The following is a 62817-nucleotide window of genomic DNA, read 5'->3' as shown; positions in this document are numbered from 1 at the left end:
ATATTTCACCACTTCACTTAAGTAAAAATACATTTTAAACTTCAAGTATCACACACATACTTTTAAAGAAGCAAGTCACAATTTTCCTTCATGGAAAATCACCTAGCTGAGTTTTATATTAATAAAAAATCTGTGTTGCAGGTGTTTTGAACCTTTGTGACAATGGTGTGACACTCATTTGCACAATTCATTTGTTGGTTTTTCTGATTTATATTATACATTTAATTACAGAATACTAAAAATAACAATACATAAAACATATTTTAAAAGAAACCATTGAATATTACAAAGGTTGTGAATTGCAAAGTTATGATATAAAATCTTTGAACAATGGTACATAATTGAAAAGAAAAATACATGTAATTAAATGCATATACACTACCGGTCAAAAGTTTTAGAACACCTACTCATTCAAGGGTTTTTCTTTATTTTTACTATTTTCTACATTGTAGAATAATAATGTAGACATCAAAACTATGAAATAACACATATGGAATCATGTAGTAATCAAAATGTATTTTATATTTGAGATTCTTCAAATATCCACCCTTTGCCTTGATGACAGTTTTGCACACTCTTGGCATTCTCTCAACCAGCTTCATGAGGTAGTCACCTGGAATGCATTTCAATTAACAGGTGTGCCTTCTTAAAAGTTAATTTGTGGAATTTCTTTTCTTCTTAATGCGTTTGAGCCAATCAGTTGTGTTGTGACAAGGGAGGGGGGGTATACAGAAGATGGTATTTTACCAAATAGGGCTAAGTCCATATTTTGGCAAGAACAGCTAAAATAAGCAAAGAGAAACGACAGTCCATCATTACTTTAAGACATGAAGGTTAGTCAATATGGAACATTTCAAGAACTTTGAAAGTTTCTTCAAGTGCAGTCGCAAAAACCATCAAGCGCTATGATGAAACTGGCTCTCATGAGGACCGCCACAGGAATGGAAGACCCAGAGTTACCTCTGCTGCAGAGGGTAAGTTCATTAGAGTTACCAGCCTCAGAAATTGCAGCCCAAATAAATGCTTCACAGAGTTCAAGTAACAGACACATCTCAACATCAACTGTCAAGAGGAGACTGTGTGAAATCAGGCCTTCATGGTCGAATTTCTGCAAAGAAACCACTACTAAAGGACAGCAATAAGAAGAAGAGACTTGCTTGGGCCAAGAAACACGAGCAGACCGGTGGAAATGTGTCCTTTGGTCTGGAGTTCAAATTGGAGGTTTTGGTTCCAACCGCTGTGTCTTTGTGAGACGCGGTGTGGGTGAACGGATGATCTCTGCATGTGTATTTACCACCGTAAAGCATGGAGGAGGTGTTATGGTGTGGGGGCGCTTTGCTGGTGACACTGATTTATTTAAAATTCAAGGCACACTTAACCAGCATGGCTACCACAGTATTCTGCAGCGATACGCCATTCCATCTGGTTTGGGCTTAGTGGGACTATCATTCGTTTTACAACAGGACAATGACCCAACACACCTCCAGGCTGTGTAAGGGCTATTTTACCAAGAAGGAGAGTGATGGAGTGCTGCATCAGATGACCTGGCCTCCACAATCCCCCAACCTCAACCAAATTGAGATGGTTTGGGATGAGTCGGACCGTAGAGTGAAGGAAAAGCAGCCAACAAGTGCTCAGCATATGTGGGAACTCCTTCAAGGCTGTTGGAAAAGTATTCCAGGTGAAGCTGGTTGAGAGAATGCCAAGAGTGTGCAACGCTGTCATCAAGGCAAAGTGTGGCAATTTGAAGAATCTATATATTCGGATTTGTTTAACAATTCTGTGGTTACTACATGATTCCATGTGTGTTATTTCATAGTTTTGATGTCTTCACTATTATTCTACAATGTAGAAAATAGTAAAAATAAAGAAAAACCCTTGAATGAGTAAGTGTTCTAAAACTTTTGACCGGTAGTGTATATTAACAGTTCAACCACATAAAGAAAACAAGATGGGGAAAATTGCAGACAGATGAGATGAGTTAGGTAGGCTATAGTACTACCGCAGTGAACATTTCCATAAGATGGAAGACAGACTTGAGATGCACGCCACACCGCAATCAGTTTATGATCTCAAGTCGTGTCTATGGTCAAAAATGGGTTGCCATGTGTACAGGAGAGAAAAAAAGAGATTAAAAAGACTCCAAAAGTGACTTGGTGACAGCTCCCATTATATTCACACTTATGTCTCTACAGAAAACCCTACAACTGGCCTTGGCTCCTCTGACTCCACAGGTTTGACTGTACAATGCTTGCCAATGTTTGGAAGTTATTTGTTATCCAACAAACTTATTTCACCACTACTGAGATATAATGGTCAGAGCGTCTTGGAACACAAACCCAGGGCACACAACCATTCCTATACTGTACAATGTATTGTGGTCAGTGGACCGACTGATCAAAAAGTTACCATTTAACCATAGATCTGCTGTCATGATGTCGACCAAAATGGTATTGGGATCCACAATGTTGAAGTGGATAAGGGGGAGTGCTTCACAGGTCTTTACCAAACTATCAATTACTTTTCTGCTTCTTCGTTCTACAACAAACTCTGTCACTTTATCATAAGCCCTTGAGTCGAGAACACCCAAAATAACCTCCCTCCCCCCAAAAACACAATTGAAGTCTGTATGCCAAATGGCACCCTATTCCCTATACAGTGCACTACTTTTGACCAGAGCCCTATAGGCCCTGGTCAAAAGTAGTGCACTATAAAAGGAATAGGGTGCCATTTGGGACGCAGCAATGACTTGCCCGCTGACACCAGAGGTTTATTCAGGGGAGAGCAATGTTACAGAATGTACAGATAATGATGCATTGTGTATCGAAGAATCACAATTCTAGTATGTCTATCTATACATTACATTTCTATCTGCGACGTTCTAAAGCGCTGTACCCCATTCTATAAGCTAATCTATCATTCTAAAAAAGGTTTCTTAACCCAAACGCCCCTATGGCAATACTGGCCCGAGTAATGTCCATACAGAGGTATTTCATTGGTCTCTGCCAAAAATGGGAGACTTGGGTCACATTATTGACGTGGTAAATACACAGAGGGAAGAAGCCATGAGTTCATTAACATCTTTCGTTTTGTCAAAAAAGTGTCCAATATGACTTAGGAGTGCCGAGTGGTGCGGCTGTTCCTTCTCCTAAGCAGTACTGGTTACGGAGGCCCTTGAAGACAATATGAAAAGAGAGAGAGAGAGGAACTGTGATGAGACCAGAGGACCTGAGACAGCTGCCTGGATACGGATGGGTTGAGGTGACTCGACGACGAGACGCGAGCCACTTGGTGGGTTGCTTTCCACCTGGGATCCGACGCCATTTTGCGGTGGCTGGTTTAGCTTAGCTAGGTGCCGTTTTCAGATCGAGTGTGTGTGAGAGAGTGTGTGTGTGTGTGTGTGTATATGAGTGTGTGTATGAGTGTGTGTGTATGAGTGTGTGTCTGAGTGTGTGTGTGTGTGTTTGAGAAAGAGAGAATGAATGATTGTATGCAAGTCTATGCATGTAGGAGTGTGTATGTATGTATGTATTTATGTATGTATGTGTGTGTGTGTGTGTGTGTGTGTGTGTGTGTGTGTGTGTGTGTGTGTATGAGTTTGTGTGTGTATGAGTTTGTGTGTGTGTTTGTTTGAGAGAGAACATGAATGATTGTATGTATGTTTATGTATCACTGCCTTTATTTCCTACAAGCTAGTGGTCTGGTGCTGGTGATAGTTGTTGGCTGTGGGTCGGAGCAGGCTGGCTGGGTCTAGATTAAGGCAGCCGTGTCCATAAGCACCATGTTGGGGTCCAGGCTGTCTGTCTGGTTCTGGTTTAAGGCAGCCATGTCCATAAGCACCATGTTGGGGTCCAGGCTGTCTGTCTGGTTCTGGTTTAAGGCAGCCGTGTCCATAAGCACCATGTTGGGGTCCAGGCTGTCTGTCTGGTTCTGGTTTAAGGCAGCCGTGTCCATAAGCACCATGTTGGGGTCCAGGCTGGCAAAGAAGCGTACGTCTCGGTCCTTGTCCGCCTGCAGGGCCATCACCGTCTCCTCCAGCTCGTCTAAGTAGGCACTGCCCGGCTCTTTGAAGTACGCTGCAAGTACAAGTCAAGTCAGAATTTATAGTGGGGGAAAAAAGTATTTAGTCAGCCACCAATTGTGCATGTTCTCCCACTTAAAAAGATGAGAGAGGCCTGTAATTTTCATCATAGGTACACGTCAACTATGACAGACAAATTGAGAATTTTTTTTCCAGAAAATCACATTGTAGGATTTTTTATGAATTTATTTGTAAGTATTTGGTCACCTACAAACAAGCAAGATTTCTGGCTCTCACAGACCTGTAACTTCTTCTTTAAGAGGCTCCTCTGTCCTCCACTCGTTACCTGTATTAATGGCACCTGTTTGAACTTGTTATCAGTATAAAAGACACCTGTCCACAACCTCAAACAGTCACACTCCAAACTCCACAATGGCCAAGACCAAAGAGCTGTCAAAGGACACCAGAAACAAAATTGTAGACCTGCACCAGGCTGGGAAGACTGAATCTGCAATAGGTAAGCAGCTTGGTTTGAAGAAATCAACTGTGGGAGCAATTATTAGGAAATGGAAGACATACAAGACCACTGATAATCTCCCTCGATCTGGGGCTCCACGCAAGATCTCACCCCGTGGGGTCAAAATGATCACAAGAACGGTGAGCAAAAATCCCAGAACCACACGGGGGGACCTAGTGAATGACCTGCAGAGAGCTGGGACCAAAGTAACAAAGCCTACCATCAGTAACACACTACGCCGCCAGGGACTCAAATCCTGCAGTGCCAGACGTGTCCCCCTGCTTAAGCCAGTACATGTCCAGGCCCGTCTGAAGTTTGCTAGAGTGCATTTGGATGATCCAGAAGAGGCTTGGGAGAATGTCATATGGTCAGATGAAACCAAAATATAACTTTTTGGTAAAAACTCAACTCGTCGTGTTTGGAGGACAAAGAATGCTGAGTTGCATCCAAAGAACATCATACCTACTGTGAAGCATGGGGGTGGAAACATCATGCTTTGGGGCTGTTTTTCTGCAAAGGGACCAGGACGACTGATCCGTGTAAAGGAAAGAATGAATGGGGCCATGTATTGTGAGATTTTGAGTGAAAACCTCCTTCCATCAGCAAGGGCATTGAAGATGAAACATGGCTGGGTCTTTCAGCATGACAATGATCCAAAACACACCGCCCGGGCAACGAAGGAGTGGCTTCGTAAGAAGCATTTCAAGGTCCTGGAGTGGCCTAGCCAGTCTCCAGATCTCAACCCCATAGAAAATCTTTGGAGGGAGTTGAAAGTCTGTGTTGCCCAGCGACAGCCCCAAAACATCACTGCTCTAGAGGAGATCTGCATGGAGGAATGGGCCAAATTACCAGCAATAGTGTGTGAAAACCTTGTGAAGACTTACAGAAAACATTTGACCTGTGTCATTGCCAACAAAGGGTATATAACAAAGTATTGAGAAACTTTTGTTATTGACCAAATACTTATTTTCCACCATAATTTGCAAATAAATTCATTAAAAATCCTACAATGTGATTTTCTGGAATTTTTGTCTGTCATAGTTGACGTGTACCTATGATGAAAATTACAGGCCTCTCTCATCTTTTTAAGTGGGAGAACTTGCACAATTGGTGGCTGTCTAAATACTTTTTTCCCCCACTGTATTTAAAGTGCATTTTACATGGGTCACAACCATAGAAATATAATTACTAGAATGGGTGTCCCAATTCAAGTCAATGAGGCCCTAATGGGTGGACCGGTGGGCAGTACTTAACATAATTAAATATAAGAATGTAGGAAACTGGGGAAATATGGAGAACAATGAAGAATAGAGGGAAAACATTAACAACAAAATGAAGGGAGAAAATAGTCCACAGAAGATAGAGGGAATACAATATTCTAAGTGGTATGCTCGTTTGGATATTGGAACATACCGCATAACACATTTGGGAGGAGCAAAAACAACACCATGCCATGAGAGAGAAAATCAGTTGGAACTGGGAAAGGCTACAGTTCGCTCTAACTGCTGTCATTCACTGTTTCATCAGTGGCCAATTCAACACTCTTTCCACAAAGAAGTTGGTCTAGCAATAGCTTGAATGTGTACTACATCAGTTTTTATATTGCTGATGCATTTCAAAAGGCCCCTTCAGAGGAAGTTGCCACCCCTATTTCGATCATTCTAGTAATAGAGCGGAAATGCTTGTTACGGTTCCACCTCTGAAGAATGATGGGAGTCTACTTATACATATTCACGAATCTCGGGTGGGAAGGTACGTTGTGGGGATTTCCACGTGGAGAAACAACAAATAGGGCACTGACAGCTGTCAGTCTAGCTAGCTAGAATGCTAAGCTTATCTAGCTAGCTAGCTAGCTAGCTAGCAAGCATGCTAAGCTTTTCTAGCTAACCTTATCTACCTAGCTAGATTGCATGCTAATCTTATCTACCTAGCTAATGTTATCTGTTGTTGTTGCCGTTAATTTTTTATACACCGTATTCAAAAGATTAGCCAGCTGGCTAGGCTATGGCTGGATCTGAATTTGCTAAATGCAATCATATCACGCATTTATACAATAGCAAAAAAAAAAAAAAAAAAAGACAAATTATCCAATGGATTATGATCACTTTAAATATAGGCCTCAGCTCGAGACGTCTTGTTTTCCTCCGGGTGTTATCCTTGTGACAGCGTGGCTGGAGTTATGTCTTCTGGGGTGCGTTGGAAAATGTAAGCTGTTACTTGTTCCTACAGTTGGTACTATTGAATGTGTACTAGAGCAGCTATGCTACATTTAGTTCCTCCCTCCTGCTATTACTATGCTATAACCAATATTATGGTCGGCAATAATTAGTGACTATTTTCAAACTCCTATTTATTATTATTTCATACCATCTATTGTTCTCATTGTATTACTGTGTGATACCATTCAGCATATACAGTTTGATACAGTCCTCCCTCTCGTTGCTATTGTTGTGTAGTGCTCTTGTTGTATACCTGTATATAGTCCCGTATAGCTCAGTTGGTAGAAAATGGCGCTTGCAACGCCAGGGTTGTGGGTTCGATTCCCACGGGGGACCAGTACGAAAAAAAGTATGAAAATGTATGCACTCACTAACTGTATGTCGTTCTGGATAAGAGCGTCTGATAAATTACTGTAATGAGGAAGATAATGTATTTTCAGTGTTTGACAACAGCTGATAATAAGATACATGTAAATGTACCTCTGAGACCATTCAGCCTTTATGTTTTATAATCATGTACAGTGTTTTACTTATCTATTGATATTGCTCTATTCAATATAATTCATCCATGCACAGTGGTTATGCTCTTCTCCTGCTATTTATTCATTTAATGTGTATTGTATCATATCTCTATTTCTGTTTCTGTTCTGTTTTAGACCATTCAATGAAGTCCTCTGTTTGGAACACTTTGGAGGTTGGCCTCGTCTCACTAATAGGAGATAGTTGTCCATAAGCCACAGACCTGCTTATTCTGGAGGGTCCTCCCTCACAACACTATTTTCATTTGCTTTCATGGCTCAGGACGCAAGGCTGTTTGGCTCAGCTCATTTGCGAAGAGGAAGAACTTGGCAGCTGTTTCTGATTAATAAACAATGCCATGCTGGTGGGTGGTAACATTCAAATAAAATCCAGCCCTGAAAATAAATGTAGTTTGAAAAATAATTTGTACGTTATCTCATTGGAAAATACGGATTTCCACGAATGTCCCACTTCAAGGCCAAATATATCACTTTGACTAAAATGATGATGACCTATTGACATAAATTGTTGTACAACATCATGGGTAAGCTCTGGCCATCATCTTTCAGCTCGAAAAAGTGGATTTACTGGTGTGGGCGTTTAAATGTGCGAGACATGTTCCCTCTCGAAGGCTAATTAAGTTATATTCCATTCTTGACTTTATCAATAGCATAAAGCATCTACATGCATTATAATAATAATAATAATAATAATAATAATAATAATAATAATATGCCATTTAGCAGACGCTTTTATCCAAAGCGACTTACAGTCATGCGTGCATACATTTTTGTGTATGGCATTAAATATGTTATTTTTGTTCATATTCTTGGGTAGATAGAGGGCCCAGTCTTTACCTTTCTCCATGACACTCTGCCGCAGTGCTTTGGCCACCAGCACGCGGACGTTGGCCACAGGGTCCAACGACAGGCTGAGGAGACTTGGGAGGAGGTGCTGGGCAAACTGGTCCATGGGCATACAGTCCTCCTCCACGATGGCCTGGGGAACACAGTGAAGAGAGTTAATAGAAAAACTGATTTAGATAGAAAGACAGACAGATGACAGATGGAGAGCAGGGTCGTGTTCATTAGGGAATGCAACAGATTATTTTTTTATTACAACGGAAAACTAAAGTTTACATTTCTTATCGGTTTCCCTTTTGTTTGGTGCCTAATGAACATGACCAAGCAGTCAGACATACAATTCTCACACCCGCCTTCTTTCAGAATAGTGCTATGGCAAGTATGGCTGATGCAATTTCACACTAAAACATTTTCTGAAGTTAGCAACTATTGGGATTAATGTTTATAAGGATTTATTTTCATAATACTATGTGTTTCCTGACCTGGCAAATGAAGGCAAAGGCCTGGCGGCCCACCCATTTTGGACAGTGGCAGAAGCGGACGATGAGCTCGTTGATGAAGTTCAGGCCCAGCTCGTGGGCTCCGCACGCATACATCTTCTGTAAGATCTCCACCACCTGGGACACACAAGATGATATTTGATGATATTTCCACAATATGAGGTCGAAATAACACTTTGAAATTGTGTATGAGCCGTTTGAAGAAAATGCCTTGAAATTCAGCCTGTTCAGGTGGGATGGAACATGACGTCACAATGTGATTATAATAAACCAATGACTGTTCATCTGGGTAAGGGGGTGGGCTCTAGACCATCCTATCACGGCTGTGTATGTAAATACAATTCATTACCAAAAGTATGTGGACACCTACTCGTCAAACATTTCATTCTAAAATCATGGACATTAATATGGAGTTGGTCCCCCGTTTGCTGCTATAACAGCCTCCACTCTTCTGGGAAGGCTTTCCACTAGATGTTGGAATATTGCTGCTGGGACTTGCTTTCATTCATTGTCATGCTGAAACAGGAAAGGGCCTAACACCAAACTGTTGTCACAAAGTTGGAAGCACAGAATCGTCTAGAATGTCATTGTATGCTGTAGCGTTAAGATTTCCCTTCACTGGAACTAAGGGGCCTAGCCCGAACCATGAAAAACAGCCCCAGAACATTTGATCTCAGCCACCAAACTTTACAGTTGACACTATGCATTCGGGCAGGTAGCATTCTCCTGGCATCCGCTAAACCCAGATTTGTCCGTCGGACTGCCAGATGGTGAAGTGTGATTCATCACTCCAGAGAATGCGTTTTCACTGTTCCAGAGTCCAATGGCGGCGACCTTTACACCATTTCAGCCGACTCTTGGCATTGCGCATGGTGATCTTAGGCTTGTGTGCAGCTACTCGGCCATGGAAACCCATTTCATGAAGCTCCCGATGAACAGTTCTTGTGCGTTCTTTGCTTCCAGAGGCAGTTTGGAACTCAGTAGTGAGTGTTGCAACCGAGGACAGACGATTTTTATGCGCTACGCGCTTCAGCACTCGGCGGTCCCGTTCTATGAGCTTGTGTGGCATACCACTTCGCGGCTGAGCCGTTGTTGCTCCTAGACATTTCCACTTCACAATAACAGCACTTACAGTTGACCGGGACAAACTGACTTGTTGGAAAGGTGGCATCCTATGACGGTGCCACTTTGAAAGTCACTGAGCTCTTCAGTAAGGCCATTCTACTGCCAATGTTTGTCTATGGAGATTGCATGGCTGTGTGCTCGATTTTATACACCCGTCAGAAATAGCCAAATCGACGAATTTGAAGGGATGTCCACATACTTTTGTATATATAGTGTATGTGGGATGCTGGGCTGAAGGGAGTTGTAGTTTTCATTAAGCAAATATTCAACCTAGCGCCGCGTCATAAACGTGGTAATAAAATACAATGACCATAATCCATTGAGAGAAGGATAGAGACAGTTGGTGAAGTAGCTCTACCCGATTGGTAGTTGTAGTAGTTGGTAATAAGCAGTCTTGAAAGTATGCTGCATCTACTTTGAAGAGCTAGTCAAATGATATTGTCAGACAGCCTGCAGCATACTTAGGCAGCTACCAGCTAGCCACTAGCCTAGCTAAATAGGATGACTCAAAGACAGTACAGTATGACGGAGCATAGAGATAACGCTAGATGGTTGTCTGGCTGGCTGGCTGGCTGGTACTGCCTGAGCAGAGATGAGATGATGACTTTAAGGAATGAAAAATAATGAAGTCATCAAATAAAATTAAGTAATATACAATAATGAAATATGTTATTATTTCATAGTAATTTCCTATTGATGTCAACCCAATGTGGACCTGAAACAGACAATGGAATATTTACAATGTTTTGGCAATTGAATGTTGAATTATTTCATAATGCATTAAAAAAAAAGTACAATTATCGAAACCAAAATCAAAAACTTTGATTATGTTTTTAAAGAATGGAACCGACCTCAAAAAGCACTAATTGCTCAGCACCATTATTTAACCAGGTAAGCCAGTTGAGAACAAGTTAGAACACTATATAAGGAACAGGGTGCCATTTGCGACACAATATTTGGGTGCTTCCCATTCTTCAGAAAAGCAGGTCACTGCATGAAGATGAGATGACTGTACACTTCCACAGAAGTTTGTCACAATACAGACGTGCGCACAAACGTCATATCATTCAGGACAATCTGAGTACGTGAAAATGTTAAAAATTTATAATAAAAAAAAAAAAAAAACTTTGTTACATCATTCAACAACACATTTTTTCAAGTACAAACGGCATGCCTACCAGCTTGTAAGAGATCCACCGGACCTCCGACACTTTGTCTGAGCAGAGGGTCAGTGCTATTTGTCTGAGGTAGTTATACACGTCATAGTGGCTGTACAACTCGATGATCAAGATCAGCTGCCTGTGGACACACACATGAAGACGTTCTGTTCAACACACACTGGCTCTGAAGTATAGGGGTCATCCTAAATAAAGTACATTTTCTTTCTCTGATATCTTCACTCCGCAAAGGAGTCCAACAATATTTCTATATGCATTGGGAGCACAGAGTAATAAAACCTAGAGGGTGACCCTCCTTTCGTTTCCATTGACTGATTATGTGACAGCATGGAGCGCCATGTTAACCTGAGTGCCAGTCTGTGTGCGCTATCATGCCAAGTCCTTGTCACTCATTGTCATGTATGGCTTGACACTGAGCAATGGAGTGGACAAGAGCACAAACAGATCTGGGACCAGGACCTGTATCCACAAACTGTCTCAGAGTAGGAGTGCTGATCTAGGACATATATCTATCTATATATCTATATCATCTTATTACGATCTAAAAGGCAAAACTGATTCTTACTCTGACACGCTTTGTGGATACGGGCCCAATGTTAGTAATTTACTGTCATATGCCATCCTGCTAAGGAGCATAATTCATTGGCTGATCCATCCTGCTGACCTAGATCGGCACCAAGACTGAACGTGACTTTCTTCGACGGTCACGGTAAATTGCACTTTTGGGTCTCGGTACACTCTTCGAGTCGCTGTCGCGGTAAATCATCGCACATTTGGGTCTCGGTACCTGAAGTGGAATCCTCTTCGTTTAGCTAGCATAAAATATGCCATTGGATTGCTCATAGAAACGCGCTGAATAATTTTTGCATATTGCAAATGGTTTAGAATTGGAAAATAATGAATGATTTGGAATGCTGTGTCTGACTACTTACTGTTGCTAAGGTGATAATCGTTCGAGTCCTATTGTTGCGCTTTCGGTACATGTCCAACAATAACATAGCCACACAGTTGAACAAATCTAATGTTTCATGATCAACTGATAGTAAGTTTAGTTATATTGACTTGGAAATACCTGGTATATTATGGTAAGAAGGTAGGCTTATTTTTTTATGGACTTGCGACAGCAGTCCCACTTGAAATACTATACAACTTATTTCAGACTTTTGAACGTGATTGGCTCAGCAGTCACAATTTAAACATAGTCAGTGGTGTAGTGCTGATTTTTAGGTGAGGGAGCGCAACAGTTTTTGTTTTTATATGACGTCATCTGTTCCCAATCAAAGTTTGAACCGACCAGTGGTTTTGAGCCCCACCTGTTTAGCTAAAAAAACTAAAAGAAAATAATATATATATATATATATATATATATATATATATATATTGCATGTTATTTTGGCATTAATATGTGTCACATATCAGTTTGCAAACAATGTAAAAAAATTAATCATATTGAGTTAATAAAGCTGCATACAAACATGGTCTCTTTTTTGCTTTCTTGAGTAAGGCAGCTCCAAAATGCAGGGGTTTCAGCCCAGCTCAGTGCTGCAGCTAGCGACTGGAACGAGTTGCAAACAACACTCAAACTGGACAGTTTTATCTCCATCTCTTCATTCAAAGACACAATCATGGACACTCTTACTGACACTTGTGGCTGCTTCGCGTGATTTATTGTTGTCTCTACCTTCTTGCCCTATGTGCTGTTGTCTGTGCCCAATAATGTTTGTACCATGTTTTGTGCTGCTACCATGTTGTGCTGCTGCCATGTTGTGTTGCTACCGTGTTGTTGTCATGTGTTGCTACCATGCTGTGTTGTCATGTGTTGCTGCCATGTGTTGTTGTCTTAGGTCTCTCTTTATGTAGTTTTGTGGTGTCTCGTCGTGATGTGTGTTTTGTCCTATAGTTTTATTTTTAATCCCCCGTCTCCGCAGCATTTTGGTTGGCCGTCATTGTAAATAAGTATTTGTTCTTAACTGACTTGCCTAGTTAAATAAAGGTTCAATAATGTTTTTTTGTTTTTTATTCTGTGGTGGTGGGGCAGTCAGGGGAAAATACAGAGCGTAGGGGTTGGTAATGTTCTCTAGTTGCTCCGTGATTGGCTCAGTGTTCTGTCACTCATGGGGACACTATGTCACCGCAAAATCTACAGGGAGAGCTAGAAAGTTCAAGCCCCTTTGGGTGCTGCCATAGATTTACATTAGCAGTGCCCATCCAAGAAGGCTCAAGGTCATTGGCCACAGATAAAATTACATCAAATCACGTGTTATCCACCGTAGCTTTGATTGGACTGATCATGTCAACATCATACTTCTTAGCTAGCAAGCTAGACAAGCAGTCATCATCATGAATCACGTTGACAATCTACTGGTAAATCCTTTTCAATCCTTGTCATATGAAGAGAAATTAGAGATAAAACGTCTCGGTGCTCATCGGCCATGGACATAAACATTACACAAAAAGTCGGAAATCGCAAATTCAACAAAGAGTGGTTTGGAAGGAAGCAGTGGCTAACAGCAAGCGTCTCAAAACAATCACTATTTTGCTTCCCCTGCCTGCTATACGGTGGAGAGGGTGTGTGGTCCAAGTCTGGGTTTAAGGATTTAAAACATGTCTGAAAGGGTCTCAAAACATGTGAATTGTGCATCACATATAGACAATGCTGTTAAACTGGGATTACTGGGGAAATCAAACATTTTGGCTCAGCTAGACACCACATATAGATGAGCCATCGACCTTCACAACCAACAGACGGAGGAGAATAGGTACATGCTTGCCAGAATTATAGCATGCATTCAATTGTGTGGCAATTGTGAGACAGCACTGCAGGGCCTGTTTGTACAACTGTTCTGACTTGGTGGTGCACATGTAGCCTATAGCCTGTTTTAGAGAAATGTCATCATCAAATATTATAAGATCTTTCATTGTCTGCTCATGTGTCAACATTATTTATCCTATGGTTAAGACTTGGTGTACTGGCAGAATACTGTAAGAACGGCCCACGTTCTGAATTATGTCGCTGTCCATTTCAAAAGTGCTGAACAAATAGGCGGCGTATAGGCTACGTCCGTCTCAGCTCGCTACATCCGTCTCAGCTCGCTACATCCGTCTCAGCTCGCTACATCCGTCTCAGCTCGCTACATCCGTCTCAGCTCGCTACATCCGTCTCAGCTCGCTACATCCGTCTCAGCTCGCTACATCCGTCTCAGCTCGCTACATCCGTCTCAGCTCGCTACATCCGTCTCAGCTCGCTACATCCGTCTCAGCTCGCTACATCCGTCTCAGCTCGCTCATGTCTTAATCCAAATGACGGTTTGTCTCTTAACCACTTATCGTTATTTATGCCATAGTTTGTACGTTTGTATAGGTCTATGTCATTAGTAAGCTATTCATTATTATAGGCAACGTTAGAATTATGCATTTAATTGTTTTGCTTACTTTGTGTGTTATAATTAGCTCAGGTGCTTTTCTCCACGAGGAGGGGATACTATAATGTAATGTTGTTAGGTCTGACCCAACAACATTATAGTATAGTATCCCCTCCTCGTAACCATGGTTACCAGTGATACAGCCTGGAATCAAACCAGGGGGTCTGTAGTGATGCCTCAAGCACTGAGATGCAGTGCCTTAGACCGCTGCACCACTCGGGAGCCCAGAATAATAGTGAAGACATCAAAACTATGAAATAACACATATGGAATCATGTAGTAACCAAAAAAGTGTTATACAAATCAAAATATATTTTATAATTGAGATTCTTCAAATAGCCACCCTTTGCCTAGATGACAACTTTGCACACTCTTGGCATTCTCTCAACCAGCTTCACCTGGAATACTTTCCCAACAGCCTTGAAGGAGTTCCCACATATGCAGAGGAGTTGTTGGCTGCTTTTCCTTCACTCTGCGGTACGACTCATCCCAAACCATCTCAATTTGGTTGAGGTTGGGGATTGTGGAGGCCAGGTCATCTGATGTAGCACTCCATCACTCTCCTTCTTGGTAAAATAGCCCTTACACAGCCTGGAGGTGTGTTGGGTCATTGTCCTGTTGAAAAACAAATGATAGTCCCACTAAGCCCAAACCAGATGGGATGGCGTATCGCTGCAGAATGCTATGGTATCCATGCTGGTTAAGTGTGCCTTGAATTCTAAATAAATCACAGTGTCACCAGCAAAGCACCCCCACACCATAACACCTCCTCCTCCATGCTTTACTGTGGAAAATACACATGCAGAGATAATCTGTTCACCCACACCGCGTCTCACAAAGACACGGCGGTTGGAACAAAAACCTCCAATTTGGACTCCAGACCTAAGGAAACATTTCCACCGGTCTAATGTCCATTGCTCGTGTTTCTTGGCCCAAGCAAGTCTCTTCTTCTTATTGGTGTCCTTTAGTAGTGGTTTCTTTGCAGCAATTGGACCATGAAGGCCTGATTCACACAGTCTCCTCTGAACAGTTGATGTTGAGATGTGTCTGTTACTTGAACTCTGTGAAGCATTTATTAGGGCTGCAATTTCTGAGGCTGGTAACTCTAATGAACTTATCCTCTGCAGCAGAGGTAACTGTTTGAATGTTAAATGACGAGACAGAGGCATTGATGCGAGTAACCAGTCTTGTTCAGTATATTGCAATACATCCGGGTATCTCAAGTACGCCGGTAAAACACTGGAGTTGCAGTAATTAACATTTACCAACAAATGGAATCATTGAGCCATCTTCCACCCATAACGTCTTCCCTTTTATAAAATAGGACAGGAGCTGTCAATTCACTAACAAAACAAACCTAGTAGTAATTTCCAACATGAACAGTTTAGTATTATTTTATTTTTTTAAATTCAGTTAACCACTTAACACATTTTGATACTCTCTTCACCTTTATCTCTGTCTGTCAACAATCCCTAATGGGAAACCTACAGATTAAGTATTTTTGGTGGCTGGGACAGATGCCCGCAGCGTGAAAAGACAGGGGGCTTGTCTGCGTGGACTGCGGGCTCCCGCACAGGCGTGTCACCTGACTGTCTAAGGGGAGTATTGATGGGCGAGGGAGTGGACGACCTGTGATCCCCTGGCTCTTCGCCCAGTGCCTCAGGCCCCATGTGACTTGCTGGGGTTCCGTCTTTTGTCATGCGACCCCTATGACCATCAGAGTTCTGAGTAGATGCTGGCTCAGCAATCCGAAGGTCAACCCTGTTACGACGGTACAGTGATCCATTCACTTCGACCAAGTAGGAGCGTGGTGCCACTTTCTGTACACTGGATCTGAGTCTCCAGAGGCCCGTCCGGTCCCCTGGTAGTGGCTTCATTCGCACCGTTTCACCCATCCTGAGCTCAGGTAAGTATTTTGCTGATTTGTCGTAGATGAACTTGGAGACCTGTCTTCTGTGACGTAGCTTCACCAGCACGTCTGTCACCACACATGGCTCCTGTCAGGTGGATGAATGATCTTGACAAAGGATAAAATGCTCACTAACAGGGATGTAAACAAATTTGTGCACAAAATTTGAGATAAATACGCTTTTTGTGTGTATGGAACATTTCTGGGATCTTTTATTTCAGCTCATGAAACATGGGACCAGAACTTTACATGTTGCGTTTATATTTTTGACCAGTGTAGTAGTCTATCAAAGTAATCAGAACAGATATTTTAATATATTTAACTTTGACTATATTTCACCACTTCACTTAAGTAAAAATACGTTTTAAACTTCAAGTATCACACAAATACTTTTAAAGAAGCAAGTCACAATTTTCCTTCATGGAAAATCACCTAGCTGAGTTTTATATTAATAAAAAATCTGTGTTGCAGGTGTTTTGAACCTTTGTGACAATGGTGTGACACTCATTTGCACAATTCATTTGTTGGTTTTTCTGATTTATATTATACATTTAATTACAGAATACTAAAAATAACAATACATAAAACATATTTTAAAAGAAACCATTGAATATTACAAAGGTTGTGAATTGCAAAGTTATGATATAAAATCTTTGAACAATGGTACATAATTGAAAAGAAAAATAAATGTAATTAAATGCATATACACTACCGGTCAAAAGTTTTAGAACACCTACTCATTCAAGGGTTTTTCTTTATTTTTACTATTTTCTACATTGTAGAATAATAATGTAGACATCAAAACTATGAAATAACACATATGGAATCATGTAGTAATCAAAATGTATTTTATAATTGAGATTCTTCAAATATCCACCCTTTGCCTTGATGACAGTTTTGCACACTCTTGGCATTCTCTCAACCAGCTTCATGAGGTAGTCACCTGGAATGCATTTCAATTAACAGGTATGCCTTCTTAAAAGTTAATTTGTGGAATTTCTTTCCTTCTTAATGCGTTTGAGCCAATCAGTTGTGTTGTGACAAGGGAGCGGGGGTATACAGAAGATTTCCCAAATAAGCAAAGAGAAACGACAGTCCATCATTACTTTAAGACATGAAGGTTAGTCAATATGGAACATTTCAAGAACTTTGAAAGTTTCTTCAAGTGCAGTCGCAAAAACCATCAAGCGCTATGATGAAACTGGCTCTCATGAGGACAGCCACAGGAATGGAAGACCCAGAGTTACCTCTGCTGCAGAGGGTAAGTTCATTAGAGTTACCAGCCTCAGAAATTGCAGCCCAAATAAATGCTTCACAGAGTTCAAGTAACAGACACATCTCAACATCAACTGTCCAGAGGAGACTGTGTGAAATCAGGCCTTCATGGTCGAATTTCTGCAAAGAAACCACTACTAAAGGACAGCAATAAGAAGAAGAGACTTGCTTGGTGCCAAGAAACACGAGCAGACCGGTGGAAATGTGTCCTTTGGTCTGGAGTTCAAATTGGAGGTTTTGGTTCCAACCGCTGTGTCTTTGTGTGTGATACTCTGGCTCCATGGACTTTGATTATTTGAGCCAGGGTTGTTCACTTTCATTGTTTGGGTGTATTTCTATGTTGGGTATTCTAGTTGTTCATTTCTATGTTTGGGTATTGTTCTTGATTAGTCATATGACTCCCAATCGGAGGTAACGAGTGTCAGCTGTCGGCTCGTTATCTCTGATTGGGAGCCATATTTAAACTGTGTGGTTTCTCCTTGGTTTGTGGGTTTTTGTTCCATGTTTCTGTCAGTGTTACAGAGGACTTCACTATCGTCATTTGTTGTTTTTCGTGGTTGCTTTATTAAATAAAGTCATCATGTTCACTCCACGCGCTGCGTATTGGTCCGCTTCTTCAGACGATCGTGACAGAAAAACCCACCATCAAAGGACCAAGCAGCGTGTCAAGCGGCAACAGGACCCAGCTCCAAAGGCTTCCTGGACATGGGAGGAGATTTTGGACGGAAAGGGGTCCTGGACTTGGGAGGAGATCCTGGATGGGATGGATCGCCGTCCATGGAGCGAGACGGTGGAGAGGCGACGGCGAGAGGAGCAACGGCGTCAGCAGGGCCATCGTCGGAAGGACGAGAGGCAACCCCAAAAAGTTTTTGGGGGGGGGCACATGGCTTGGGCGGCTGGGCAGCAGGAGGCTGCCACAGGGCTGACGGAGGCAGAGAAGGGGCGAATTCAGGAGGCAACCAGGTTACGGGGGTCACTGGCCAAAGTAGGGAAAGGAGATGTAGGGGCACGGCGAGTGGTACTGGGGTGTATTACCAGTCCGGTCCGGCCCGTTCCAGTTCCCGGGGTAGAGCCAGTGGTGTGTGCCTCCAGTACGGTCCGGCCTGTTACGACCCCTCGCACCAAGGATACGGTGCGCTTCGCCAGCCCGGCCCGGCCTGTTCCGGCCACTCGCACTAGGGATACGGTGCGCTTCGCCAGCCCAGCCCGGCCTGTTCCGGCCACTCGCACCAGGGATACGGTGCGCTTCGCCAGCCCGGCCCGGCCTGTTCCGGCCACTCGCACCAGGGATACGGTGCGCGTCGCCAGCCCTTTCCCACCAGTGCCTACACCACGCCCCAAGCCTCCTGTGTGTCTCCCGAGTCCTGTGCGTCCTGTTGCTGCTCTCCGCACTAGGCTTAATGTGAGTCCCCAGGGTCCAGCATGCCCTGTTCCGGCTCTCCGCACTAGCCCTTATGTGCGTTCCCAGGGTCCAGCATGCCCTGTTGCTTCTCCCCGCACTAGCCCTGAGATGCGTGTCCTCAGCCCGGTACCTCCAGTTCCGGCACCACGCATCAGGCCTACGGTGCGTCCCCAGGGCCAAGCATGCCCTGTTGCTGCTTCCCGCACTAGCCCTGAGATGCGTGTCCTCAGCCCGGTACCTCCAGTTCCGGCACCACGCATCAGGCCTACGGTGCGTCCCCAGGGTCCAGCATGCCCTGTTGCTTCTCCCCGCACTAGCCCTGAGATGCGTGTCCTCAGCCCGGTACCTCCTGTTCCGGCACCACGCACCAGGCCTACGATGCGCCTCAGACGGCCAGAGTCTGCCGTCTGCCCAACGGGGCCTGAACTGTCCGTCTGCCCAGCGCCGTCTGAACTGCCCGTCTGCCCAACGCCGTCTGAACTGTCCGTCTGCCAAGCGCCGCAGGAACTGCCCGTCTGTACTGAGCCTGCAAAGCCGCCCGTCTGCCATGAGCCTTCAGAGCCGTCCGCCAGACCGGAGCCGCTAGAGCTCTCCGCCAGACAGGAGCAGCCAGAGCCTTCCGCCAGACAGGATCAGCCAGAGCCTTCCGCCAGACAGGAGCAGCCAGAGCCTTCCGCCAGACAGGATCAGCCAGAGCCTTCCGCCAGACAGGATCAGCCAGAGCCTTCCGCCAGACAGGATCAGCCAGAGCCTTCCGCCAGACCACGACCTGGGCCAGAGCCGCCACCATGGACAGACGCCCACCCAGACCCTCCCCTAGACTGTAGGCTGGTGCGCCCGGAGTTCGCACCTTTAGGGGGGGGTACTGTGATACTCTGGCTCCATGGACTTTGATTATTTGAGCCAGGGTTGTTCACTTTCATTGTTTGGGTGTATTTCTATGTTGGGTATTCTAGTTGTTCATTTCTATGTTTGGGTATTGTTCTTGATTAGTCATATGACTCCCAATCGGAGGTAACGAGTGTCAGCTGTCGGCTCGTTATCTCTGATTGGGAGCCATATTTAAACTGTGTGGTTTCTCCTTGGTTTGTGGGTTTTTGTTCCATGTTTCTGTCAGTGTTACAGAGGACTTCACTATCGTCATTTGTTGTTTTTCGTGGTTGCTTTATTAAATAAAGTCATCATGTTCACTCCACGCGCTGCGTATTGGTCCGCTTCTTCAGACGATCGTGACATTGTGAGACGCGGTGTGGGTGAACGGATGATCTCTGCATGTGTATTTACCACCGTAAAGCATGGAGGAGGTGTTATGGTGTGGGGGCGCTTTGCTGGTGACACTGATTTATTTAGAATTCAAGGCACACTTAACCAGCATTGCTACCACAGTATTCTGCAGCGATACGCCATCCCATCTGGTTTGGGCTTAGTGGGACAATCATTCGTTTTACAACAGGACAATGACCCAACACACCTCCAGGCTGTGTAAGGGCTATTTTACCAAGAAGGAGAGTGATGGAGTGCTGCATCAGATGACCTGGCCTCCACAATCCCCCAACCTCAACCAAATTGAGATGGTTTGGGATGAGTCGGACCGTAGAGTGAAGGAAAAGCAGCCAACAAGTGCTCAGCATATGTGGGAACTCCTTCAAGGCTGTTGGAAAAGTATTCCAGGTGAAGCTGGTTGAGAGAATGCCAAGAGTGTGCAACGCTGTCATCAAGGCAAAGTGTGGCAATTTGAAGAATCTATATATTCGGATTTGTTTAACAATTCTGTGGTTACTACATGATTCCATGTGTGTTATTTCATAGTTTTGATGTCTTCACTATTATTCTACAATGTAGAAAATAGTAAAAATAAAGAAAAACCCTTGAATGAGTAAGTGTTCTAAAACTTTTGACCGGTAGTGTATATTAACAGTTCAACCACATAAAGAAAACAAGATGGGGAAAATTGCAGACAGATGAGATGAGTTAGGTAGGCTATAGTACTACCGCAGTGAACATTTCCATAAGATGGAAGACAGACTTGAGATGCACGCCACACCGCAATCAGTTTATGATCTCAAGTCGTGTCTATGGTCAAAAATGGGTTGCCATGTGTACAGGAGAGAAAAAAAGAGATTAAAAAGACTACAAAAGTGACTTGGTGACAGCTCCCATTATATTCTCACTCATGTCTCTACAGAAAACCCTACAACTGGCCTTGGCTCCTCGGACTACACAGGTCTGACTATACAATGCTTGCCAATGTTTGGAAGTTATTTGTTCTCCAACAAACTTATTTCACCACTACTGAGATATAATGGTCAGAGCGTCTTAGAACACAAACCCAGGGCACACAACCATTCCTATACTGTACAATTTATTGTGGTCAGTGGACCGACTGACCAAAAAGTTACCATTTAACCATAGATATGATGTCGACCAAAATGGTATTGGGATCCACAATGTTGAAGTGGATAAGGGGGAGTGCTTCACAGGTCTTTACCAAACTATCAATCTCTTTTTCTGCTTCTTCGTTCTACAACAAACTCTGTCACTTTATCATATGTAATAAGCCCTTGAGTCGAGAACACCCAAATAACCTCCCTCCCCCCAAAAACACAATTGAAGGGCTGTATGCCAAATGGCACCCTATTCCCTATAGGCCCTGGTCAAAAGTAGTGCACTATAAAAGGAATAGGGTGCCATTTGGGACGCAGTAATGACTTGCCCGCTGACACCAGAGGTTTATTCAGGGGAGAGCAATGTTACAGAATGTACAGATAATCATGCATTGTGTATCGAAGAATCACAATTCTAGTATGACTATCTATACATTAAATTTCTATCTGCGACGTTCTAAAGCGCTGTACCCCATTCTATAAGCTAATCTATCATTCTAAAAAGGTTTCTTAACCCAAACGCCCCTATGGCAATACTGGCCCGAGTAATGTCCATACAGAGGTATTTCATTGGTCTCTGCCAAAAATGGGAGACTTGGGTCACATTATTGACGTGGTAAATACACAGAGGGAAGAAGCCATGAGTTCATTAACATCTTTCGTTTTGTCAAAAAAGTGTCCGATATGACTTAGGAGTGCCGAGTGGTGCGGCTGTTCCTTCTCCTAAGCAGTACTGGTTACGGAGGCCCTTGAAGACAATATGAAAAGAGAGAGAGAGAGGAACTGTGATGAGACCAGAGGACCTGAGAGAGCTGCCTGGATACGGATGGGTTGAGGTGACTCGATGACGAGACGCGAGTTGCTTTCCACCTGGGATCCGACGCCATTTTGCGGTGGCTGGTTTAGCTTAGCTAGGTGCCGTTTTCAGATCGAGTGTGTGTGTGTGTGTGTGTGTGTGTGTGTATATGAGTGTGTGTATGAGTGTGTGTGTATATGAGTGTGTGTGAATGAGTGTGTGTCTGAGCGTGTGTGTGTGTTTGAGAAAGAGAGAATGAATGATTGTATGCAAGTCTATGCATGTAGGAGTGTGTGTGTGTGTATGTATGTATGTATGTATGTATGTATGTATGTATGTATGTATGTATGTATGTATGTATGTATGTATGTATGTATGTGTATGTGTATGTGTGCGTATGAGTTTGTGTGTGTGTTTGTTTGAGAGAGAACATGAATGATTGTATGTATGTTTATGTATCACTGCCTTTATTTCCTACAAGCTAGTGGTCTGGTGCTGGTGATAGTTGTTGGCTGTGGGTCGGAGCAGGCTGGCTGGGTCTAGATTAAGGCAGCCATGTCCATAAGCACCATGTTGGGGTCCAGGCTGTCTGTCTGGTTCTGGTTTAAGGCAGCCGTGTCCATAAGCACCATGTTGGGGTCCAGGCTGTCTGTCTGGTTCTGGTTTAAGGCAGCCGTGTCCATAAGCACCATGTTGGGGTCCAGGCTGGCAAAGAAGCGTACGTCTCGGTCCTTGTCCGCCTGCAGGGCCATCACCGTCTCCTCCAGCTCGTCTAAGTAGGCACTGCCCGGCTCTTTGAAGTACGCTGAAAGTACAAGTCAAGTCAGCATTTATAGTGGGGGAAAAAAGTATTTAGTCAGCCACCAATTGTGCATGTTCTCCCACTTAAAAAGATGAGAGAGGCCTGTAATTTTCATCATAGGTACACGTCAACTATGACAGACAAATTGAGAGAAAACAAATCCAGAAAATCACATTGTAGGATTTTTAATGAATTTATTTGCAAATGATGGTGGAAAATAAGTATTTGGTCACCTACAAACAAGTAGGATTTCTGGCTCTCACAGACCTGTAACTTCTTCTTTAAGATGCTCCTCTGTCCTCCACTCGTTACCTGTATTAATGGCACCTGTTTGAACTTGTTATCAGTATAAAAGACACCTGTCCACAACCTCAAACAGTCACACTCCAAACTCCACTATGGCCAAGACCAAAGAGCTGTCAAAGGACACCAGAAACAAAATTGTAGACCTGCACCAGGCTGGGAAGACTGAATCTGCAATAGGTAAGCAGCTTGGTTTGAAGAAATCAACTGTGGGAGCAATTATTAGGAAATGGAAGACATACAAGACCACTGATAATCTCCCTCGATCTGGGGCTCCACGCAAGATCTCACCCCGTGGGATCAAAATGATCACAAGAACGGTGAGCAAAAATCCCAGAACCACACGGGGGGACCTAGTGAATGACCTGCAGAGAGCTGGGACCAAAGTAACAAAGCCTATCATCAGTAACACACTACGCCGCCAGGGACTCAAATCCTGCAGTGCCAGACGTGTCCCCCTACTTAAGCCAGTACATGTCCAGGCCCGTCTGAAGTTTGCTAGAGTGCATTTGGATGATCCAGAAGAGGATTGGGAGAATGTCATATGGTCAGATGAAACCAAAATATAACTTTTTGGTAAAAACTCAACTCGTCGTGTTTGGAGGACAAAGAATGCTGAGTTGCATCCAAAGAACAGCATACCTACTGTGAAGCATGGGGGTGGAAACATCATGCTTTGGGGCTGTTTTTCTGCAAAGGGACCAGGACGACTGATCCATGTAAAGGAAAGAATGAATGGGGCCATGTATCGTGAGATTTTGAGTGAAAACCTCCTTCCATTAGCAAGGGCATTGAAGATGAAACGTGGCTGGGTCTTTCAGCATGACAATGATCCCAAACACACCGCCCGGGCAACGAAGGAGTGGCTTCGTAAGAAGCATTTCAAGGTCCTGGAGTGGCCTAGCCAGTCTCCAGATCTCAACCCCATAGAAAATCTTTGGAGGGAGTTGAAAGTCTGTGTTGCCCAGCGACAGCCCCAAAACATCACTGCTCTAGAGGATATCTGCATGGAGGAATGGGCCAAAATACCAGCAACAGTGTGTGAAAACCTTGTGAAGACTTACAGAAAACATTTGACCTGTGTCATTGCCAACAAAGGGTATATAACAAAGTATTGAGAAACTTTTGTTATTGACCAAATACTTATTTTCCACCATAATTTGCAAATAAATTCATTAAAAATCCTACAATGTGATATTCTGGAATTTTTGTCTGTCATAGTTGACGTGTACCTATGATGAAAATTACAGGCCTCTCTCATCTTTTTAAGTGGGAGAACTTGCACAATTGGTGGCTGACTAAATACTTTTTTCCCCCACTGTATTTAAAGTGCATTTTACATGGGTCACAACCATAGAAATATAATTACTAGAATGGGTGTCCCAATTCAAGTCAATGAGGCCCTAATGGGTGGACCGGTGGGCAGTACTTAACATAATTAAATATAAGAATGTAGGAAACTGGGGAAATATGGAGAACAATGAAGAATAGAGGGAAAACATTAACAACAAAATGAAGGGAGAAAATAGTCCACAGAAGAGAGAGGGAATACAATATTCTAAGTGGTATGCTCGTTTGGATATTGGAACATACCGCATAACACATTTGGGAGGAGCAAAAACAACACCATGCCATGAGAGAGAAAATCAGTTGGAAATGGGAAAGGCTACAGTTCGCTCTAACTGCTGTCATTCACTGTTTCATCAGTGGCCAATTCAACACTCTTTCCACAAAGAAGTTGGTCTAGCAATAGCTTGAATGTGTACTACATCAGTTTTTACATTGCTGATGCATTTCAAAAGACCCCTTCAGAGGAAGTTGCCACCCCTATTTCGATCATTCTAGTAATAGAGCGGAAATGCTTGTTACGGTTCCACCTCTGAAGAATGATGGGAGTCTACTTATACATATTCACGAATCTGGGGTGGGAAGGTACGTTGTGGGGATTTCCACGTGGAGAAACAACAAATAGGGCACTGACAGCTGTCAGTCTAGCTTGCTAGAATGCTAAGCTTATCTAGCTAGCTAGCTAGCTAGCTAGCTAGCAAGCATGCTAAGCTTTTCTAGCTAACCTTATCTACCTAGCTAGATTGCATGCTAACCTTATCTACCTAGCTAATGTTATCTGTTGTTATACACCGTATTCAAAAGATTAGCCAGCTGGCTAGGCTATGGCTGGATCTGAATTTGCTAAATGCAATCATATCACGCATTTATACAATAGCAAAAAAAAAAAAAAAAAAAGACAAATTATCCAATGGATTATGATCACTTTAAATATAGGCCTCAGCTCGAGACGTCTTGTTTTCCTCCGGGTGTTATCCTTGTGACAGCGTGGCTGGAGTTATGTCTTCTGGGGTGCGTTGGAAAATGTAAGCTGTTACTTGTTCCTACAGTTGGTACTATTGAATGTGTACTAGAGCAGCTATGCTACATTTAGTTCCTCCCTCCTGCTATTACTATGCTATAACCAATATTATGGTCGGCAATAATTAGTGACTATTTTCAAACTCCTATTTATTATTATTTCATACCATCTATTGTTCTCATTGTATTACTGTGTGATACCATTCAGCATATACAGTTTGATACAGTCCTCCCTCTCGTTGCTATTGTTGTGTAGTGCTCTTGTTGTATACCTGTATATAGTCCCGTATAGCTCAGTTGGTAGAAAATGGCGCTTGCAACGCCAGGGTTGTGGGTTCGATTCCCACGGGGGACCAGTACGAAAAAAAGTATGAAAATGTATGCACTCACTAACTGTATGTCGTTCTGGATAAGAGCGTCTGATAAATTACTGTAATGAGGAAGATAATGTATTTTCAGTGTTCAGTGTTTGACAACAGCTGATAATAAGATACATGTAAATGTACCTCTGAGACCATTCAGCCTTTATGTTTTATAATCATGTACAGTGTTTTACTTATCTATTGATATTGCTCTATTCAATATAATTCATCCATGCACAGTGGTTATGCTCTTCTCCTGCTATTTATTCATTTAATGTGTATTGTATCATATCTCTATTTCTGTTTCTGTTCTGTTTTAGACCATTCAATGAAGTCCTCTGTTTGGAACACTTTGGAGGTTGGCCTCGTCTCACTAATAGGAGATAGTTGTCCATAAGCCACAGACCTGCTTATTCTGGAGGGTCCTCCCTCACAACACTATTTTCATTTGCTTTCATGGCTCAGGACGCAAGGCTGTTTGGCTCAGCTCATTTGCGAAGAGGAAGAACTTGGCAGCTGTTTCTGATTAATAAACAATGCCATGCTGGTGGGTGGTAACATTCAAATAAAATCCAGCCCTGAAAATAAATGTAGTTTGAAAAATAATTTGTACGTTATCTCATTGGAAAATACGGATTTCCACGAATGTCCCACTTCAAGGCCAAATATATCACTTTGACTAAAATGATGATGACCTATTGACATAAATTGTTGTACAACATCATGGGTAAGCTCTGGCCATCATCTTTCAGCTCGAAAAAGTGGATTTACTGGTGTGGGCGTTTAAATGTGCGAGACATGTTCCCTCTCGAAGGCTAATTAAGTTATATTCCATTCTTGACTTTATCAATAGCATAAAGCATCTACATGCATTATAATAATAATAATAATAATAATAATAATAATAATAATATGCCATTTAGCAGACGCTTTTATCCAAAGCGACTTACAGTCATGCGTGCATACATTTTTGTGTATGGCATTAAATATGTTATTTTTGTTCATATTCTTGGGTAGATAGAGGGCCCAGTCTTTACCTTTCTCCATGACACTCTGCCGCAGTGCTTTGGCCACCAGCACGCGGACGTTGGCCACAGGGTCCAACGACAGGCTGAGGAGACTTGGGAGGAGGTGCTGGGCAAACTGGTCCATGGGCATACAGTCCTCCTCCACGATGGCCTGGGGAACACAGTGAAGAGAGTTAATAGAAAAACTGATTTAGATAGAAAGACAGACAGATGACAGATGGAGAGCAGGGTCGTGTTCATTAGGGAATGCAACAGATTATTTTTTTATTACAACGGAAAACTAAAGTTTACATTTCTTATCGGTTTCCCTTTTGTTTGGTGCCTAATGAACATGACCAAGCAGTCAGACATACAATTCTCACACCCGCCTTCTTTCAGAATAGTGCTATGGCAAGTATGGCTGATGCAATTTCACACTAAAACATTTTCTGAAGTTAGCAACTATTGGGATTAATGTTTATAAGGATTTATTTTCATAATACTATGTGTTTCCTGACCTGGCAAATGAAGGCAAAGGCCTGGCGGCCCACCCATTTTGGACAGTGGCAGAAGCGGACGATGAGCTTGTTGATGAAGTTCAGGCCCAGCTCGTGGGCTCCGCACGCATACATCTTCTGTAAGATCTCCACCACCTGGGACACACAAGATGATATTTGATGATATTTCCACAATATGAGGTCGAAATAACACTTTGAAATTGTGTATGAGCCGTTTGAAGAAAATGCCTTGAATTTCAGCCTGTTCAGGTGGGATGGAACATGACGTCACAATGTGATTATAATAAACCAATGACTGTTCATCTGGGTAAGGGGGTGGGCTCTAGACCATCCTATCACGGCTGTGTATGTAAATACAATTCATTACCAAAAGTATGTGGACACCTGCTCGTCGAACATTTCATTCTAAAATCATGGACATTAATATGGAGTTGGTCCCCCGTTTGCTGCTATAACAGCCTCCACTCTTCTGGGAAGGCTTTCCACTAGATGTTGGAATATTGCTGCTGGGACTTGCTTTCATTCATTGTCATGCTGAAACAGGAAAGGGCCTAACACCAAACTGTTGTCACAAAGTTGGAAGCACAGAATCGTCTAGAATGTCATTGTATGCTGTAGCGTTAAGATTTCCCTTCACTGGAACTAAGGGGCCTAGCCCGAACCATGAAAAACAGCCCCAGAACATTTGATCTCAGCCACCAAACTTTACAGTTGACACTATGCATTCGGGCAGGTAGCATTCTCCTGGCATCCGCTAAACCCAGATTTGTCCGTCGGACTGCCAGATGGTGAAGTGTGATTCATCACTCCAGAGAATGCGTTTCCACTGTTCCAGAGTCCAATGGCGGCGACCTTTACACCATTTCAGCCGACTCTTGGCATTGCGCATGGTGATCTTAGGCTTGTGTGCAGCTACTCGGCCATGGAAACCCATTTCATGAAGCTCCCGATGAACAGTTCTTGTGCGTTCTTTGCTTCCAGAGGCAGTTTGGAACTCAGTAGTGAGTGTTGCAACCGAGGACAGACGATTTTTATGCGCTACGCGCTTCAGCACTCGGCGGTCCCGTTCTATGAGCTTGTGTGGCATACCACTTCGCGGCTGAGCCGTTGTTGCTCCTAGACATTTCCACTTCACAATAACAGCACTTACAGTTGACCGGGACAAACTGACTTGTTGGAAAGGTGGCATCCTATGACGGTGCCACTTTGAAAGTCACTGAGCTCTTCAGTAAGGCCATTCTACTGCCAATGTTTGTCTATGGAGATTGCATGGCTGTGTGCTCGATTTTATACACCCGTCAGAAATAGCCAAATGGACGAATTTGAAGGGATGTCCACATACTTTTGTATATATAGTGTATGTGGGATGCTGGGCTGAAGGGAGTTGTAGTTTTCATTAAGCAAATATTCAACCTAGTGCCGCGTCATAAACGTGGTAATAAAATACAATGACCATAATCCATTGAGAGAAGGATAGAGACAGTTGGTGAGGTAGCTCTACCCGATTGGTAGTTGTAGTAGTTGGTAATAAGCAGTCTTGAAAGTATGCCGCATCTACTTTGAAGAGCTAGTCAAATGATATTGTCAGACAGCCTGCAGCATACTTAGGCAGCTACCAGCTAGCCACTAGCCTAGCTAAATAGGATGACTCAAAGACAGTACAGTATGACGGAGCATAGAGATAACGCTAGATGGTTGTCTGGCTGGCTGGCTGGCTGGTACTGCCTGAGCAGAGATGAGATGATGACTTTAAGGAATGAAAAATAATGAAGTCATCAAATAAAAACTAAGTAATATACAATAATGAAATATGTTATTATTTCATAGTAATTTCCTATTGATGTCAACCCAATGTGGACCTGAAACAGACAATGGAATATTTACAATGTTTTGGCAATTGAATGTTGAATTATTTCATAATACATTTTTAAAAAAGTGCAATTATCGAAACCAAAATCAAAAACTTTGATTATGTTTTTAAAGAATGGAACCGACCTCAAAAAGCACTAATTGCTCAGCACCATTATTTAACCAGGTAAGCCAGTTGAGAACAAGTTAGAACACTATATAAGGAACAGGGTGCCATTTGCGACACAATATTTGGGTGCTTCCCATTCTTCAGAAAAGCAGGTCACTGCATGAAGATGAGATGACTGTACACTTCCACAGAAGTTTGTCACAATACAGACGTGCGCACAAACGTCATATCATTCAGGACAATCTGAGTACGTGAAAATGTTAAAAATTTATAATAAAAAAAAAAAAAAAACTTTGTTACATCATTCAACAACACATTTTTTCAAGTACAAACGGCATGCCTACCAGCTTGTAAGAGATCCACCGGACCTCCGACACTTTGTCTGAGCAGAGGGTCAGTGCTATTTGTCTGAGGTAGTTATACACGTCATAGTGGCTGTACAACTCGATGATCAAGATCAGCTGCCTGTGGACACACACATGAAGACGTTCTGTTCAACACACACTGGCTCTGAAGTATAGGGGTCATCCTAAATAAAGTACATTTTCTTTCTCTGATATCTTCACTCCGCAAAGGAGTCCAACAATATTTCTATATGCATTGGGAGCACAGAGTAATAAAACCTAGAGGGTGACTGTCGTATATGAGGAATGGTGGCAATTATTGCTGTCAACAAAAAGTCCGCTATGCTGCATCGTGTTAGAGGCTTTTATTAAAATCACGAGTGTACAGCATAGATACAGACTCGCGATGTCCGGAGAACGGCTCCCCAGATTGATATGGCCGTTCTGCCGTCTCATCGTTTACCCCCTATTTATAAACAATGCAAAAAGAGGAGTGACTCCCCTCTTCTGGCCAATCACCAGTCTCCCCTGGGGCATCACCCTCCCAACGCTACATTTGAACTAAGATCATAAAACAACATTCTTTGTTCCTCCAAAACATTTAACAAAGGCATAATCTTCAGATACGATATTCCCCCCTTTCGAGACGAAATAAACGTCTCGAAAACAAACAGAATAAGATTATGACTATTAACCATTTATCTTATTGAGTATCTTTAACATTAAACCAAACACATTCTCCTCTAGAGTGTAAATACCTTTCTTATGAAATATGAATAACTGTTGATGAAATGTTAACACATTACTATGAATTATGAACAAACTGTTCATGAAGTGTGAACACATTACTATGAATTATGAATAAATCTTTATGGAGTGTGAGAGCGAAAAACCTGTCCGGCAACCTTTGTTCCAAATCCATCCATCAATCAAGACAGTAAAATTCTCTCACGGTCCCTCTGCCCCAGGCAACCACCGCCGGTACTCCAGATAACCTCATAAACCATGTAAATGCATTTTGAAACTATGATGCAACTAAATACACATGTAAGGCCCTGCAAACAAAATCCTATCCATAAACATCCATTGTACGGCTGGTCAACCCATAGGACCGGACAATGAAACTCTCCCTTCCTAGCCTCTCTGTCCCTAAACATTCACCGAAATAAACAAAAACATCTAAGATCCTTACATGTAGTCAATAACATCAAACATCATTCTACCAAAATCAATACCTAAGAATATGACACAATTATGTATTACACATCAAATATGTCTATATTTCATTGCAGACACTGGAATGTAGTCCACTACACTTCCTCTCCTCCGTAGTCTCGACCTCCGTAGTCTCCTCCGTAGTCTCGACTTCCACTGCATCGTTGATGATGGAATCGGAACCTTTCCACACCCTCCTTGTTTCATCTCCTCCAGTCATATTGTCCCTTCATATTGTCCCTTCATATTTCAATCTCCACATGTTCTCCCAAATGCTTCTGGAAGAAAATAAAAGACCAAACAGTATCTTTTGCAAAACAACATTTTCAAATTAAACCTCAACATCAATTTAAGAATATAAAAATGACCTATAAATGATGTATGAATCACATTAACCTATCCCCCCCTTGATTCATAAATCATACCAACATCACCCTACTATTGAAAAAAAAAAATTTGAAAAATAATCAACCCATAAAAAAAAAATGATATTTATCCATCAGTAGTCCATCCATCTTTATCCAGATCAGGAACAGTCAACACCGGCATCTGAGTGTTGTCTCCAGGAATCACTCTCCAACCTATCTCAATATCATAACTTTCTCAAAGATCAGTAACAAATTACAAACATCACAGTGTTATCAAAGCTGAAACTAAAATCTGACCCATCACTGCCCCTACTGGCCTAATTGATCTTGTAACCAAATCTTCTCAGATCTCCCAAACACATCTCTTATAATGCATCTATAACCCCAGTGATCTTATCTGAACTATCTGGACTCAAAGTATAACTAATATTTATCAATATGATCTTCCCAAATGTTACACCATACCATGAATAAAGTCCCCCCTCCTCCCTTAGACTTACCCTTCAATGATAGGCTTGAAGACTATGACATGTAGCCATGTCTCTTTTCACCCCATTTTCAACCCTAGCTTCAGATTTCTGTGTTGGTACCACTCCTCTTTTAATGGTAAAAACCTCATATGGAAGCTTAAACGTTGACCTGTAACAACATCCTATCCCCCATAGGGTAAGAATATACTCTATCATCACAAACCCACCAAATATCTCTAAAATTCCCATAGTCACATTGTCAGTCAAAAGCTAATCTTTTAACCATCAAAGTCCTGCTCTTCTTACTACCTGATATATAAAAAATTACATTATATTTGTCATCTCTAACCTTATGTTCATGCTTATCCAACATTATCATCTAACATCCCAATCTGATCTTCCCATAAACACACCCTTTACCTCATATGTTTTATTAGAACAAAAACAACTTTTATCCCTCAATATTTCACCTGAATACTTCAGGATTCCATTGTTACCTGATATTCTTTTCCCATTTAACAATTCCCATATTAATTCACTTAACCCAATTCCACCTAACCCTAGGCTTAAACCACTGTTCTGACAACTACATTATTTTATCTGTCAATGACTGTTGCCAATACCTCAGTCATGACAAAGCATAAGACTGACCCATACCTGATAGAGGCTGCGCAACCGTCCAACATGTTTGGGATGGAATTCTCAACAGACATGGACCTTCAAGATTCCTCACTGATCTTACAGAATGAGTTAATCTATCTCTAATTTCCACAACAGAAGAACGAGCGGCACTGACCAGATACCTCTCCCCGTCTGTCATTAAAATCAAAGATCTCATCCTGTCCTTTCATGATGAATCTATATTCTCTCTACTACTCTCTGTTCTCCTATTTTAACCCTATTCGTACTATCATTGACAGCACTCTCCATCCGTAACATAAACCCCTGAGTCCTTCTTGCCACCCCCTTTAATTTCAGAACAGTTGTTGTCGATGCCATACTCCCTACATCGTATCATTAATCCCTTCCAAAGTTACCATTAAAGTAGTTGATTTAGTTGCTGTATCAACCCTAATTACTTCTAGTGCAAAAGTTCCCATTATCCTCTGTGTATTATCTACTGTTGGAGTGACTACTATAATCTACACTTCCTGAACTCCCTTGGTGACTGCGGAAGCTTCAACAGATTTCAAATCTTCCATTATAGGCATCACTTTATGAATTACATAGCCCTTTAACCAATAATTCCTAACCGGAACAACTTCTAATGCTTGCACTAGATAAGTACACATATATTCTCCCTGACCTTTCTCTGTAACCTTACGCCAAATAAGTGAACAGTCACTCCTAACCCTCTTCTAAACTATACCTCCTTTTACTCCTGGTCCTGATAACAATACTTATTCTCCATAATTATCTCTCCATATGGGAGAAACGTCCCCATCCTAAACCCTAATAAGTATTTTCCCCCTAAAATTGGTGCTGTATTGGTTCCCTTATAATCAAATGCAATATATTTATGACTTTAATAACTATCCATGTTGAAAGAGTTAAATTGCTTCTCCCTGTTGTTCTAATAGACTGAAGTGTTAATGTCCTTATTTACTCCTAGTTTTCCCCAAATCTCAGTCCTATCTCTAAATCCCTGACTTTCAAACTTTTGATTACACAAAATACCCCTATAATTACCTTGATCTTCCTACTCTACAGTGTCATTCCCCATTGTTCTCTCTCTCTCTTACTACTAACTTTAAAACTTAGCTTACTGTCTCAGAGTTCCTTCAACCCTAATCTACTCCTAACTTATTTTAATCTAATCTTTTCTCTCATAACATTTAACTTTTTCCCCTAATTTTCACAAAATCCCTTACCACCAAATTTGTAGAATATGTGATTGGGAAAGTTCCCCACCTGCTTCTGACTCATTACACACAGACTTGGCAAATGATTAAACCTCCTTTAGCCTAGCCTCAAATCTCTTTGTGTAAGAATGTAACCCCGAATAACAGTCACCCTATTAAGTTTATTTTCCCAAACAGATTGTCCAATAGGCAATCTAATAAATTATCATCCTTCCTATGATATTATCTTTTTAAGCAAATGATTCCCAAAAACCCTACTTTTTAAAATATTCTACCAGACAGTCAGTCGTCTAGTGTACATCTTATTGTACACTTCAATTTACACCATGCATCTCTTTCCCAACAATGCCATAGGTATATTGTCCTAATATTAGTATGTCTCTTTTACTTCCTCTTTGACTTTTATAGCAGAGCTCAATTGATTCCCTAAGAGTAATTAAACTGTTTTACTACATCAAACCCCTATCCTACCCTAATTAATTTTACATAGTGAGATGTTTAACCTCTTTAGGCCTAAACCCAAATAAGTTTTTCCCCTATTCACTATCACTTCTAATGGCCGGTTGTTTCAACTGTTAGCTATTTTCTCTTCTCCTCTAATCGAGGCTCTCAGCAATGCACCCCCCTTCCGGATCTTCTAGACACTAACAGGTGCCATTATGTGTCTGTCCAGAAACTGGCTTTGGATATGAATCAACTGGTACCCCCCTTGACTGGTACAATTGCATTGGATATTGTTCAGTTAAAGCTGTAACAGTGATTGTTGATTTGGTTCACTCTGATTCTTCATAACCAAAACTTATCTTCTCCACCCGTTGTATGATTGAGTTTTCAGAGTTTCTTCTTCTCCAATTCTTGGGATCCTCTCAGCAGTTTTCTTAGTCCTGTTCCTTCTCGTCGTTGACATATCAGTATTCTTCAACCTTAGTTCTAAGTTCTGTCCTCGAAATATCATCTTCCATCATCTTCTTACTTTTCTTCTGTGCCAGTCCTTGTAGGACAAACTCCTCTTGAAAATGAAGCACCTTTAATCTCCAAATCTTCATCGCTTTCTTCATCTTCAACTTCCATCAGAGATCAAATCTCGTGTACCCTTCTTTCCTCTCTTGCCACTTCCTTCTGATCACAGAGTCATATCCACCCATGCATGACCTCTCTCAATCACTCTCATGTTCATCATCCTCATCTCCTTAAGTTCCCAGACATCCCGGTTTTCCTTCCTTCTGGAGTTTTGAATTCATCTTCATCGTCGTTTCTGCTCGTATTCGTCTTCATCTCTGATGCCATAATCACCCTGCTGGATGATGTCTTTCTGCTGAATCCATGTGTGAGAAAGGTGTACTAACTTCTGCCATTAGTCTCTCCTAACACTACCTAACCCTACTTTGATTAAAAAATGACTATTTTAATCAATTTTCCCCTATATCAAGCCTTTTAAATTCCTTTATTGTGAACTATGTTATTCTAGACTGTATAGCCTAAGGCTTACCCCCTTAAATTATTAATATAACCCTAACAACTCCAAATAAATCCTGAATAATTAAACCCAATTTTTATTCCTATATCCTATGTCACCAACTTATCCATTAGTGGTGGCTATATTACCACAACCCCTCAACTGCAAGTAAATGCAAGTTAGTCATCTTCAGACTAAAATACCCATAAACAAAGCCTTTAACCCCTTGCTCTAACCCCTAATTATCATAAATTTACAGAAGAATCCTCAATCCATCCTTGATTCCCAACACATCTGTAATCAAACCCCAGTGATACACAGAGCCACCAAAATACAATTTTTTATGAAATAGTATTTGCCAAGCCTATGTAAAATTGTCATAACATCACATATCTTGTTAGGATGATTTTGTGTACTAGCCTGATCCGATCCTCTCGTCTGCCTCGTCACACCTTGTCACGTGACGCACCCGTCAGCCCCTTCTCTCTCTCTCCTCTCGTTCCATGTTCCTCTCATATTTCACAAAAACATAGAAACACACACGATTTCAGCAGTTAATGCAATCACTGAGTATTTCCAACCATCCAATATTCGTTCGTTCTACATTATTCACTCTAAGACTAAACTCAGAACTAAATAGATCGCTCAAAAACATTTGTTATTTTAATCCGTCTTTTAATTATTTAATTCAATTTATTATAATCCGCTACCATATATCTAATTTATAAATTCAATAGGTCCCAAAACAAGTTTCATCTTAACCCACCGCCGTTTAAACTTATAAGATTCGTGTTAAAATCTCTTTATGCGTATTTGTTCCGTCGTCTGTGTTCCTCTGTCTCCCCCTGCAGTTTAACCAATGTGTTGTTTTGCAGAATCCCACGCATGCGCAAATATCATTTTAACCTCATGCTTGAGTTTTAGCATCCCCTCGTGGTGTCGTTTAGTGCCGTAAAACAAAACGTTCCCTAATCTCGTGCCATAAACTCCCCTTTCTGTAGTGTAGTGTCGCAAAATTAAACGCATGCGCACATCCATTCAAAAACCCGTTTTCACCTCCACTAAATGGATAACAGTCCAGCTGTACCTTTCGTTCCCCTCCTAGTCAACCAACATTTAACAGCGCTCACAAAACATACAACCTGACTTACAGACAGTGACAAGTTTAAGAGACTTTAATCCATCGCAATGGAATCTCTAAGGATACGTTAGCATGCAGCACGCAACACAATTAGCCTTTAGCCTCTAGCCACGATGTACCATGTAGCATGAAACACACTCCCATTTAGCATTGACATTAGCATTAGCCTCTAGCTAACTGCGGCTTACTACACAATCCCCCACCCTGCACTGGCCTAATTATTTTAAACCTATTTCTCCTACCGTTTTTGTTGCCGAGAATTAATGACAATTACACCGAGAAATCAGACCTAATCAAACACCCCGTCGAATGAGAGTCAAATCCGGATCACAATCAGATAAATTCCACCAACCCGAGTTCTCTTCAAAAACTCACCGAATATACCTTCTAACGTACACACGGGTTTGCCAGCCCATTATCTAAAATGGCCCCCTCGGGGTCTTCAAGCGGTCCAGTGCCCTAAAGAATGCGCATATCTGAATTTACCAACCATTGTCACCCGTTACCAATGGACCATACACTTTCAATACTTAAATCCTACCGTTTAATGCTCTACATTCCAATTAACTGCCGTTTTTGATGGAATAAATTTTAGCAGACTCCAGTCGACCAGCAACAACGCCACCGAGGCCAGGTCATAATGGAACATCCCCTCAGTGTACACAAGTCATATCCAATCTAACAACCTCCGAAGCGGTAAGAACACTCACCCTTTTCCATGCTTCAGAGAGAGAGTTAGCCTGGCGGTTGACTGAAACACAGAGGAGACGCAAACCCAGCCCCACGTTGGGCGCCATTATGTCGTATATGAGGAATGGTGGCAATTATTGCTGTCAACAAAAAGTCCGCTATGCTGCATCGTGTTAGAGGCTTTTATTAAAATCACGAGTGTACAGCATAGATACAGACTCGCGATGTCCGGAGAACGGCTCCCCAGATTGATATGGCCGTTCTGCCGTCTCATCGTTTACCCCCTATTTATAAACAATGCAAAAAGAGGAGTGACTCCCCTCTTCTGGCCAATCACCAGTCTCCCCTGGGGCATCACCCTCCCAACGCTACATTTGAACTAAGATCATAAAACAACATTCTTTGTTCCTCCAAAACATTTAACAAAGGCATAATCTTCAGATACGATATGACCCTCCTTTCGTTTCCATTGACTGATTATGTGACAGCATGGAGCGCCATGTTAACCTGAGTGCCAGTCTGTGTGCGCTATCATGCCAAGTCCTTGTCACTCATTGTCATGTATGGCTTGACACTGAGCAATGGAGTGGACAAGAGCACAAACAGATCTGGGACCAGGACCTGTATCCACAAACTGTCTCAGAGTAGGAGTGCTGATCTAGGACATATATCTATCTATATATCTATATCATCTTATTACGATCTAAAAGGCAAAACTGATTCTTACTCTGACACGCTTTGTGGATACGGGCCCAATGTTAGTAATTTACTGTCATATGCCATCCTGCTAAGGAGCATAATTCATTGGCTGATCCATCCTGCTGACCTAGATCGGCACCAAGACTGAACGTGACTTTCTTCGACGGTCACGGTAAATTGCACTTTTGGGTCTCGGTACACTCTTCGAGTCGCTGTCGCGGTAAATCATCGCACATTTGGGTCTCGGTACCTGAAGTGGAATCCTCTTCGTTTAGCTAGCATAAAATATGCCATTGGATTGCTCATAGAAACGCGCTGAATAATTTTTGCATATTGCAAATGGTTTAGAATTGGAAAATAATGAATGATTTGGAATGCTGTGTCTGACTACTTACTGTTGCTAAGGTGATAATCGTTCGAGTCCTATTGTTGCGCTTTCGGTACATGTCCAACAATAACATAGCCACACAGTTGAACAAATCTAATGTTTCATGATCAACTGATAGTAGGTTTAGTTATATTGACTTGGAAATACCTGGTATATTATGGTAAGAAGGTAGGCTTATTTTTTAATGGACTTGCGACAGCAGTCCCACTTTAAATACTATACAACTTATTTCTGACTTTTGAACGTGATTGGCTCAGCAGTCACAATTTAAACAGGCTATAGTCAGTGGTGTAGTGCTGATTTTTAGGTGAGGGAGCGCAACAGTTTTTGTTTTTATATGACGTAATCTGTTCCCAATCAAAGTTTGAACCGACCAGTGGTTTTGAGCCCCACCTGTTTAGCTAAAAAAACAAAAAGAAAATAATATATATATATATATAGCATGTTATTTTGGCATTAATATGTGTCACATATCAGTTTGCAAACAATGTAAAAAAATTAATCATATTGAGTTAATAAAGCTACATACAAACATGGTCTCTTTTTTGCTTTCTTGAGTAAGGCAGCTCCAAAATGCAGGGGTTTCAGCCTAGCTCAGTGCTGCAGCTACCGACTGGAACGAGTTGCAAACAACACTCAAACTGCAAAGTTTTATCTCCATCTCTTCATTCAAAGACACAATCATGGACACTCTTACTAACACTTGTGGCTGCTTCGCGTGATGTATTGTTGTCTCTACCTTCTTGCCCTATGTGCTGTTGTCTGTGCCCAATAATGTTTGTACCATGTTTTGTTCTGCTACCATGTTGTGCTGCTGCCATGTTGTGTTGCTACCGTGTTGTTGTCATGTGTTGCTACCATGCTGTGTTGTCATGTGTTGCTGCCATGTTGTGTTGTTGTCTTAGGTCTCTCTTTATGTAGTTTTGTGGTGTCTCGTCGTGATGTGTGTTTTGTCCTATAGTTTTATTTTTAATCCCCTGTCTCCGCAGCATTTTGGTTGGCCGTCATTGTAAATAAGAATTTGTTCTTAACTGACTTGCCTAGTTAAATAAAGGTTCAATAATGTTTTTTTGTTTTTTATTCTGTGGTGGTGGGGCAGTCAGGGGAAAATACAGAGCGTAGGGGTTGGTAATGTTCTCTAGTTGCTCCGTGATTGGCTCAGTGTTCTGTCACTCATGGGGACACTATGTCACCGCAAAATCTACAGGGAGAGCTAGAAAGTTCAAGCCACTTTGGGTACTGCCATAGATTTACAGTAGCAGTGCCCATCCAAGAAGGCTCAAGGTCATTGGCCACAGATAAAATGACGTCAAATCACGTGTTATCTACTGTAGCTTTGATTGGACTGATCATGTCAACATCATACTTCTTAGCTAGCAAGCTAGACAAGCAGTCATCATCATGAATCACGTTGACAATCTACTGGTAAATCCTTTTCAATCCTTGTCATATGAAGAGAAATTAGAGATAAAACGTCTCGGTGCTCATCGGCCATGGACATAAACATTACACAAAAAGTCGGAAATCGCAAATTCAACAAAGAGTGGTTTGGAAGGAAGCAGTGGCTAACTGCAAGCGTCTCAAAACAATCACTATTTTGCTTCCCCTGCCTGCTATACGGTGGAGAGGGTGTGTGGTCCAAGTCTGGGTTTAAGGATTTAAAACATGTCTGAAAGGGTCTCAAAACATGTGAATTGTGCATCACATATAGACAATGCTGTTAAACTGGGATTACTGGGGAAATCAAACATTTTGGCTCAGCTAGACACCACATATAGACGAGCCATCGACCTTCACAACCAACAGACGGAGGAGAATAGGTACATGCTTGCCAGAATTATAGCATGCATTCAATTGTGTGGCAATTGTGAGACAGCACTGCAGGGCCTGTTTGTACAACTGTTCTGACTTGGTGGTGCACATGTAGCCTATAGCCTGTTTTAGAGAAATGTCATCATCGAATATTATAAGATCTTTCATTGTCTGCTCATGTGTCAACATTATTTATCCTATGGTTCAGACTTGGTGTACTGGCAGAATACTGTTAGAACGGCCCACGTTCTGAATTATGTCGCTGTCCATTTCAAAAGTGCTGAACAAATAGGCGGCGTATAGGCTACGTCCGTCTCAGCTCGCTACTTCCGTCTCAGCTCGCTACGTCCGTCTCAGCTCGCTACATCCGTCTCAGCTCGCTACATCCGTCTCAGCTCGCTACATCCGTCTCAGCTCGCTACATCCGTCTCAGCTCGCATCATCCGTCTCAGCTCGCTGCATCCGTCTCAGCTCGCTGCATCCGTCTCAGCTCGCTACATCCGTTTCAGCTCGCTACATCCGTCTCAGCTCGCTACATCCGTCTCAGCTCGCTGCATCCGTCTCAGCTCGCTACATCCGTCTCAGCTCGCTACATCCGTCTCAGCTCGCTCATGTCTTAATCCAAATGACGGTTTGTCTCTTAACCACTTATCGTTATTTATGCCATAGTTTGTACGTTTGTATAGGTCTATGTCATTAGTAAGCTATTCATTATTATAGGCAACGTTAGAATTATGCATTTAATTGTTTTGCTTACTTTGTGTGTTATAATTAGCTCAGGTGCTTTTCTCCACGAGGAGGGGATACTATAATGTAATGTTGTTAGGTCTGACCCAACAACATTATAGTATAGTATCCCCTCCTCGTAACCATGGTTACCAGTGATACAGCCTGGAATCAAACCAGGGGGTCTGTAGTGATGCCTCAAGCACTGAGATGCAGTGCCTTAGACCGCTGCACCACTCGGGAGCCCAGAATAATAGTGAAGACATCAAAACTATGAAATAACACATATGGAATCATGTAGTAACCAAAAAAGTGTTATACAAATCAAAATATATTTTATAATTGAGATTCTTCAAATAGCCACCCTTTGCCTAGATGACAACTTTGCACACTCTTGGCATTCTCTCAACCAGCTTCACCTGGAATACTTTCCCAACAGCCTTGAAGGAGTTCCCACATATGCAGAGGAGTTGTTGGCTGCTTTTCCTTCACTCTGCGGTACGACTCATCCCAAACCATCTCAATTTGGTTGAGGTTGGGGATTGTGGAGGCCAGGTCATCTGATGTAGCACTCCATCACTCTCCTTCTTGGTAAAATAGCCCTTACACAGCCTGGAGGTGTGTTGGGTCATTGTCCTGTTGAAAAACAAATGATAGTCCCACTAAGCCCAAACCAGATGGGATGGCGTATCGCTGCAGAATGCTATGGTATCCATGCTGGTTAAGTGTGCCTTGAATTCTAAATAAATCACAGTGTCACCAGCAAAGCACCCCCACACCATAACACCTCCTCCTCCATGCTTTACTGTGGAAAATACACATGCAGAGATAATCTGTTCACCCACACCGCGTCTCACAAAGACACGGCGGTTGGAACAAAAACCTCCAATTTGGACTCCAGACCTAAGGAAACATTTCCACCGGTCTAATGTCCATTGCTCGTGTTTCTTGGCCCAAGCAAGTCTCTTCTTCTTATTGGTGTCCTTTAGTAGTGGTTTCTTTGCAGCAATTGGACCATGAAGGCCTGATTCACACAGTCTCCTCTGAACAGTTGATGTTGAGATGTGTCTGTTACTTGAACTCTGTGAAGCATTTATTAGGGCTGCAATTTCTGAGGCTGGTAACTCTAATGAACTTATCCTCTGCAGCAGAGGTAACTGTTTGAATGTTAAATGACGAGACAGAGGCATTGATGCGAGTAACCAGTCTTGTTCAGTATATTGCAATACATCCGGGTATCTCAAGTACGCCGGTAAAACACTGGAGTTGCAGTAATTAACATTTACCAACAAATGGAATCATTGAGCCATCTTCCACCCATAACGTCTTCCCTTTTATAAAATAGGACAGGAGCTGTCAATTCACTAACAAAACAAACCTAGTAGTAATTTCCAACATGAACAGTTTAGTATTATTTTTTTATTTTTTTTAATTCAGTTAACCACTTAACACATTTTGATACTCTCTTCACCTTTATCTCTGTCTGTCAACAATCCCTAATGGGAAACCTACAGATTAAGTATTTTTGGTGGCTGGGACAGATGCCCGCAGCGTGAAAAGACAGGGGGCTTGTCTGCGTGGACTGCGGGCTCCCGCACAGGCGTGTCACCTGACTGTCTAAGGGGAGTATTGATGGGCGAGGGAGTGGACGACCTGTGATCCCCTGGCTCTTCGCCCAGTGCCTCAGGCCCCATGTGACTTGCTGGGGTTCCGTCTTTTGTCATGCGACCCCTATGACCATCAGAGTTCTGAGTAGATGCTGGCTCAGCAATCCGAAGGTCAACCCTGTTACGACGGTACAGTGATCCATTCACTTCGACCAAGTAGGAGCGTGGTGCCACTTTCTGTACACAGGATCTGAGTCTCCAGAGGCCCGTCCGGTCCCCTGGTAGTGGCTTCATTCGCACCGTTTCACCCATCCTGAGCTCAGGTAAGTATTTTGCTGATTTGTCGTAGATGAACTTGGAGACCTGTCTTCTGTGACGTAGCTTCACCAGCACGTCTGTCACCACACATGGCTCCTGTCAGGTGGATGAATGATCTTGACAAAGGATAAAATGCTCACTAACAGGGATGTAAACAAATTTGTGCACAAAATTTGAGATAAATACGCTTTTTGTGTGTATGGAACATTTCTGGGATCTTTTATTTCAGCTCATGAAACATGGGACCAGAACTTTACATGTTGCGTTTATATTTTTGACCAGTGTAGTAGTCTATCAAAGTAATCAGAACAGATATTTTAATATATTTAACTTTGACTATATTTCACCACTTCACTTAAGTAAAAATACGTTTTAAACTTCAAGTATCACACAAATACTTTTAAAGAAGCAAGTCACAATTTTCCTTCATGGAAAATCACCTAGCTGAGTTTTATATTAATAAAAAATCTGTGTTGCAGGTGTTTTGAACCTTTGTGACAATGGTGTGACACTCATTTGCACAATTCATTTGTTGGTTTTTCTGATTTATATTATACATTTAATTACAGAATACTAAAAATAACAATACATAAAACATATTTTAAAAGAAACCATTGAATATTACAAAGGTTGTGAATTGCAAAGTTATGATATAAAATCTTTGAACAATGGTACATAATTGAAAAGAAAAATAAATGTAATTAAATGCATATACACTACCGGTCAAAAGTTTTAGAACACCTACTCATTCAAGGGTTTTTCTTTATTTTTACTATTTTCTACATTGTAGAATAATAATGTAGACATCAAAACTATGAAATAACACATATGGAATCATGTAGTAATCAAAATGTATTTTATAATTGAGATTCTTCAAATATCCACCCTTTGCCTTGATGACAGTTTTGCACACTCTTGGCATTCTCTCAACCAGCTTCATGAGGTAGTCACCTGGAATGCATTTCAATTAACAGGTATGCCTTCTTAAAAGTTAATTTGTGGAATTTCTTTCCTTCTTAATGCGTTTGAGCCAATCAGTTGTGTTGTGACAAGGGAGCGGGGGTATACAGAAGATTTCCCAAATAAGCAAAGAGAAACGACAGTCCATCATTACTTTAAGACATGAAGGTTAGTCAATATGGAACATTTCAAGAACTTTGAAAGTTTCTTCAAGTGCAGTCGCAAAAACCATCAAGCGCTATGATGAAACTGGCTCTCATGAGGACAGCCACAGGAATGGAAGACCCAGAGTTACCTCTGCTGCAGAGGGTAAGTTCATTAGAGTTACCAGCCTCAGAAATTGCAGCCCAAATAAATGCTTCACAGAGTTCAAGTAACAGACACATCTCAACATCAACTGTCCAGAGGAGACTGTGTGAAATCAGGCCTTCATGGTCGAATTTCTGCAAAGAAACCACTACTAAAGGACAGCAATAAGAAGAAGAGACTTGCTTGGTGCCAAGAAACACGAGCAGACCGGTGGAAATGTGTCCTTTGGTCTGGAGTTCAAATTGGAGGTTTTGGTTCCAACCGCTGTGTCTTTGTGTGTGATACTCTGGCTCCATGGACTTTGATTATTTGAGCCAGGGTTGTTCACTTTCATTGTTTGGGTGTATTTCTATGTTGGGTATTCTAGTTGTTCATTTCTATGTTTGGGTATTGTTCTTGATTAGTCATATGACTCCCAATCGGAGGTAACGAGTGTCAGCTGTCGGCTCGTTATCTCTGATTGGGAGCCATATTTAAACTGTGTGGTTTCTCCTTGGTTTGTGGGTTTTTGTTCCATGTTTCTGTCAGTGTTACAGAGGACTTCACTATCGTCATTTGTTGTTTTTCGTGGTTGCTTTATTAAATAAAGTCATCATGTTCACTCCACGCGCTGCGTATTGGTCCGCTTCTTCAGACGATCGTGACAGAAAAACCCACCATCAAAGGACCAAGCAGCGTGTCAAGCGGCAACAGGACCCAGCTCCAAAGGCTTCCTGGACATGGGAGGAGATTTTGGACGGAAAGGGGTCCTGGACTTGGGAGGAGATCCTGGATGGGATGGATCGCCGTCCATGGAGCGAGACGGTGGAGAGGCGACGGCGAGAGGAGCAACGGCGTCAGCAGGGCCATCGTCGGAAGGACGAGAGGCAACCCCAAAAAGTTTTTGGGGGGGGGCACATGGCTTGGGCGGCTGGGCAGCAGGAGGCTGCCACAGGGCTGACGGAGGCAGAGAAGGGGCGAATTCAGGAGGCAACCAGGTTACGGGGGTCACTGGCCAAAGTAGGGAAAGGAGATGTAGGGGCACGGCGAGTGGTACTGGGGTGTATTACCAGTCCGGTCCGGCCCGTTCCAGTTCCCGGGGTAGAGCCAGTGGTGTGTGCCTCCAGTACGGTCCGGCCTGTTACGACCCCTCGCACCAAGGATACGGTGCGCTTCGCCAGCCCGGCCCGGCCTGTTCCGGCCACTCGCACTAGGGATACGGTGCGCTTCGCCAGCCCAGCCCGGCCTGTTCCGGCCACTCGCACCAGGGATACGGTGCGCTTCGCCAGCCCGGCCCGGCCTGTTCCGGCCACTCGCACCAGGGATACGGTGCGCGTCGCCAGCCCTTTCCCACCAGTGCCTACACCACGCCCCAAGCCTCCTGTGTGTCTCCCGAGTCCTGTGCGTCCTGTTGCTGCTCTCCGCACTAGGCTTAATGTGAGTCCCCAGGGTCCAGCATGCCCTGTTCCGGCTCTCCGCACTAGCCCTTATGTGCGTTCCCAGGGTCCAGCATGCCCTGTTGCTTCTCCCCGCACTAGCCCTGAGATGCGTGTCCTCAGCCCGGTACCTCCAGTTCCGGCACCACGCATCAGGCCTACGGTGCGTCCCCAGGGCCAAGCATGCCCTGTTGCTGCTTCCCGCACTAGCCCTGAGATGCGTGTCCTCAGCCCGGTACCTCCAGTTCCGGCACCACGCATCAGGCCTACGGTGCGTCCCCAGGGTCCAGCATGCCCTGTTGCTTCTCCCCGCACTAGCCCTGAGATGCGTGTCCTCAGCCCGGTACCTCCTGTTCCGGCACCACGCACCAGGCCTACGATGCGCCTCAGACGGCCAGAGTCTGCCGTCTGCCCAACGGGGCCTGAACTGTCCGTCTGCCCAGCGCCGTCTGAACTGCCCGTCTGCCCAACGCCGTCTGAACTGTCCGTCTGCCAAGCGCCGCAGGAACTGCCCGTCTGTACTGAGCCTGCAAAGCCGCCCGTCTGCCATGAGCCTTCAGAGCCGTCCGCCAGACCGGAGCCGCTAGAGCTCTCCGCCAGACAGGAGCAGCCAGAGCCTTCCGCCAGACAGGATCAGCCAGAGCCTTCCGCCAGACAGGAGCAGCCAGAGCCTTCCGCCAGACAGGATCAGCCAGAGCCTTCCGCCAGACAGGATCAGCCAGAGCCTTCCGCCAGACAGGATCAGCCAGAGCCTTCCGCCAGACCACGACCTGGGCCAGAGCCGCCACCATGGACAGACGCCCACCCAGACCCTCCCCTAGACTGTAGGCTGGTGCGCCCGGAGTTCGCACCTTTAGGGGGGGGTACTGTGATACTCTGGCTCCATGGACTTTGATTATTTGAGCCAGGGTTGTTCACTTTCATTGTTTGGGTGTATTTCTATGTTGGGTATTCTAGTTGTTCATTTCTATGTTTGGGTATTGTTCTTGATTAGTCATATGACTCCCAATCGGAGGTAACGAGTGTCAGCTGTCGGCTCGTTATCTCTGATTGGGAGCCATATTTAAACTGTGTGGTTTCTCCTTGGTTTGTGGGTTTTTGTTCCATGTTTCTGTCAGTGTTACAGAGGACTTCACTATCGTCATTTGTTGTTTTTCGTGGTTGCTTTATTAAATAAAGTCATCATGTTCACTCCACGCGCTGCGTATTGGTCCGCTTCTTCAGACGATCGTGACATTGTGAGACGCGGTGTGGGTGAACGGATGATCTCTGCATGTGTATTTACCACCGTAAAGCATGGAGGAGGTGTTATGGTGTGGGGGCGCTTTGCTGGTGACACTGATTTATTTAGAATTCAAGGCACACTTAACCAGCATTGCTACCACAGTATTCTGCAGCGATACGCCATCCCATCTGGTTTGGGCTTAGTGGGACAATCATTCGTTTTACAACAGGACAATGACCCAACACACCTCCAGGCTGTGTAAGGGCTATTTTACCAAGAAGGAGAGTGATGGAGTGCTGCATCAGATGACCTGGCCTCCACAATCCCCCAACCTCAACCAAATTGAGATGGTTTGGGATGAGTCGGACCGTAGAGTGAAGGAAAAGCAGCCAACAAGTGCTCAGCATATGTGGGAACTCCTTCAAGGCTGTTGGAAAAGTATTCCAGGTGAAGCTGGTTGAGAGAATGCCAAGAGTGTGCAACGCTGTCATCAAGGCAAAGTGTGGCAATTTGAAGAATCTATATATTCGGATTTGTTTAACAATTCTGTGGTTACTACATGATTCCATGTGTGTTATTTCATAGTTTTGATGTCTTCACTATTATTCTACAATGTAGAAAATAGTAAAAATAAAGAAAAACCCTTGAATGAGTAAGTGTTCTAAAACTTTTGACCGGTAGTGTATATTAACAGTTCAACCACATAAAGAAAACAAGATGGGGAAAATTGCAGACAGATGAGATGAGTTAGGTAGGCTATAGTACTACCGCAGTGAACATTTCCATAAGATGGAAGACAGACTTGAGATGCACGCCACACCGCAATCAGTTTATGATCTCAAGTCGTGTCTATGGTCAAAAATGGGTTGCCATGTGTACAGGAGAGAAAAAAAGAGATTAAAAAGACTACAAAAGTGACTTGGTGACAGCTCCCATTATATTCTCACTCATGTCTCTACAGAAAACCCTACAACTGGCCTTGGCTCCTCGGACTACACAGGTCTGACTATACAATGCTTGCCAATGTTTGGAAGTTATTTGTTCTCCAACAAACTTATTTCACCACTACTGAGATATAATGGTCAGAGCGTCTTAGAACACAAACCCAGGGCACACAACCATTCCTATACTGTACAATTTATTGTGGTCAGTGGACCGACTGACCAAAAAGTTACCATTTAACCATAGATATGATGTCGACCAAAATGGTATTGGGATCCACAATGTTGAAGTGGATAAGGGGGAGTGCTTCACAGGTCTTTACCAAACTATCAATCTCTTTTTCTGCTTCTTCGTTCTACAACAAACTCTGTCACTTTATCATATGTAATAAGCCCTTGAGTCGAGAACACCCAAATAACCTCCCTCCCCCCAAAAACACAATTGAAGGGCTGTATGCCAAATGGCACCCTATTCCCTATAGGCCCTGGTCAAAAGTAGTGCACTATAAAAGGAATAGGGTGCCATTTGGGACGCAGTAATGACTTGCCCGCTGACACCAGAGGTTTATTCAGGGGAGAGCAATGTTACAGAATGTACAGATAATCATGCTGTTACGGATACAGGTATCCTGTGTTTTTGTGTGTTTCTCTCCTTCTGCCCTAATCACAGGTGTCCTGTATGTTCCTGATTGGTGGTCGTTGAGGTGTCTGCTGATTGGACCAATCAGTGAACATTCCTGTTAATTGCACCACCTGTTATTCGTTTGTTCAATCACACATCCCATTTTATAAAAACCAGACTTGTGTTTGTTGCGAGAGAGACTTTTTGCCATATGTGAGTATGGACACGGTGGTGTCCTGTGTGTTGTGTACGCACTAAGTTGTTGGTTACCCTATTGGTAACGTTATTAGAATATATTTCTTTACCTGAGTGTGGATACTGTTGTATCCTGTGTACTTATTTAATTGCTGATTACCCTGTTTAGTAGCTTTGTGTGTTTTTGGGAAAAGGGGAGTTTAAGCTAGTTGCCCTTGGGCGTACATTACCCGTAGGAAGAAATCTGTCTATAAACACCAGTTAGACCTGAGCGGACCACCCACTGTATTTTTTGTATGGTAGCAGTAGCCTAGCGGTTCTTCAGGCAGGCTAGATCAGTTTAGGGGGTTTTACACTATTGTTTCATTTCTTGGGTCCTGCTCAGCCCTTTTTCCCAAACCTTTACCGTGTGTTTAGCAATAAACCATTTAAGTTTGACGGTAGTTCATGGTTGTTGTGTCATTTTTGGTTCTCACTGTTCCATGTCACACTTATAATTTGCATAATTTATGTTACGGGTCTCATGTCCATCCACCCTAGACGTTTAGAGCCACGGGGTTCGTAACACATGCATTGTGTATCGAAGAATCACAATTCTAGTATGACTATCTATACATTAAATTTCTATCTGCGACGTTCTAAAGCGCTGTACCCCATTCTATAAGCTAATCTATCATTCTAAAAAGGTTTCTTAACCCAAACGCCCCTATGGCAATACTGGCCCGAGTAATGTCCATACAGAGGTATTTCATTGGTCTCTGCCAAAAATGGGAGACTTGGGTCACATTATTGACGTGGTAAATACACAGAGGGAAGAAGCCATGAGTTCATTAACATCTTTCGTTTTGTCAAAAAAGTGTCCGATATGACTTAGGAGTGCCGAGTGGTGCGGCTGTTCCTTCTCCTAAGCAGTACTGGTTACGGAGGCCCTTGAAGACAATATGAAAAGAGAGAGAGAGAGGAACTGTGATGAGACCAGAGGACCTGAGAGAGCTGCCTGGATACGGATGGGTTGAGGTGACTCGATGACGAGACGCGAGTTGCTTTCCACCTGGGATCCGACGCCATTTTGCGGTGGCTGGTTTAGCTTAGCTAGGTGCCGTTTTCAGATCGAGTGTGTGTGTGTGTGTGTGTGTGTGTGTGTATATGAGTGTGTGTATGAGTGTGTGTGTATATGAGTGTGTGTGAATGAGTGTGTGTCTGAGCGTGTGTGTGTGTTTGAGAAAGAGAGAATGAATGATTGTATGCAAGTCTATGCATGTAGGAGTGTGTGTGTGTGTATGTATGTATGTATGTATATATGTATGTATGTGTCACAAGCCGGGCTAGAACTCCGGTCTCAGATGTGTAGAGCTGGGGGTACTACCCCTTAGCCACAGAGGAGATGTTGTAGGACCCAAATGAAACACCCAAGGCAATACTCCAGGCAAGTAGATTTAATGTTCCAAAACAGGAGGCAAAACAAAACAACTCCACTAGGGGAGAAAAACTAACTAAAGATAACTTCTAACACTTACTAGGACTGACACGGTGGGACAAAGCAGGAGACACATAGTCAGGACGCAATAACCAAGTGAGAAACAAGGGGAAAACACACAGCTAAAATACACAAGGGGAAACAAGGCACAGGTGACCTGGATCAAGCTAATTAAGACACATGAGGAAGAACTAAGGCAGAGGGGAACACAGATGACCTCTAGAGGCCCGGAGACAAACAGGAGGCAGGAAGCTGACACACGAGGAAGAACTAAGGCAGAGGGGAACACAGATGACCTCTAGAGGCCCGGAGACAAACAGGAGGCAGGAAGCTGACAGGACCCCCTCCTCTAGGAACGACTCCTGACGTTCCTTCCAGAACACCCTGGCCCCAGGGTGCGAAAATCTCGGATCAAACCTGGGTCCAGGATGTCCCTGGCTGGAACCCAGGAGCGCTCCTCTGGCCCGTAGCCCTCCCAGTCCACCAGATACTGCAGAGAGTTCTGGACCCTCCGGGAGTCCAGTATCCGGCGGACTGTGTAGGCTGGCTGGCCGTCAATGATCCTGGGAGGTGGCGGGGGTCTGCGTGGGGGGGCAAAGGGAGAAGACAAGACAGGTTTAAGGAGTGAGACATGGAAAGTGGGGTTAACTCTAAGGGAGCGAGGGAGAACCAAACGATACGACACAGGGTTAACCTTTCTAGCAATGCGGAAAGGCCCGATGTATCTCTGGGAAAGCTTCCTGGATTCGACCCGGAGGGGCAGGTTCTTAGTGGCCAACCAAACTCTCTGACCAGCTCGGAAACTAGGGGCCGTCCGGCGGTGGCGATTAGCCTGACTTTGGTATCTCTGGGAGGTCCGAAGGAGGGCACGCCTGGCCTTCTTCCAGGTCCGCCTACAGCGTTGGACAAAGCGCTGGGCCGAGGGAACACCAACTTGCGCCTCCTCCTCTGGAAACAATGGAGGGTTGTAACCGAACTGGCATTCGAAGGGGGACAATCCGGTGGCTGAGGACTGGAGGGTGTTGTGGGCATATTCAGCCCAAATGATATAGGTGGCCCAAGACGTAGGATTACTGGCCGCCATACACCGCAGGGTGGTCTCCAGATCCTGATTAATCCGTTCCGTTTGGCCATTAGACTCTGGATGGAACCCCGACGATAGGCTGGCTGTGGCCCCAACAAGCCTGCAGAAGGCCCCCCAAAACCGGGACGAGAATTGGGGACCTCGGTCAGAGACCACGTCCAGGGGAATACCAAATATCCGGAAGACATGGTTCATGAGGAGCTCAGCAGTCTCCTTAGCCGAGGGCAGCTTGGGCAGGGGAATAAACCGGGCAGCCTTAGAGAACCGGTCTACCACCACTAGGATGACGGTGTTGCCCTGGGATAGAGGAAGTCCCGTAACAAAGTCCAGAGAAAGGTGTGACCAAGGCCTTCGAGGAACAGGTAAGGGATGGAGCAGTCCCTGGGGTCGCTGGCGTGTCGACTTTCCCTGGTTGCACACAGGGCAGGCCTCAACATAGACCTGCACGTCCTTCTTGATGGACGGCCACCAAAACCGCCGTCGGAGGAACTCCAGTGTGCGAGCACTGCCTGGATGGCATGTCAAGGGCGACTCATGACCCCACTGCAAGACGCGGGCCCGAACAGAGAGAGGAACGTACAGGCGACCGGCAGGACCACCGCCTGGATCGGGCTCCTGGACAAGAGCTTCTCGTACCCCTCTTTCTAGTTCCCACTGAAGAGGTGCGACGATCCTAGACCTCGGAATAATCGATGCCAAGGGCTTCTCTTGTAACTCGGGAGAATAGACTCGAGACAGAGCATCCGGCTTGACGTTCTTGGTGCCAGGTCGGTAAGTCAGAAGGAACTGGAATCGATTAAAGAAAAGGGACCATCGTGCTTGCCGAGGGTTCATCCGCTTAGCCTGTTGGAGATATTCCAGGTTCTTGTGGTCTGTGAGAACCTGGAAAGGGTGCTGAGCCCCCTCAAGCCAATGGCGCCACTCTTCCAATGCCAGTTTTACCGCAAGCAACTCTAGATCCCCCACGTGGTAGTTGCGTTCGGCCTCAGACAGGCGGCGAGACATGAAGGCACAAGGGTGTAATCTCCCATCCGCACCCCTCTGTGACAGGACGGCTCCTACCCCCACTTCTGAGGCGTCCACCTCCACCACGAAAGGTCTTTCTGGGTCAGGGGTCACCAGAATCGGAGCAGAAGTGAAGCGGCGCTTGAGATCCTCGAAGGCCCCTGCTGCTTCCGGACCCCAGTGAATCTTGGTCCCTCCTCCCTTGGTAAGCGTCGTCAAGGGGGCTACCACCGAGCTGAAATTCTTGATGAACTTCCGATAGAAGTTAGAAAAGCCAATGAACCGTTGAACCTCCTTGACCGTGGCAGGTGTGGGCCAATCGTGGACCGCCTTGACCTTCTTGGGATCCATCTCTAGGTGCCCGGGAGTGACAATAAACCCGAGAAACTGAGTCTGAGAAACATGAAATTCACACTTCTCAGGCTTAACGTAGAGGTGATTGTCAAGGAGCCTCTGGAGAACCCGGCTAACATGCCCCTCATGCTCCTTCAGTGACCTCGAGAAGATGAGGATATCGTCCAGGTACACGAAGACGAACAGATTAAGCATATCCCGGAGAACATCATTAATCAGGGCTTGGAATACTGCGGGGGCATTGGTGAGCCCGAACGGCATCACCCGATATTCATAGTGCCCCGTGGGCGTGTTGAACGCCGTCTTCCATTCGTCTCCTGGCCGGATCCGCACGAGATGGTAAGCATTGCGGAGATCCAGCTTAGTAAAAATGGAAGCCCCTTGAAGCAGCTCAAAAGCAGTGGCCATGAGAGGAAGGGGGTATCGATTCCGAACCGTGATCTTGTTGAGTCCCCGGTAATCAATACAAGGCCTAAGACCCCCGTCTTTCTTTTCAACAAAAAAGAAGCCCGCCCCAGCCGGGGAAGTAGAGGCATAGATGAGGCCGGCTGCCAAGGACTCCTTAATGTAGGTGTCCATAGCTGCGTGCTCGGGGGAGGACAAGGAAAAGATCCGACCTCTAGGAGGGCAGCACCCAGGGAGTAGATCAATGGCACAGTCATACGTGCGATGAGGCGGTAAGGCAGTAGCCCGGGCCTTGCTGAACACTGCCTTGAACCGATGGTAAACACTGGGGACTCGGGAGACGTCAACAGACTCTTGAAACTGGGTACTAGGGGCTGAGGGACTCTGAAGCATGCAGGTGAGTTGGCAAGTGGCACCCCAGCTTAGAATGGTGCCAGTAGGCCAGTCGATCTGGGGATTATGTCTGCATAGCCAGGGGTGACCCAGGATAATAGGATACTCGGGAGAGTCAATGAGATAGAAGGTCTCCTCCTGCTGGTGTTGAGAGATGGTAAGTCGCAGGGACTGAGTCGCCTCAGTAACCTTTCCTGGTTCCAGAGGTCTGCCATCTAAGGCTGTAACTGCCTGGGGTTGAGGAAGTAGTTGGGTAGGGATCTTAAGTTCCTTAGCCAAGGTTACATCCATAAAATCACCTGCGGCACCGGAATCGATCATAGCCTGGACCCGATGCTGGTGGCCCTCCCAGGACAGAGTGGCTGGAATAGCTAGGACCGCGTTAGTAGGAGGAGCTCTAATTTTCCCCATCACAACCCTCCTGTAGCTGGGCGGGGACAGGCGTTTCCCGAAAGCTCGGGGCAAGTGGAGCGGAAGTGGCCGGCAACCCCGCAGTAGAGGCACCGACGCTCCCTCATGCGACGTTCCCTTTCGTTGGGAGAAAGCCTGGAACGGCCTAACTGCATGCTCTCCGGGGAATCCTGGGGCAGTTCAGGAGCCGGGGCAGCTCTGAATGACGGAGTCCAAACAGGAGAAACAGAGCTGCTCAGAGGAACTTGGGACTGAGACACCTGACGGCGAGCCGTTCTCCGCTCTCTTAGACGATTGTCCAGGCGGATGGCCAAGGCTATGAGGGACTCGAGATCTCCAGCTGGTTCTCGGGTGGCTAACTCATCTTGAAGGGGCTCAGATAACCCTCCCTGAAAGCAGACCCTCAGCGCTTCATCATTCCATCCGCTCCTTGCTGCTATGGTCCGGAAATCAATGGCAAAATCTGCCGTGCTTCGGGGGCCCTGACGGAGAGACAGTAGGCGCTTGGAAGCCTCCCGCCCACTGACAGGATGATCGAACACCCGCTTGAACTCTTCTACAAATGCAGCGTGGGAGTCACAACAGGCCTCCTGGGACTGCCACACCGCAGAAGCCCAGGCGAGCGCCTTTTCTGAAAGAAGGGTAATGATGTAGGCAATCTTGGAACGGTCTGTGGGAAAACTTGAGGGTTGGAGCTCGAAGGTGAGGGAGCATTGGGTGAGGAAACCCTGGCAAGAGCTTGGATCCCCAGAAAAGGGCTTGGGAGGTGGTAGTCGGGGCTCCGCCAACCGAGAAGGCCTGTCGTCACTGGGGGGTGACCTGGGGGAAGGGAGAGGACCAGGGAGGCGTTCAAAGAGCTGGCGAAGGGCACTCATCATTTCGGCCAAGAGTTGAGAATGACTAGCCATCAGCTCCTCTTGTCGGCTGAGAACGGCTTCATGGCGCTGGAAAGAAGCCTCATGTCGAGTGATCACCGCCAACAGGTCCTGGGAACTGAGTGTTTCTGGGTCCATGATTGACTTGGTTATTCTGTCACAAGCCGGGCTAGAACTCCGGTCTCAGATGTGTAGAGCTGGGGGTACTACCCCTTAGCCACAGAGGAGATGTTGTAGGACCCAAATGAAACACCCAAGGCAATACTCCAGGCAAGTAGATTTAATGTTCCAAAACAGGAGGCAAAACAAAACAACTCCACGAGGGGAGAAAAACAAACTAAAGATAACTTCTAACACTTACTAGGACTGACACGGTGGGACAAAGCAGGAGACACATAGTCAGGACGCAATAACCAAGTGAGAAACAAGGGGAAAACACACAGCTAAAATACACAAGGGGAAACAAGGCACAGGTGACCTGGATCAAGCTAATTAAGACACATGAGGAAGAACTAAGGCAGAGGGGAACACAGATGACCTCTAGAGGCCCGGAGACAAACAGGAGGCAGGAAGCTGACACACGAGGAAGAACTAAGGCAGAGGGGAACACAGATGACCTCTAGAGGCCCGGAGACAAACAGGAGGCAGGAAGCTGACATGTATGTATGTATGTATGTATGTATGTATGTATGTATGTGTATGTGTATGTGTGTGTATGAGTTTGTGTGTGTGTTTGTTTGAGAGAGAACATGAATGATTGTATGTATGTTTATGTATCACTGCCTTTATTTCCTACAAGCTAGTGGTCTGGTGCTGGTGATAGTTGTTGGCTGTGGGTCGGAGCAGGCTGGCTGGGTCTAGATTAAGGCAGCCATGTCCATAAGCACCATGTTGGGGTCCAGGCTGTCTGTCTGGTTCTGGTTTAAGGCAGCCGTGTCCATAAGCACCATGTTGGGGTCCAGGCTGTCTGTCTGGTTCTGGTTTAAGGCAGCCGTGTCCATAAGCACCATGTTGGGGTCCAGGCTGGCAAAGAAGCGTACGTCTCGGTCCTTGTCCGCCTGCAGGGCCATCACCGTCTCCTCCAGCTCGTCTAAGTAGGCACTGCCCGGCTCTTTGAAGTACGCTGAAAGTACAAGTCAAGTCAGCATTTATAGTGGGGGAAAAAAGTATTTAGTCAGCCACCAATTGTGCATGTTCTCCCACTTAAAAAGATGAGAGAGGCCTGTAATTTTCATCATAGGTACACGTCAACTATGACAGACAAATTGAGAGAAAACAAATCCAGAAAATCACATTGTAGGATTTTTAATGAATTTATTTGCAAATTATGGTGGAAAATAAGTATTTGGTCACCTAAAAACAAGTAGGATTTCTGGCTCTCACAGACCTGTAACTTCTTCTTTAAGATGCCCCTCTGTCCTCCACTCGTTACCTGTATTAATGGCACCTGTTTGAACTTGTTATCAGTATAAAAGACACCTGTCCACAACCTCAAACAGTCACACTCCAAACTCCACTATGGCCAAGACCAAAGAGCTGTCAAAGGACACCAGAAACAAAATTGTAGACCTGCACCAGGCTGGGAAGACTGAATCTGCAATAGGTAAGCAGCTTGGTTTGAAGAAATCAACTGTGGGAGCAATTATTAGGAAATGGAAGACATACAAGACCACTGATAATCTCCCTCGATCTGGGGCTCCACGCAAGATCTCACCCCGTGGGATCAAAATGATCACAAGAACGGTGAGCAAAAATCCCAGAACCACACGGGGGGACCTAGTGAATGACCTGCAGAGAGCTGGGACCAAAGTAACAAAGCCTATCATCAGTAACACACTACGCCGCCAGGGACTCAAATCCTGCAGTGCCAGACGTGTCCCCCTACTTAAGCCAGTACATGTCCAGGCCCGTCTGAAGTTTGCTAGAGTGCATTTGGATGATCCAGAAGAGGATTGGGAGAATGTCATATGGTCAGATGAAACCAAAATATAACTTTTTGGTAAAAACTCAACTCGTCGTGTTTGGAGGACAAAGAATGCTGAGTTGCATCCAAAGAACAGCATACCTACTGTGAAGCATGGGGGTGGAAACATCATGCTTTGGGGCTGTTTTTCTGCAAAGGGACCAGGACGACTGATCCATGTAAAGGAAAGAATGAATGGGGCCATGTATCGTGAGATTTTGAGTGAAAACCTCCTTCCATTAGCAAGGGCATTGAAGATGAAACGTGGCTGGGTCTTTCAGCATGACAATGATCCCAAACACACCGCCCGGGCAACGAAGGAGTGGCTTCGTAAGAAGCATTTCAAGGTCCTGGAGTGGCCTAGCCAGTCTCCAGATCTCAACCCCATAGAAAATCTTTGGAGGGAGTTGAAAGTCTGTGTTGCCCAGCGACAGCCCCAAAACATCACTGCTCTAGAGGATATCTGCATGGAGGAATGGGCCAAAATACCAGCAACAGTGTGTGAAAACCTTGTGAAGACTTACAGAAAACATTTGACCTGTGTCATTGCCAACAAAGGGTATATAACAAAGTATTGAGAAACTTTTGTTATTGACCAAATACTTATTTTCCACCATAATTTGCAAATAAATTCATTAAAAATCCTACAATGTGATATTCTGGAATTTTTGTCTGTCATAGTTGACGTGTACCTATGATGAAAATTACAGGCCTCTCTCATCTTTTTAAGTGGGAGAACTTGCACAATTGGTGGCTGACTAAATACTTTTTTCCCCCACTGTATTTAAAGTGCATTTTACATGGGTCACAACCATAGAAATATAATTACTAGAATGGGTGTCCCAATTCAAGTCAATGAGGCCCTAATGGGTGGACCGGTGGGCAGTACTTAACATAATTAAATATAAGAATGTAGGAAACTGGGGAAATATGGAGAACAATGAAGAATAGAGGGAAAACATTAACAACAAAATGAAGGGAGAAAATAGTCCACAGAAGAGAGAGGGAATACAATATTCTAAGTGGTATGCTCGTTTGGATATTGGAACATACCGCATAACACATTTGGGAGGAGCAAAAACAACACCATGCCATGAGAGAGAAAATCAGTTGGAAATGGGAAAGGCTACAGTTCGCTCTAACTGCTGTCATTCACTGTTTCATCAGTGGCCAATTCAACACTCTTTCCACAAAGAAGTTGGTCTAGCAATAGCTTGAATGTGTACTACATCAGTTTTTACATTGCTGATGCATTTCAAAAGACCCCTTCAGAGGAAGTTGCCACCCCTATTTCGATCATTCTAGTAATAGAGCGGAAATGCTTGTTACGGTTCCACCTCTGAAGAATGATGGGAGTCTACTTATACATATTCACGAATCTGGGGTGGGAAGGTACGTTGTGGGGATTTCCACGTGGAGAAACAACAAATAGGGCACTGACAGCTGTCAGTCTAGCTTGCTAGAATGCTAAGCTTATCTAGCTAGCTAGCTAGCTAGCTAGCTAGCAAGCATGCTAAGCTTTTCTAGCTAACCTTATCTACCTAGCTAGATTGCATGCTAACCTTATCTACCTAGCTAATGTTATCTGTTGTTATACACCGTATTCAAAAGATTAGCCAGCTGGCTAGGCTATGGCTGGATCTGAATTTGCTAAATGCAATCATATCACGCATTTATACAATAGAAGAAAAAAAAAGGAAAAAAAGGACAAATTATCCAATGGATTATGATCATTTTAAATATAGGCCTCAGCTCGAGACGTCTTGTTTTCCTCCGGGTGTTATCCTTGTGACAGCGTGGCTGGAGTTATGTCTTCTGGGGTGCGTTGGAAAATGTAAGCTGTTACTTGTTCCTACAGTTGGTACTATTGAATGTGTACTAGAGCAGCTATGCTACATTTAGTTCCTCCCTCCTGCTATTACTATGCTATAACCAATATTATGGTCGGCAATAATTAGTGACTATTTACAAACTCCTATTTATTATTATTTCATACCATCTATTGTTCTCATTGTATTACTGTGTGATACCATTCAGCATATACAGTTTGATACAGTCCTCCCTCTTGTTGCTAATGTTGTGTAGTGCTCTTGTTGTATACCTGTATATAGTCCCGTATAGCTCAGTTGGTAGAAAATGGCGCTTGCAACGCCAGGGTTGTGGGTTCGATTCCCACGGGGGACCAGTACGAAAAAAAGTATGAAAATGTATGCACTCACTAACTGTATGTCGTTCTGGATAAGAGCGTCTGATAAATTACTGTAATGAGGAAGATAATGTATTTTCAGTGTTCAGTGTTTGACAACAGCTGATAATAAGATACATGTAAATGTACCTCTGAGACCATTCAGCCTTTATGTTTTATAATCATGTACAGTGTTTTACTTATCTATTGATATTGCTCTATTCAATATAATTCATCCATGCACAGTAGTTATGCTCTTCTCCTGCTATTTATTCATTTAATGTGTATTGTATCATATCTCTATTTCTGTTTCTGTTCTGTTTTAGACCATTCAATGAAGTCCTCTGTTTGGAACACTTTGGAGGTTGCCTCGTCTCACTAATAGGAGATAGTTGTCAATAAGCCACAGACCTGCTTATTCTGGAGGGTCCTCCCTCACAACACTATTTTCATTTGCTTTCATGGCTCAGGACGCAAGGCTGTTTGGCTCAGCTCATTTGCGAAGAGGAAGAACTTGGCAGCTGTTTCTGATTAATAAACAATGCCATGCTGGTGGGTGGTAACATTCAAATAAAATCCAGCCCTGAAAATAAATGTAGTTTGAAAAATAATTCGTACGTTATCTCATTGGAAAATACGGATTTCCACGAATGTCCCACTTCAAGGCCAAATATATCACTTTGACTAAAATGATGATGACCTATTGACATAAATTGTTGTACAACATCATGGGTAAGCTCTGGCCATCATCTTTCAGCTGGAAAAAGTGGATTTACTGGTGTGGGCGTTTAAATGTGCGAGACATGTTCCCTCTCGAAGGCTAATTAAGTTCTATTCCATTCTTGACTTTATCAATAGCATAAAGCATCTACATGCATTATAATAATAATAATAATAATAATAATAATAATAATAATATGCCATTTAGCAGACGCTTTTATCCAAAGCGACTTACAGTCATGCGTGCATACATTTTTGTGTATGGCATTAAATATGTTATTTTTGTTCATATTCTTGGGTAGATAGAGGGCCCAGTCTTTACCTTTCTCCATGACACTCTGCCGCAGTGCTTTGGCCACCAGCACGCGGACGTTGGCCACAGGGTCCAACGACAGGCTGAGGAGACTTGGGAGGAGGTGCTGGGCAAACTGGTCCATGGGCATACAGTCCTCCTCCACGATGGCCTGGGGAACACAGTGAAGAGAGTTAATAGAAAAACTGATTTAGATAGAAAGACAGACGGATGACAGATGGAGAGCAGGGTCGTGTTCATTAGGGAATGCAACATTTTTTTTTTTATTCCAACGGAAAACTAAAGTTTACATTTCTTATTGGTTTCCCTTCCGTTTGGTGCCTAATGAACATGACCAAGCAGTCAGACATACAATTCTCACACCCGCCTTCTTTCAGAATAGTGCTATGGCAAGTATGGCTGATGCAATTTCACACTAAAACATTTTCTGAAGTTAGCAACTATTGGGATTAATGTTTATAAGGATTTATTTTCATAATACTATGTGTTTCCTGACCTGGCAAATGAAGGCAAAGGCCTGGCGGCCCACCCATTTTGGACAGTGGCAGAAGCGGACGATGAGCTCGTTGATGAAGTTCAGGCCCAGCTCGTGGGCTCCGCACGCATACATCTTCTGTAAGATCTCCACCACCTGGGACAGACAAGATGATATTTGATGATATTTCCACAATATGAGGTCGAAATAACACTTTGAAATTGTGTATGAGCCGTTTGAAGAAAATGCCTTGAATTTCAGCCTGTTCAGGTGGGATGGAACATGACGTCACAATGTGATTATAATAAACCAATGACTGTTCATCTGGGTAAGGGGGTGGGCTCTAGACCATCCTATCACGGCTGTGTATGTAAATACAATTCATTACCAAAAGTATGTGGACACCTGCTCGTCGAACATCTCATTCTAAAATCATGGACATTAATATGGAGTTGGTCCCCCGTTTGCTGCTATAACAGCCTCCACTCTTCTGGGAAGGCTTTCCACTAGATGTTGGAATATTGCTACTGGGACTTGCTTTCATTCATTGTCATGCTGAAACAGGAAAGGGCCTAACACCAAACTGTTGTCACAAAGTTGGAAGCACAGAATCGTCTGGAATGTCATTGTATGCTGTAGCGTTAAGATTTCCCTTCACTGGAACTAAGGGGCCTAGCCCGAACCATGAAAAACAGCCCCAGAACATTTTATCTAAGCCACCAAACTTTACAGTTGGCACTATGCATTCGGGCAGGTAGCGTTCTCCTGGCATCCGCTAAACCCAGATTTGTCCGTCGGACTGCCAGATGGTGAAGTGTGATTCATCACTCCAGAGAAGGCGTTTCCACTGTTCCAGAGTCCAATGGCGGCGACCTTTACACCATTTCAGCCGACTCTTGGCATTGCGCATGGTGATCTTAGGCTTGTGTGCGGCTACTCGGCCATGGAAACCCATTTCATGAAGCTCCCGATGAACAGTTCTTGTGCGTTCTTTGCTTCCAGAGGCAGTTTGGAACTCAGTAGTGAGTGTTGCAACCGAGGACAGACGATTTTTACGCGCTACGCGCTTCAGCACTCGGCGGTCCCGTTCTATGAGCTTGTGTGGCATACCACTTCGCGGCTGAGCCGTTGTTGCTCCTAGACATTTCCACTTCACAATAACAGCACTTACAGTTGACCGGGACAAACTGACTTGTTGGAAAGGTGGCATCCTATGATGGTGCCACTTTGACAGTCACTGAGCTCTTCAGTAAGGCCATTCTACTGCCAATGTTTGTCTATGGAGATTGCATTGCTGTGTGCTCGATTTTATACACCCGTCAGAAATAGCCGAATTTGAAGGGGTGTCCACATACTTTTGTATATATAGTGTATGTGGGATGCTGGGCTGAAGGGAGTTGTAGTTTTCATTAAGCAAATATTCAACCTAGCGCCGCGTCATAAACGTGGTAATAAAATACAATGACCATAATCCATTGAGAGAAGGATAGAGAGAGTTGGTGAAGTAGCTCTACCCGATTGGTAGTTGTAGTAGTTGGTAATAAGCAGTCTTGAAAGTATGCTGCATCTACTTTGAAGAGCTAGTCAAATGATATTGTCAGACAGCCTGCAGCATACTTAGGCAGCTACCAGCTAGCCACTAGCCTAGCTAAATAGGATGACTCAAAGACAGTACAGTATGACGGAGCATAGAGATAACGCTAGATGGTTGTCTGGCTGGCTGGCTGGCTGCTACTGCCTGAGCAGAGATGAGATGATGACTTTAAGGAATGAAAAATAATGAAGTCATCAAATAAAAACTAAGTAATATACAATAATGAAATATGTTATTATTTCATAGTAATTTCCTATTGATGTCAACCCAATGTGGACCTGAAACAGACAATGGAATATTTACAATGTTTTGGCAATTGAATGTTGAATTATTTCATAATACATTTTTAAAAAAGTGCAATTATCGAAACCAAAATCAAAAACTTTGATTATGTTTTTAAAGAATGGAACCGACCTCAAAAAGCACTAATTGCTCAGCACCATTATTTAACCAGGTAAGCCAGTTGTGAACAAGTTAGAACACTATATAAGGAACAGGGTGCCATTTGCGACACAATATTTGGGTGCTTCCCATTCTTCAGAAAAGCAGGTCACTGCATGAAGATGAGATGACTGTACACTTCCACAGAAGTTTGTCACAATACAGACGTGCGCACAAACGTCATATCATTCAGGACAATCTGAGTACGTGAAAATGTTAAAAATTTATAATAAAAATAAAAAAAAAACTTTGTTACATCATTCAACAACACATTTTTTCAAGTACAAACGGCATGCCTACCAGCTTGTAAGAGATCCACCGGACCTCCGACACTTTGTCTGAGCAGAGGGTCAGTGCTATTTGTCTGAGGTAGTTATACACGTCATAGTGGCTGTACAACTCGATGATCAAGATCAGCTGCCTGTGGACACACACATGAAGACGTTCTGTTCAACACACACTGGCTCTGAAGTATAGGGGTCATCCTAAATAAAGTACATTTTCTTTCTCTGATATCTTCACTCCGCAAAGGAGTCCAACAATATTTCTATATGCATTGGGAGCACAGAGTAATAAAACCTAGAGGGTGACCCTCCTTTCGTTTCCATTGACTGATTATGTGACAGCATGGAGCGCCATGTTAACCTGAGTGCCAGTCTGTGTGCGCTATCATGCCAAGTCCTTGTCACTCATTGTCATGTATGGCTTGACACTGAGCAATGGAGTGGACAAGAGCACAAACAGATCTGGGACCAGGACCTGTATCCACAAACTGTCTCAGAGTAGGAGTGCTGATCTAGGACATATATCTATCTATATATCTATATCATCTTATTACGATCTAAAAGGCAAAACTGATTCTTACTCTGACACGCTTTGTGGATACGGGCCC

General features: G+C 43.8%; 2 protein-coding genes across 2 annotated transcripts in view; both read right to left on the bottom strand.

The window, feature by feature from the left end:
- Positions 1-3280: 3280 nt before the first annotated feature.
- Positions 3281-27550, bottom strand: LOC311125668 (serine/threonine-protein phosphatase 4 regulatory subunit 1-like). The gene is made up of 6 exons (XM_084199699.1): positions 27490-27550; positions 27002-27143; positions 10943-11063; positions 8622-8756; positions 8134-8275; positions 3281-4076 (listed from the first exon to the last, which is right to left on the bottom strand). Exons 1-6 carry the CDS (start codon positions 27524-27526, stop codon positions 3751-3753), a joined length of 903 nt encoding a protein of 300 aa, XP_084055825.1. The 5' UTR covers positions 27527-27550; the 3' UTR covers positions 3281-3750.
- A 27375-nt stretch (positions 27551-54925) lies between these two features.
- Positions 54926-62817, bottom strand: part of LOC311125670 (serine/threonine-protein phosphatase 4 regulatory subunit 1-like) — a gene marked incomplete at its 5' end in the record, with an annotated part of 12477 nt that continues 4585 nt past the window's right edge. The window contains 4 exons of the mRNA XM_084199700.1: positions 54926-55357; positions 59425-59566; positions 59912-60046; positions 62226-62346. Of these exons, the coding sequence (XP_084055826.1) occupies positions 55092-55357; positions 59425-59566; positions 59912-60046; positions 62226-62346 (664 nt within the window). The 3' untranslated portion in view covers positions 54926-55091. The remainder of the gene's footprint in view (positions 55358-59424; positions 59567-59911; positions 60047-62225; positions 62347-62817) is intronic.

This window comes from Coregonus lavaretus, assembly GCF_964263955.1.
Source record: "Coregonus lavaretus genome assembly, contig: HAP1_SCAFFOLD_1266, whole genome shotgun sequence".
NCBI classification, from domain to species: Eukaryota; Metazoa; Chordata; class Actinopteri; order Salmoniformes; family Salmonidae; genus Coregonus; species Coregonus lavaretus.
The sequence above is the reverse complement of the archived record's forward strand: the minus strand, read 5'-3'. Positions and strand labels throughout refer to the sequence as shown.

What these genes read in the sequence shown, in the direction of transcription:
- LOC311125668 (XM_084199699.1), bottom strand. Translation starts at nt 27,526, where the DNA reads ATGGGTGGGCCGCCAGGCCTTTGCCTTCATTTGCCAG. An exon ending in GCAGAGTGTCATGGAGAAAG is followed by an intron (nt 11,064 to 27,001) that starts GTAAAGACTGGG and finishes GTGTGTCCACAG; the next exon opens with GCAGCTGATCTTGATCATCG. An exon ending in CCTTTGCCTTCATTTGCCAG is followed by an intron (nt 8,276 to 8,621) that starts GTCAGGAAACAC and finishes TGTGTTCCCCAG; the next exon opens with GCCATCGTGGAGGAGGACTG.